Source organism: Cricetulus griseus, chromosome 3 (genome assembly GCF_003668045.3).
Source record: "Cricetulus griseus strain 17A/GY chromosome 3, alternate assembly CriGri-PICRH-1.0, whole genome shotgun sequence".
NCBI lineage: Eukaryota > Metazoa > Chordata > Mammalia > Rodentia > Cricetidae > Cricetulus > Cricetulus griseus.
In genome coordinates this window covers 90,536,929-90,590,754 of record NC_048596.1, presented here as the reverse complement: position 1 = coordinate 90,590,754, position 53,826 = coordinate 90,536,929, and the positions used below count along the sequence as shown (strand labels likewise).

At 42.9% G+C, this 53,826-nt stretch overlaps 1 protein-coding gene across 1 annotated transcript; it reads left to right on the top strand.

The window, feature by feature from the left end:
- Positions 1 to 14,757: 14,757 nt before the first annotated feature.
- Wee1 (WEE1 G2 checkpoint kinase) lies at positions 14,758 to 30,002 on the top strand. The gene is made up of 11 exons (XM_027410071.2): positions 14,758 to 15,661; positions 17,045 to 17,250; positions 18,653 to 18,713; positions 18,818 to 18,990; positions 19,516 to 19,637; positions 22,524 to 22,670; positions 24,500 to 24,595; positions 25,329 to 25,414; positions 26,134 to 26,304; positions 26,896 to 27,041; positions 28,662 to 30,002. Exons 1-11 carry the CDS (start codon positions 15,089 to 15,091, stop codon positions 28,816 to 28,818), a joined length of 1,938 nt encoding a protein of 645 aa, XP_027265872.1. The 5' UTR covers positions 14,758 to 15,088; the 3' UTR covers positions 28,819 to 30,002.
- Positions 30,003 to 53,826: the final 23,824 nt, after the last annotated feature.

Genomic DNA, 53,826 nt, shown 5'->3' with positions numbered 1-53,826 from the left:
CACATTATGTGAGGAATACTAATTTCTGGAGCCCTTACATTCTATACTAATGCAAATAAATCAGGAAAGGCAGGTTATACGTCAGGAAATTTAAAGTGCTAAAAGCCTATATGATTTGTTGCTGGGTCCTAATAGCTTCCTCAGGGGAGGGGGTGGAATGACATAGACACTGGGCATTTAAATGAAAGGAAAAACAGCAGACTCCTTTATTTAGCAGGGAACCTTATATGCCCTCCCAGCACTCAGGCATTCTAATCTGTTGACATCTCATGGCCACCCTTCATTGGCTAGGCATGATCAGGACATCTGACAGCGCCATGCAGACTCCAGGTTGGCTCATCTTTCTGTCTGGTAGGCCTTAACTTTCTACAATGATTCTATTCAAAAGTCAGAATTATATGCTATTGTCATTCTATTATAAAAATTTCCAGAACCTCTTAAGATAGTTACTGACTCTCAATATGCAGATTGAGTTGTTTACTTATCGAAACAACTAAACTTATTGCAGATGATTCAGAATTAATCAGAGGGCTGGAGAGGTGGCTCAGAGGTTAAGAGCATTGGCAGCTCTTCCAGGGGTCCTGAGTTCAAATCCCAGCAACCACATGGTGGCTCACAGCCATCTATAATGAGATCTGATTCCTTCTTCTGGCATGCCGGCAGAACACTGTATGCATAATAAATAAATAAATCTTAAAAAAAAAAAGAAGTAATCAGAGCTCGGCAATGGACATACCACTGCCATTTTAGAAAGCTGAACTGGGTGTAGCCAGCAGCCAGCTGCTGCTTTAATCTTAGCCATGCTACTTAGCAGATTAAAGACTCAAGTGGTGAGAAAAAGAGATATACAGTGAAGACAGATTCAGAGAAACAAACCTTCTAAATAGTATACACTGTGTTTAAAAATATGGGAGAGAAAAGAAAAAGGATGAAGTCCTTAAAAAACAAATAGAGTAGCTGGACGTGGTGGCACACGCCTTTAGTCCCAGCACTCAGGAGGCAGAGGTAGGCAGATGTCTGTGAATTCAAGGCCAGCTTGGTCTACAGAGATCCGCCTGCCTCTGCCTCCCGAGTGCTGGGATTAAAGGCATGCTCCACCAACACCCGGCCAATTTATCTGTTTTAAAAATGCCTTGACTTCAAAATTTAAGTCTAAGGACATGTTACTTTGGAAAAGAGGTTCTGCTTTTGTTTCCACAGAAGATGAAAAGCTGTGGATTCCTTCCAGACTAATATGGTTTGATCAAGCAAGACCCCTGAAGCAGTGGTCCAGGAGATCCAAAATCCAAGACAGCAAAGACTATGCAGCCTTGCAGAATACTACAGCCAGGTGCTAGTCATGATTCTGGGATTTCTCAGGATCTCCTAGTGATGGTGTGGGAATTAAGGATTCACCAGGCCAGTATGAGTGATTAGTGGAGTTTTATTGGTAGAAGAACTTAGATAGAAAACAGCAAGTCACTGTTGAGGCATTCTGGCTCCAAGGACACAGCCCTGCCTCCTCGATGCTTTCCAAAACTCAGGGGGATCCGGAGCTGGATCCTTTCCCTTTATCTGGTCACATCAGCACCTGTGGCTACGCCTTTTGGCATGGTCATTGTTACTGCAGAGGCGAATATATCGATACAATTCCCTTTTAAGTCTAAAGAAGGTTTAGGCTTGATGCAAAACTATATACAATGATAGCAAATGTCAAGTATGCTCTAGGAGAAGGAAAGGTAAAACATACACAATTTAAGACCTACTGCCAGTGAAGCAATATAGAGCAATTGGCATGAACTACATATCCAGTCCTAGGGTAAAGGCATAACAGAGATTACTACAAAGTTGTCCTAAACTGGGAAGTTTAAGTCTTGTACCTAAAATTTCTAGCTAAAAAGAGAGGACAATAATTGTGACAGTCTAACCTTCAACCTCACTAAAGACCTGAGGAGGAAGATAACATTACTAGGGTAGGCAGGAAGTACAAGCGAGCGACTTCCAAAAGGTGTAAGTGAAGACAGAAACAGCAGACTACCTGGACAGTCACCCAAAGTCTCACAGCAGCATAGGGGGAACCAGCTATGGCTAAGGCCTAGAGTATCTGACTGACAAACACAGAAGCAGGGAAGTTGAAAGACTATCTTACACTGACTTGGCAGGGTTCAGTGGTCTCTTAGGTTTGTCTCCCGCAAGCACAGTAGGACAGCATGTCCAAAGTCAGTGGTCGAGGCGGGGGCAGTTCTTTGCCCACAAGGCCAGTAGCCAAGGAAAGAATGAACTCCAGAAGGAGTGTCATTGGTGCCCAACATACTCTCGGGAATAGCTCAGTGTCAGGAGCAATTGTGTATCATGTCAACAGAATACTAATATTAAAACATTTAATTGCCATATTCCACAGGTCTTTGAAGTGTTTGAAGATCAAATATCTATGTCTGACTAACCTCATAGGTATAGGAAGTATGGGTAAGTATAATCTGTAATTCTCAGAAACATAGATGCTCAATGGCTGAAGCTTTCCAAAAATAATTTTGCAAGGACAATGACTTCAAAAAATGTAACTATGTACACACACACACACACACACACACACACACACACACACACACAAATATAGATCTAAATCTCAATAACAGATAGAACCGAAATGTCTTGACTAGAGGTAGAACTGTAAAGTGTAATATGATAAAATATCCTAAGTTGTATCAACATATTTTATATATATACATATATATAGTTTTATATTTGTGTGCAAAACATCATAAATAGAAAGAAGATCCTACTAAGTCAACACACAAGAATCTAACAATTTATCTGTAGCTAATGATTGCTAAAATTAGTTCACAAGAAGATATGCTAATCTATCTATATTCCATTCTAACCATACCCTTCCCATCCATACCCTTAAACTTATCTAAAAAAGATACCCGAGTCTGACCATCGCCTTCCATACATAACCCTACACAACTTAAAACCAACTCTAAGCAGGTGATAATTATCCCTTTTTCAGTGACGAGAGAAAAGAACTCAAATACCCTTAATGCCAACTGTAGGGAAAGGGGGTGTTGTTTTCTAGAATCACTTCCTGCTGGAATAAAGCAAGGGTAACTCTATTGGATCCTTTAGGAAAAAAAAAATAAAGCAACGGAAAGTCAGGAGGACTAGCTGTACCATTTGTAGCTAGTCTCTGAGTGGCAGGAGATGCTTGACTGAAGTTTTTATCTGAAGGTCTGGCCAAGGTGTAATAAGACCATGCACCATTTCAGCTAGCTAGTGTGGAATTGTCTAGAGCAGTATAGTCCCAAACCGGTCTTAGAGTGGTGTTTACTAGTTCAAAGATGTCAAGTTGAATCAAGTGGAATCAATGAAGTGGGACCCCATCTTCTTTCCAGAGATATCAAAGGTTGCTATCAGGAAATTTTTTGTTTTATTTCTTGATCCAACACCCTAGGGATTGACAGCACCCCCAAACAGCAGGAAGCAGTTTGGAGAGAACTATGCCCACATTCCCAAATACTGTTTATACATGTTTGTTTTCATTTAAATGGGGTTGGTTATAAATGGTTAGTGGTCACAGTCAATCTATTTCTTTTTTTTTGTTTGTTTGTTTTTTGTTTTGAGACAGGATTTCTCTGCGACTTTGGAGCCTATCCTGGCACTTGCTCTGTAGAACAGACTGGCCTCGTACTCCCAGAGATCTGCCTGCCTCTGCCTCCCGAGTACTGGGATTAAAGGCGTGCGTCACCAACGCCCGGCTCAGTCAATCTATTTCTAAAGAAAAAAGGGGAATATGATATAGAAATGAATACTTTGTATTGGTATGGATTTTGGTTTATTGATACAAATTTAAGGTCAATTTTGTTATATTTATATTTCTACTCTTGTTTAGGTATTTGTTTAGGTACAAAAAATATAATGTATAATTAATTACAGATTATAGTCACCTATAATAGTCAAAACTTATAGACATGTTAATTTTCTAGATATACAGAGATATATTTCAAAACCTTTCAAAGACCTACAGAATTTGGCATTTAAAATGGTTTATTAGGGTTGGGTGTTGGTGGCACACACCTTTAATCCAGCACTCAGGAGGCAGGGGCAGGCAGATCTCTGTGAGTTTGAAGCCAGCCTGGTCTCCAGAGCGAGTGCCAGGATAGGCTCCAAAGCTAGACAGAGAAACCCTGTCTTGAAAAACAAACAAAAAAGTGGTTTATTATGGTTTTTCATGACAATGAGATACAACTGCTCTTGGCAACACCAATTATGTAGAGAGGAAGATGGGCATCAAAGAAACTTGTTATGGAGTTTGCCTTCAACATGGCAGGGATAGCTATTTGGACAAGAAACTGCTCTTGCCTGGACTGCTTAACAAAATGCTGTCCAAACTGGACAAATAAAGAAAAGTGACTGCCGAACTTGCCATGGGACATGATTGTCCTTCAAGTTTCCTGCTTCATCAAGAAGTCAGTGGGGGGCTGGAGAGATGGCTCAGAGGTTAAGAGCACTGACTGCTCTTCCAGGGGTCCTGAGTTCAATTCCCAGCAACCTTACAACTATCCATTATGAGATCTGGTGCCCTCTTCTTCTATTGGCCAACTGTATTTTATTCATCAATCAATAAGAGAGACATATTTACAGAATGACATCTCCCATCAAGTTCTTGCTTGACAACTGTTTTGTTACATATAATTTTACTATGTTAAAGTTAAAACCTTCTTTACTATTTAGGTAGAAAAGAGGAGATGATGGGGGATGTCCTTCTGTATGCTGTGAATATATGTTTCTCTTATTGGTTGATGAATAAATGCTGATTAGTCAGTAGCCAGGCAGGAAGTATAGGCAGGGCTACCAGACCAGAATGCTGGAAGGAGGAACACAGAGAGAGATGAGTCACCAGGGAGATGCCATGTAGCCGCTGAAGGGGTAACATGCTGAAGCATTACGGGAAAGCCATAGCCTCATGGCAATACATAATTTAATAGAAATGGGTTAATAAGAGCCAGGCGTTGGTGGCGCACACCTTTAATCCCAGCACTCGGGAGGCAGAGGCAGGCAGATCTCAGTGAGTTCGAGGCCAGCCTGGTCTCCAGAGTGAGTGCCAGGATAGGCTCCAAAGCTACACAGAGAAACCCTGTCTCGAAAAACCAAAAACCTTAAAAAAAAAAAAGAGAGAAATGGGTTAATAACTAAAAGAGAGCTAGCAAATAAGAAACCCGAGCCATTGGCCAAACAGTTTATAATTAATATAAGCCTCCATGTGTTTATTTGGGAGTAAACTGCTGTGGGACCAGGCAGGACAGAAACTCTGTCTATATATTCGCTTCCTCTGAAGCGTGCATATGTGTGCTCTGGCATATGCATGCTCATACATATGTATGCACACATACACAAAATTTTTTAAAAGTTTACATTGGAGAAATCAACACTATTGGGAATGTGGGTCAGGGGTAGAGTGCTGTCCCACCATGCAGAAAGCCCTGGGTTACATAGCATAAACCATATGTAGAAGGCCGGAAGATCAGAAATTCAGCGTCACCCTCAGTTGTATAGCAGGTTGGGGGTCGACTTTGCCTATAAGTGAGACCTTGTCTCAAAAACAAAAAAACTAATATTTGGTGGGGCTGGGGATATAGTTCAGGGGCAAAGCTCTTGGTTTAGCATGTACAAGACACTAGGTTCAATCTCCTGTACCAAAAAGTGGATACTGCTATTATCAAGAATATAAGGAAATAGGTTTAGCATGCACAAGCCCTTGACCCAACAGTGTTCCTAATTATATGTCCTAAGGACAAACAGATTAGTGGCTCTGGAGAGCCAGGATACAAGGCTTATGAAGTAGCTGACTAATGGTACTGTCTCAATGTGTTCAGATCATAATTCCCAGAAGCTTTTATTCTTCTTTTTTATGGCAGAAGAGACTTTTTTTTTTTTTTTTTTTTTTTTTTTTGGTTTTTCAGACAGGGTTTCTCTGTGTAGCTTTGGAGTCTATCCTGGCACTCACTCTGGAGACCAGGCTGGCCTCAAACTCACAGAGATCTGCCTGCTTCTGCCTCCCCAGTGCTGGGATTAAAGGCGTGCACCACCAACGACAGGCTGGCAGAAGAGACTTTAAAGATGTAATTAGGAGACCCAGAGGCAGTGCTGGACTACCCAGGTGAGTGAGTGTTATCTAACACCGTCTTCTCCGAAGTCATATCCCTGGAGCTATACACCTGTAGTCACAGTATCACAAAGGCTGGGGCAAGAGGATCACGAGTTCAAGACCAGCCTGAGCTACATAGCAAGACCCTATCACAAACCTTTCTCTCAAAAAAAAAAAAAAAAAAAAAAAAGTCATGAAAAGACTTTTAAAATGTATCACTTCTCTGTTCCTAGTACCCAAAGGGTTTCTGGTCTATAGATGAATCTTATTATGGATTTATAAAAGAATTAATAATGCAATAGACATCTTTTGTATGTACTGTTTGTGTTTTGCAAATCTGCAGAAATGTTTCTGTGGCGATATATTATTTATGATTAATTCAAGCTTGCCTGAGGATTCAGAAAGTAAAATCAGTCACAAGACATAGAAGCCAGGCACACATCTTTAATTCCAGCAGCCAAAAGCTAGGAGGTGATGGTACACTTCTTTAATCCTAGGACTCGGGATTAAGAGGTAGACAGATCTCTATGAGTTCAAGGCCACCTACCTGCCACATTGAAGATAGAAGGATTCATTCTCCAGCCCCCCTGTGGAGAGGCAGCAGTCTGAGGCTTGGTGAGAGCTGGGGGAGACAGAATCAGCCCTTTCAGCTTGAGGCAGAGGTAAGAAGGTAGTAGCCTGCTGCTTTGCTTTTCTGATATTCATCTTGAAGTTTGAACCCCAATATCTGTCTCTGGTCATTTATTATTTGTGTTACATGTTTCAATAATATGAATATTTACACTATTTTAGAAATTACTAAAACAGTCTTTAAAACAGCTTAGCTAATTATATTGTGTGAAAATATCTTTTCAATAACAAGTAAAAAATATTTTTAATGCTAAATGTACTTATTTTTTGTATGGGTGGGGGCTGCATACCACAGCACACATATGGAGGTCAGAGAACAGTTTTTCCTGTATCTGCCCCTAGAATGTTCCCTGCCCTCTCAGCTCCTCCAAAGCACCACTTCCTGAAGCATGTGGGACATGTCTCTGTTCTGGACTGTATTAGAGCAGCATGTAGTTGGTAGGGTAAGGATGGTGTTTAAACATGACAGATGGTCAGAAGGGGACTTGTTTGCCGCAATTGGAAAGCAGCATTTTTCCTCTATGTATACATCTATGTTTCCAATTGACTGACCATGTCACACAGCTGGGCGCTCTTTAACTAGCTGCTTGGTGAGTTTACTTTGATCCTATCTGAGGTGAAACAAGGTCCTTTACAAAACTTTAAAACTGACTCGCCAATGAGTCATCAACATCCAATAGCAATGCCCAAACACTGTTCAGTTGCTAACTAAAAACCAGCATGGGAGGCTGGGAGGCAGCCTTTTCTCCCCTCCCCCTCCCTCTGACTCACTGAAGAAGTCACCACATCTTCTGTACTAACCCAATTCCAACAAAGCCTGCTTAACTCATTACAGTGTGACCAGCCAACAAGGAGTTGTCCTTGTTGTGCCTGGTGGTCACCCAGATCATTTCCTGTATGTGTCACAAACCCCAGGGACAGGCAATTACTCAATTGCCTGCTTTCCAAGTGGCTAACCTTCTGTTGAGGACTCAGGATTCTTTGTTTATGACATTTCTGTGAAGTGACCTTTTACTTAAAAATAAAAGTAGCTCTTTATGCCTCTGTAAAGAGTTGGATACGGAGGATTGAACCATCAGCCACACAGTCTCCTACACTATATCCCCAGCCCAAGAAGAGGGTTACAACATTGCAGCTATGAGGCTAAAAGTATAGAGACAGAATACTTGCCTAGCAGGGGTCTCAGCCTCATCCCCAGGATTGCAATAAAAAATGAAAATTAAGGTAGCACTCAGAAGGCAGAAGCAGGCAGATCTCTGGAGACCAGCCTAGTCTACAGAGTTGAGTTCCAGAATAGCCCAGCCAGAAATACACAGAGAAACCCTGTCTTGAAATGCCCTACCCACCCCGAGAGAAAGATGCTATGCAACAGTGCAACAGGGTTCAAGCAGAGGGATTTTTTTGTGTGTGTGTGTTTTTTGGGGGAAAGGAATCATAAAAAAAAAAAGGGAAAGAGTAGTGGGGAGACAGGTATCCAGAAACAGCAACAGCAGGAGAGAGGAGAAAGGAAAAAATGGGAGAGAGAGGAAGAGAGAAGGGGGGAGAGTGGAACAGACAGAAAGAGAGAGAGAGAGAGCCGAGCGTTGATGGCTCACGCCTTTAATCCCAGCACTTGGGAGGCAGAGGCAGGCGGATATCTGAGAGTTTGAGGCCAGCCTGGTCTCCAGAGCGAGTGCCAGGATAGGCTCCAATGCTTCACAGAGAAACCCTGTCTCAAAAAACAAAAACAAAAAAACAAAAAACAAAAAAACAACAAAAAAAGAAATACTAATTCATATTAAACTACAAACTTTCCCCTTGCTCATTGGACTGCTCCCATTCATATTATATGCATCTATTTCTGTTCTCACTATCTCAGATGGCTGTGTACAACTCAACTGCCTGTAAGTATTAAATATCTTTTGGTGGGAGGAGCATCAAGAGTCACATGTTGTATTTAGGTGACTTTAAGTCATTGTTCTCAAATAACATTTGTATAGTCAAACCATTATATAGTCATAGCATTTGTGGAATGTTCCTTGCAAAGGATAATTGCTAGTGTCACATTTAATATGTTGAATAACTTCAGAAGAATTGATTTGATTACACTATGAGCTGCTAACACATTCAATAGAGGATTGAGGGCAGTGACAAATGAAGGCATCTCAGGTTACCTGAGGGTTGGCCTCATGCTAGCTTGAGACTGGATTCCTGGGGCTGAGTGGCAGTTGGTAGCAGTTAGAACTGGGGTGATGTAAGTTTTGTTAAGGGATGGAGGGAAGTCAGAAGACAAAAGGTACAGGTGATAAGGAAGAAGAAAATGAGAGTTGAACTATTTAACACATTAAAAAAAACTTCAAACTCATTACTTTATGTGTATGGATGTTTTGCCTGAATGTATGTCTGTGAACTACATACATGCCTGGTGCCCATGAAGGCCAGGAACTGGAGTTACAGATACTTGTGAGATGCCATGGGGGTGCTAGAAAATGAACCCAGGTCCTCTGGAAGAGCAGCGAGTGCTTTTAACTGCTGAGCCATCTCTCTAGTTCCAGCATATCTGTTTGTGTCAAACTGAGTTTTAACTAATGAAGCTTTAAAAAAATTAGATTAATTTAAAATGTTTTTATTGTTTATTTGTATATGTGTGTGGCACAAGCCAAGATGCAGGTGTGGAAGTCAGAGGACAACCTATGGGAGTTAGTTCTCTCTTTCCATCAAGTAAGGTACTGGGGATTGAACTCGGGTCATCAGATCTGTCTGGGAGCACTTTAATCTGCTGAGCCATCTCCCAGCCCCTAAGGAAACTTAAAACAAAAACCCAGAAAATCTCCCAGAGGTGAACTATCTCTCCAGGGTTCAAAACAAAAACTAGAAAAGGCTCTGCTTTGGGAAAGCCTCAGCAGTCTCAAGAAACATCCCTCTGATTATGTCACCGAGAAAAAATAGTTCTTAGTTCTGAAGAACTTTGTCTACAGTACAGAGTTATGTTAATGAGAACAGTGGCCAACTCATGAGCTGTGGTGTACCAGTGAGAGGGTGTCTTAGGAGTCTCAGCTAAAATCCTGTTCTGCTGGTAAGGAAGGTGAATGATCCAGTAGCAGGCACTTAAGGTTTTCATTTACTAAGTCACCGGACTACTGAGGATAAACAGATTGTTCTCCCTACTGCTAGAGGCAAGTTTTGTTTTTGTTTTTTGGTTTTTTTTGTCCCTCAGCTAACAGTACCCCAGAGTGTGATTCTGCAGAAGTTGCCAAGCAACATTGCAGTTAGGAACAACACTGGGTGGGGAAAGAACTAGCAATTTGATTTCTCCAGCCCAGGGCAAGTGGGTGGAACCCTCCTGTCTAGTACATCATGTACTGTACTTGGAGGAGCATGAGATTTAAAAAATCAGAATAGTCACCAAAAATTTCAGTTAGGACATTTCAGTAATTAAATGATAACATCGTGCCTTGTGCTTAGCTGGAGGGGGTGGGGCCTGGGTATCTTAGTCATTTGGGGGCTTTTGTCATAAAGATCACTACTAGATTTTCCTTCAATAACTTCCAAGGATTAGAGGCAGGGTGGTGCTCAATGGAGCTGTAGAAACAAAACTTGGTTCAGCCCCTGGTGGGAGAGAAGACAGACAAGTGAACAAAATAAATGTTTGGCAATATTCGTAGGTGTGTGTGTGTGTGTGTGTGTGTGTGTGTGTGTGTGTGTGTGTGTGTGTGTGTGTGTGGTGCTGGAGGCCACCCAGGGCCTCCCAAATGCTTGGTAAGTGCTCTACCGTTGAGCAGCATCCCAGTCCCTGCTGATAAGATCATTTCATAATCTATATAAGAGCATATTGTACTTCATCGTTAACATTACACTGTTGCTGAGCCCTGTTTTGAGATTTTTTTCCTTAAAGACAGACCCTCATATAAACCAAGCTGGTCTCATATTCTTTTTTTAATTTAGTTTTTCTTTTCATATTCTTTGTGTACCCTCTTGAGCTTCTCTGATTCTCCTGCCTCCACCTTTAGGTGCTGGGAATACAGGTATATGCCACCACGTTCCCTTTGTGGGGTACCAGCGATTGAACCCAAAGCCTCATACATGTTAAGGAAACACTCTACCAACTGAGCTACATTCCCAGTAAATTGTTTTGGCTTTTTTGGACAGGGTCTCACTCTTGGCCAAGAATGGCCTTCCATTTACAAAGATCTTCTCCCATTTCAGTCTCCAAAGTGCTAAGATTATAGATAGGTATGAGTCACTGTTTTTTAATTTCCATGAGAGCAAATGTGGAAGTCAGAAGATAACTTCTGGGAGTTGGTTCTTTCCTTCCACTATGTAGGCTCTGGGGATAGAACTCAAATCATTAGGCTTGGTTGCAGGCACCTATAACTGCTGAACCATCTCACTGCCACTATTATACCATACAACGTCTGGAAACTTACCTCTCCTATTCTTTCTGAGGACCTGGGAATCCAAATCCTAGGTCTATGGACCAAGAATTCTTTCTATCTGGAATCAATGTCTTTTGGGCCACCTAGCCTAACTTTGAGGGTCCCCCAGTCTAGGGAGTTAGGCAGGTGGCAAAGTAAGAGATAAAATCAAAACAAACACTATTAACAGTATTTAGCTTCAGGAAGGGAAATTGGGCTGGGAATAAAAGGGAGACCTGGGAGACTTCTGAACCATTGAAAATTCTATTATTTGAAAGAAGGGGTGGAAGACTATGGAGGTGGACTATAAGGTCTGTTATAGTAACCTGTTCAAAATCCTAAATAGGCAAGTTTACGTGGGACAAAGAAACAAAACCATCTAACATTTTATAATTTTGGTTGTGAGCCTAGCCTTTAACGGCTGAGCCATTCTCCAGCCGCTAACATTTTAATTAAGGACTCTTTTATCAGTTAAAAGATAGTGAACACCAAAGCCACAAGAGAACACTGCAATAAACTAGATAGAGACCCTTAGTCCCTGAGGGTAGAGGGATAGTAACAAACATCTGCTTGTAGGTGGTGTAATCCAGCAAAGGCTATAAAGCAGAGTGTTGTAAAGAGGAAGGTGGGGTGTGTGTGAGTTTGCACAGCCAGCAGTTGTTTTTTTTTCCCCTCCCCCAACTGAGGACCAAACCCAGGGCCTTGAGCTTGCTAGGCAAGCAAGGGCTCTACTGCCACTCAGTTAAATCCCCAACCCCTCTTTTTTTTTTTTTTTTTTTTTCCAAGACAAGGTTTCCAGAAGTTTTCTTTAGGTGTTTTTTTTTTTTTTTTGTTTTGTTTTGGTTTTTTTGTTTTTGTTTTTTCTTTTTTTGGTTTTTGGAGACAGGGTTTCTCTGGATTGCTTTGGAGGCTGTCCTGGAACTTACTCCAGAAGTTTTCGTATTATTCATATATTTAGTGTGTGTGTGTGTGTGTGTGTGTGTGTGTGTGTGTGTGTGTGTGATATGTGGAAGCCAAAGGACAACTTGTGAGAGTTGGTTCTCTCCTTCCAGCAAAAGGGTCCTAGGGATCAAACTCAGGTTGTCAGGCTGGTGTCAGATGCCTTTATTTACCAACTGAGCCATCTTGCTGCCTGTACACAGAATTCCTGCATAGAAGGGGCTCAGAAGCACCTGCTTAATTGGGACAAGTATTTAAGGGGCTTTAATGTTCCCCTTTACCTAAAAAAACACTAAGATAAAGCTCATGTAATAGGTCACTTAAAAGCAGTTTTCTAACGTGTCTGTTATTTATATGTCATGTCACATAAAACTGAGAAAATGTCAACTGTCTATAACAAAGAACAGAGGAAGGGAGGTGTGAAAAGGAAGGTGATGGAAATCACCTCCAGGGCTCTGGCCATGGGAGATCAAATAATGCCTCTTGGTGAAATAGACAGGTGTGAAGATCTTGTCCTGTGAAGAATTCAAGGCAAGTGTGTGGTCCAGGTGTGGTGCACCCCATAATCCCTAAACTCCATAGGAAGAGGCAGACAGATGGAGACCACTCTCCACTATCACACAGAGAACACCAACTCAGCATAAATACAGTTTGGGCTAGCATATGAAGAGACAAATTTAGACAGCTGTGGTCACTTCACAGCATCAACTGGGATCCCAGGAAATCCTCCATGCCATGTATGAGCTAAAATGGGCTTTTATTAAAAATTCAGCTTGGCAGGGCTGAGAGACGACTCAGAGGGTGAAGGTCTTTACAGTATAAGCCTGACAAACATGAACTGGATCACTGGAATTCATGTAAAGGTTAATGACCCCCAAGTACACAGCACAGCACACTTTCATGGCAGCATGTGCACATTGAGATAGGGTGTTACTGTGTAGCACTGACTGGACTGGAACTGCAGATCTATGCCTGCCTCTACCTCCCAAGTGCTGGGAGTAGTCAGTCAGTCGGCCCTGCCAATAATAATAATAGTAATTAATAATAATAATAATAATAATAATAATAATAATAATAATAATAATTTTCAAATTTAGCTTGGAAGCTGGACCTGATGCCTCACACTTGTAATTAATGACCCAAGGCCTCAGGTGAACCGAGAAACTCCAGCAGAGGAGTTGACAAGACGATAAAACTTGACCACAAGAAGGTCAACATACTAACCTCCTTTGGTTTTTACAACTTTGAGACAATTTAACTGGAACAGATCTGCAGAGGAAAACTGCCATCCAGAGTTCCCTTTTCTGTCCTATGAAACCTCCAAACTCCCTGAACCACTGTGCAGTCTCTACTTCTGAGAAGAGACTGCTGGTCTTCATTGTTCTAATAAAAAGACAACCTGCTTCTTGAGGTCGGCCTTTCTTACTTTCAGGTCACCTTGATCAATCCTGATCTAACAATAAAGCCAGCACTTGGGAATCAGATGGATCCCTGTGAGTTAGAGGCCCTCCAGAGCTACACAGTGAAACTCCTATCTTGAAAAAAAAAAAAAAAAGGTCCGTGAACCAACAATCACCTTGGCCTGGCAGGGTGCACAGACCTATAATCTCAGCACTGTGGAGGTGGAGGATGGGAGGACTGCTAGGGGTTTAATTAATCTGGGATACATGCAAAGTCTGACGTCAAAAAAAAATCAGTTTGACTTTTCAGCTTTTGCACTGTTAAAAACAGTACATACAACATCACAAAAATTTTTTTTTGTTTGTTTTTCGAGACAGGGTTTCTCTGTATTGTTTTGAAGGCTGTCCTGGAACTAGTTCTTGTAGACCAGGCTGGCCTCGAACTCACAAAGATCCGCTTGCCTCTGCCTCCCGAGTACTGCATTAAAGACGTGTGCCACCACCACCTGGCATTTCCTGAAATTTTTTTGAGACAGCACAGGAGCTTTGAACTCTGGTCCTCCTGCCTCAGCTTCCAGGCTGCTGGAATTACAGGTGTGTGTGAGAGCACTCACCGCTATTACACTTAGGTTTTGTTTTGTTTCCCTCCAGGGGCCAATCAGTTTGGTCGGCGCATTCTCACGTGCTAGCGAACAAATATAAACACTATGGTTGCATGGTGGGCATTCGGTCTCGTGGCAGGGCCGACTGACTGACTACCACAGACAAGTCTGGCTGTGCGGGACACAGGGCTGGAGAGGCCACCTCAGTGGACGTCCAGAACACGGTCACCTTTTCCGGCTCAGACCGCGTCTCAGGAACGTGACTGTACAGGGTCACGCCCAGAACGCCCCAGGGGTCGGGCCTCAGAACCCGGGGTTGGGCCAGGCTTCTGGGCGTCCCTAAGGGCTGCTCGATGCCCGGATGCTTCCGAACCCGGGTACCCGGAGGCACCCGGGGCCGCGGGGCAGGAGATGCGCTCCCACGCCCCTCCTCGCAGGGCGGCTCCCGGCAGGCTCTGGGCGTAGAATCTAGACAGCGTTCTGCCAGTCCAGGCCCGCTCATTGGCGCGTCACGCCGCGACCCGCCCAGGACTGGCGGCGCGCCGAGGCTGTGGGGCGGAGCCAGCGAGTTCGCGCCAAAATCGCGTAGCTGGTTCCTCCCCCGCGGGCTACGTCGCGCCCACCTCGTTTTTTCAAACCCGGGGCTGGGCGGGGATTGGTGGGCTGGGCCCTCACGTGGTTAACGGTCGCGGGAAGCCGCGGAACGCGAACCTGCGGCCGAACTTGCGGAGACCTTGGGCTAGTACCGGGACTGGACAGTGTCCGCTGAATAGACCGCGCCGCCGTCGCCGCCGCTGCGTCGGGAGTTTGGAGCGCCTCGGGGCCGCTCCCCTGGGTGCCGCCGCCGCCGCCGCCGCGCAGGCCTGCTGCAGCCTCACCCCAGCGCGCCGGATCGCACGTGGCGGACCCGCCCCCTGTGCCAGCCCAGACCTGGACACCGCCGGCCTGTGTTCGCCTATCCTCCGCTCTCCGGTGCTCCGCCGTGACTGCAGCCGGAAAATGAGCTTCCTGAGCCGACAGCAGCCGCCGCCCACCCGCCGCGCCGCGGCCGCCTGCAGCCTGCGGCAGAAGCTCATCTTCGCACCGGGTAGCGATTGTGAGGAGGAAGAGGAGGAGGAGGAGGAAGGCAGCGGCCACAGCACCGGGGAGGACTCGGCCTTCCAGGAACCTGATTCGCCGCTGCCGTCTGCGCGCAGCCCCGCCGAAGCCGAGGCCGAGCGCCGTCGCTCGCCCGGCGCGGAGCCTAGCAGCCCCGGAGAGCTGGAGGATGACTTGCTGCTGCGGGGCGGCGGCGGGGGCGCGGAAGCGACGGGCGGCGCTGCCGAGGGCGACTCTTGGGAAGAGGAGGGTTTCGGCTCGTCGTCGCCGGTCAAGTCACCGGCGACCGCCTACTTTCTGGGCAGCTCTTTTTCGCCGGTGCTCTGCGGCGGCCCCGGGGATGCGTCCCCCGGTGACTGCGGGGCCCCAGGGGCCTTGGAGGGCCCCTGCTCGCCGCAGCCGGACTATCCAAGCACCCCGCCGCACAAGACCTTCCGCAAACTGCGACTGTTCGACACGCCGCACACGCCCAAGGTTAGCGGGGGGACCCGGGCGACCCGGTTCCAGGGCCTTTAAAAAAAAAGGGGGGGGGCGCGGCGCTGCAGCCGGGCGCACTGCTGTCGGGGGTTCGGTTACATAACCGCCCAGCCGCACCCCACTCGCTGTCCTGTGCCGACACCAAAAAAGAAAAAAAAAAGTTGGCAGCCCCTATTTTTGGCTCCGCTCAGAAGTTGTCGGTTAAGATTATGTAACTGAACAATGGGCCTGGTCTGTAACTTCTTCATCTTACAAAGGGGTTGGTCCCCGCTGTCCAGGTGGCTGAGGATTTGGCCCCGGTGGTGCGGTCTGCTAGGTTGCCGGATTGGTGTGGTCCACCTGACACTCCGAGCCATATGGTGCCTTTTAAACCTGGTGATCCGGCCTGTAATTTGGGGAGCACGGGTAGAAGGAGTTAGGTTTATTAAAGGTTTTTTTTTTTTCTCCCTCCTGTGGTTTCGTGTTATATGGCGTTAGGCAGACTGCGTTTCCCTTTGGGAGTTCTCTGCGTTTACAGTCACGAAGTCATGAATATACCAGGTAGCTTTTGATTGTCTTTCCGGATTTAGTATTAGGGAAGCTTTGTGTTTTATCCTGAGGTTTGCTCTGAGGTTTTGTTGGTCTATGTGTCAAAATTAATGTGTCTTAAAGAAGTGTGTGTTCAGCATCCGACCGGAGTAGCCCGTGAACGTATGTATGTATATATTATACGCTATCACTGGTAATACTTGAGAAGTCTCGCGCGCACACACACACAAAATTAAGATCAGCTACTTCCCCAAATTAAGACAGGCATGGCACCTGTAAGTTTAACGGAAAGAAGCCTTTTAAAGGGAGTCTGCATTTATTTCCAAGCACCCTTGGTCATAAACCTCGAGAATATGTGTGTGTTTTGAGCGTTGCTTGCTGTTTTATTAGCCGACTTGCCCGAGGCACAATCCCTCAGTGAGGGGAGGAGTCCCGTGAGGTAGCCTTCAAAAGCCCTCTTGAGGTGGATGTGGGGACTTTTTGAGACTGATCACTTTTATTTTTAGAATGTTGAAAGAGCCTGTTAATTTTTAGCCACTGATATGAACTTAGTTTTAGTCACTGTAAATGTTCCTTTTAAGGACTAAGTACCAGTTTTTACTTTGCTATCTTTTACAGATAAGTAGTTAGTATTCATCCTAATCCCTAAGTCAGCCACTGTTTATTTTACTTGCAATATAAGGAAGGCTTGTGTGTTGCCACTCCCTTGTTCTTTTCTTTCCCCAAGTGGAATAGTGGGACCTCTCCGCCTTGGGTTCTTCATTCCCTGTGTGATGCTTTGGGCTACACATCAGCTACTTAAGACAGGCCAGTTAAAGGCTGTATCCTGAAGATTGTCTTTCCCTTTCCCAGAGTTTGCTTTCCAAAGCTCGAGTAATTGATTCCAGCTCTGTTAAACTTCGGGGTGGTTCTCTATTCATGGACACAGAAAAATCAGGAAAAAGAGAATTCGACACACGGCAAACTCCTCTAGTGAACATTAATCCTTTTACTCCGGATCCTGTATTGCTTCATTCCTCAGGACGGTGTCGTGGCAGAAAGAGAGCATATTTTAATGAGTAAGTCTCTATAGTTTGGTCCCTCTATACACCTAAGATGGGTTCTGTGTACTGTCAAAATTCAGTTTCTACTGAATGGCATGAATGTCTGTGCTCTAAAAGTTTTCACTTTATTAGCACTCAGCTCTCAGGAAATAGATGATAATCTGTAGGAAAGAAAGTGGTGTAAGAAAGGAAATGAATAAGAAACTGTGTGATTCCTGTAGAGAGATGGCTTAGATGTTCAGAACTCTCACAGTTCTTTTTAGTTCTCAGCATCCATGGTTGTGGCTTACAAATAAATGGCTGTAACTCTGGTTCCAGCAGATCCATTGTCCCTTTTGATTGCTTCAGGCACTATGCATGCATATGATGCTCATACATACAAAACACTTACACACAAACCTTTTTTTAATTATTATTATTATTATTTAAAAAAAAAAAAAAGCCTAGACCAGGCAGCAGTGGTGCGCACCTTTACTCCAAGCACTCAGGAGGCAGAGGCAGGTGGATCTCTTGATTTCCAGGGCAGCCTGGACTGCAAAGGGAGTTGCGAGACACCCAGGACTGTTAACACAGAGAAACCCTGTCTTGGGGGGGGGGGAAGGACCTGGATTTCTTTTATTTTAAAGATAATTAATTTAAGTGTGTGTTAGTGTTTTGTCTGCATGTATGTGTGAGGATGTTGGATCCCCTGGAACTGGAGTTACAGACAGTTGTGTGCTGCCATGTGGGTGCTGGGAATTGAACCAGGATCCTCTGGAAGAGCAGCCAATGCTCTTAACCAATGAGCCATATCTCCAGTGTCAACTAATCTGATAGTGTTGTTATTTTGTTATTATCACATGTATTTATTTTGTGTGTGTGAAGGTCACACATGTGGAGGTTGACTTTAGGGACTTGGTTCTCTTTCCACTGTGTGGGTCCCTGTGCTTGAACTCAGGTGCCAAGATGTGGCCAGAACCTTTACCCTCTGAGCCAGTGGTTCTCAACCTTCCTAATGCTTGCACCCTTTAATACAATTTCTCATGTTGTGGTGACCCCAAACCATAAAATTATTTTTGTTGCTACTTCATAACTAATCTTGCTACTGCTATGAGTTGTAATGTAAATATCTGATATGTATTTTACATTATTCCAAAGGTATCTTGAATCTCAGGTTGTGAACTGCTGCTCTGAGCTATCTTGATGGTCAAAGATTTGATTTTAAAAAACCTTTAATTTTGATTTGTATAGTAATCACAGTAGGGATTGTTTTTCATGTTTGAGTCAAATTTTAGGGTCACAAATTAACTGTATGCTTTTTTAAAAATTTCAGCCATTAAAAATCCATTTCACTCTGTAGTTAATAGATAAAGTTTTTAATTTTAAGTTGATGTGTGTTCTGATATATTGGTAAAAACACACATTGTTTTTTTTTCAGTTCATCCGAAGACATGGAAGCCAGTGATTATGAGTTTGAAGATGAAACAAGACCTGCTAAAGTAAATAGCTTTTTATAATAACATATGTCTACATGTTATGTAGACAGCAGAACCTAGAGTAGAATAATTTTTGTATTATACATGGATATGCTCTTTTATTACAGAGAATTACAATTACTGAAAGCAATATGAAGTCACGGTATGAAACTGAATTTCATGAGCTGGAGAAAATTGGTTCTGGAGAATTTGGTTCTGTGTTTAAGTGTGTGAAGAGGCTAGATGGATGCATTTATGCCATTAAGCGATCAAAAAAGCCATTGGCTGGCTCTGTTGATGAGTATGTATTAAATATTGTTGTCTTTGTATTTTGTCTCCGTCGTTATTGATACACATTAAGATTTTAGGTAACCAAACATGTAATGCTTTTATTAAGACTAGGTTTTGCCGGGTGTTGGTTGCACACTCCTTTAGTCCCAGCACTTGGGAGAAAGAGGCAGGCGGATCTATGTGAGTTCTAGGCCAACCTGGTCTACCTAGCGAGTTCCAGGACAGGCTCCAAAACAATACAGAGAAACCCTGTCTTGAAGAAAAAAAAAAAAAAAGGACTGTGTTTCATGTAGCTCAGGCTAGCCTTGGTGAGCTCACTATACTGGTGATTTTCAACTCCTATTCTCCTTTCTCAATTTCCCTAATGGTAGGGTTACAGTGTCTACTAAGTCAGTTTGTGTAATTCTTAGTTCTCTTAAGTCACTGTTTAGCATAATGATAGTTTAAAAAAGGTCATTTTTACTTTATGATGCTTCAGATTTGATTTAGTTCTGAGTAGAAATGATTTAACATTCTATTAATATTTTTCTTCTAGGCAGAATGCTTTGAGAGAAGTCTATGCTCATGCTGTGCTTGGACAGCATTCCCATGTGGTTCGCTATTTCTCTGCATGGGCAGAAGATGACCATATGCTTATACAGAATGAATATTGTAATGGTAAGTGATGTTGTATTCATTCATAAGCTTTTGAGTTTAAAAAATAAACATAGGTCGGGCATTGGTGGTGCACACCTTTAATCTCAGCACTTGGGAGGCAGAGGCAAGCGGATCTCTGTGAGTTTGAGACCAGCCTGGTCTACAGAGCAAGTGCCAGGTTAGGCTCCAAAGCTAACCAAGAGAAACCCTGTCTTGAAAAAAAACCAAAAAAAAAAAAAAACAACCAAGAAACAAAACCACCATGGGAATGTTTTTGTATCTGCCTGCCTGCCTGCCTGCCTGTCTTCCTGTCTTTCTAAACCAGGCTGGCCTTAGGCTCACAAGAGGTCCACATGCTTCTGCTTACCCAGTGTGGGGATTAAAGACATATGGTGCCTGGCTCCCTTTCTCTTCCATGTGGAAGAGTAACATGAATTTCGAGTTGGAAAGCCTTATCCTTTCTGTGGCATCTTCTACATACCTCAGTAATAGAACTTGTTCTATTTATATGCCTGTCACTCAGTGCTGAGCTTCCTGAGAAGGCTGCATGCTGGTAGCCTTGCTGTGTGTATTTTGTTATTTCCTAGAACACAGCATAATTTGTGGGCATACAGGAAAGATTATCTTAGTCTGTTCTCTTGGGTGGAACAAGAATAATACATTGAGATGAGGCAATTATAACAAATTTATTTGGTTCTCTGTTTTGGAGGCTGTGAAGTCTAAGAATATGACATCAGCGTCTGAGTTGGTCATTCATGCTGTGTCTTTCCATGTGGAATGTTGGGTTTCACTATATATTCCTGGATGGTGCTCTTTATATACAGACTAACCTGTCCTCCAAATCACAGAAATCTACTGACCTTCCTAAATGCTGGGATTAATGTAGGTGCCACCACTCCTGGCCCTTTTTATTTACTTTTCAATGGCAGATTTCATGATGACAGTTTTTTCTTTGTGGTGCTGGGGAATGAACTAAGAGCCTCTTGGTGCTGGGGAATGAACTAAGAGCCTCTTGAATGCTCTCAAGTGCCCTACCTCTGAGCTATTTCCTCAGTTCTTTTTGTATTTTGTTTTGTGACTGGTTTCATTAAGCAGTTAGCCAGGACTGGCCTTGAGTTCACTCTAGCCAAGGCTGACCTTGATCTTGTGATATTCCAGGAGGCTTTATAATGAGGCAAGACTTAAACTTAACATTAATCCCTTCTTGAAGGCACAGCTCTCTGCACTTTTCTAGGACCCAACTTCCAACACTTGAACTTTGGGGTACACATTCAAATCATAAAGATGTTTTTAGTGAATTTTCACTGCATTTAGCCTTCACATTTTGTGTGCTTCCAATATTGATGTTAGTTTCTCATAAAAGGACAATGACTCTATTTATCTAATTTTAGCCATTTCTTGAAAACATTCTGAAGTCCCCCTTTATTCCCACCATCTGTCCAGTCTAGTTTACTGTTAGAATTCATTAATACATGTGTATTAAGTAAGTTATATGTTTTTTGTTGCTGGCCTTGTTTTGTTTTGTTTTGTTTTTCAAGACAGGGTTTCTCTGAGTAGCCTTGGCTGTCCTGAAACTCACTATGTAGACCAAGCTTGCCTCAAACACAGAAATCTGCCTGCCTATGCCCCCTGAGTACTGGAATTAATGGCATGCGCTACCTCCAACTGGCTAAGCCTACACAGTGGATTGTTTCTATTTTTAAATTGTTTCCATAAAGATGAGAAGTGTGTGGTTTAGAGGGCCACAGAGATGGCTTGATGGTTGAGAGTGCTTGTTTTGCAATAACAAGTACTAGAGTACAAATTCCAGCATCAATGCAACAGGTTAGGCTTCCTGAATATGCTTCTATCCCACCCCAGCTCCCAGGAAAGCAGAGACAGGAGAATCACTGGGGCTTGCTCATTTGTAGTTTAGCAGAGAAAATGTGAATGAACCCTGCCTGCATTCAGGGAGTGATGCTGCCTCAAAGAAAAAGATAGAAAGGCACTAATACCCTATTCTACCTTCCAGATATACATTACATATATAAAAATCTTGTTTAAAAAAAAAAGAAATGTAGTTGGCTAACTAGCAGGGCTACATAGAGACCCTGTCTCAAAAAAAAAAAAAAAAAAAAAGGTTTAGAAACACTTGATATAGTAAGGTTTACCCTTGTTTATTTTCATGAATAACAGTCTAATTTGTGAGTCAGTAAGTGATGTAGATAGTAAAGACCTCTTCCCTTTCCTGGTTTATTAGTTTATTTAGAGACAGGATCTCGCTATGTATTTCTGGCTGGCCTCAAACTCCAAGATATCTGTCTGCCCCTACCTCCAGAGTGCTGAAGATTAAAGGTGTGTGTCACCATGCTCTGCTCTTGTTCTCTCTGGAGGTTTCCCCCTCAGAAAAAGAGGAAGAAACAGATGGTTTACTCTGAGAAAGTGAACTGAGTTGGTTGCTGAGGTTAATAAGTTGAAAGAAAATTTAAATCATGTTTTCCTTCTCAGCACTGAGAATTTAACCTAGGACCTATATATGTTCAGTAGGCATTGAATCCTGCCCTTTTTAAATTTTGAGACTGTCTTTACTAAGTTATCCAGGCTAGCCTTATATTCATTTTGTAGACTAAGCTGGCCTCAAACTTATGGTCTTCCTGCCTTAGCCTCCCAAATAGCTAGTATTATGTGCCTCCATCACCAAGCCTGGTGTTTGTTACATTGTATTTTTTATATTTGTTAGTATTTCCTACTAAAACAATAAATAAAAGTTGATATCGCAAGCAAGTTGAAGAGAGAGATTCTATTAAACATTTTCTTGATGGAGAATTGCAGTTGTTCACTATAGAGAGAAGGGAACATAAAAAATGTTTTGGTAAATTTTAATAAAAGGAAATTAACAAAAATGTTAATTTTTGCTGTTTTTGTTAGGTGGGAGTTTGGCTGATGCTATAAGTGAGAACTACAGAACCATGAGCTACTTTACTGAAGTAGAGCTAAAGGATCTGCTTTTGCAAGTTGGCCGGGGCTTGAGATACATACACTCAATGTGTTTGGTTCATATGGATATAAAACCTAGTAAGTATTCTAGATGGCTGTACTGTTTAGAACCTGGATAATGGGAATAAATTACTTCATTGTAGCAATATGAAAACATCTTTCTACTTTTCATTGATTACTTACTAGTATTGTTTTATGATGAGGACTAGACCCCTTACCCCTGCCCCAAACTGGCCCAAGTATTTCATGGTTGATTCCTTTAAACTGGTATCTGTTTCAGTATCATACTATGCATCTGGCTATATCATTTTCCTTTTTCAGGTTTCACTCTTCTACATTTTTTCTTTGTTAATCTATAGTTTGTTTTTATTTTCTGTTCATTGGTGTTTTGACTTTGTGTATGTCTGTGAGGGTATCAGAATCCCTGGAACTGGATTTATAGACAGGTGAGAGTTGCCATGTAGGTGTTAGGAATTGAACCTGATCCTCTGGTAGAACACCTAGTGTTCGTAACCAGTGAGACATCTTCCCATCCTCTCTACTTCTTAAAAATTGTAGGCTTAGTCCTACAGATAAACTCCCATGTTTAACTTGTTGCTTTCTTGTATTTTTAGCTTATATCTTCCTTATATTTCCTGTAAATTGAAAGTTAGAAGGGTTGATGGTTTCAAACTAACCATTGCAGGCAAAGTGCTTTTCTTATAAAACAGCAACAACAAAAATCAACTAAGTAGATGGTATTGTGTCACACACCTTTAATCCCAGTACTCAAGAGGCAAAGCAAGTTGCAGGATAGTCAGAGTTGTTACACAAACCCTGTCTTGGGGGAAGCAACTAATTTTTAATTTATGTATATGTGTGCATTTGAGTGAATTTATGTGTACCATCTGTAATCAGAAGCCCTTGAAAGCTAGACAAGCATGTTGAAAACTTTGGAACTGAAGTTAGAGGCATTTGTGAGCCACCATGTGGGTTCTACATCTTTGAAAAGGTTCCTTTAAAATTGAATTTTATATTGCCAGGTGTTGGTGGAGCATGCCTTTAATCCCAACACTCGAGAGGCAGAGACAGTCGGATCTCTGAGTTCGAGGCCAGCCTGGTCTCCAGAGCTAGTGCCAGGATAGGCTCCAAAGCTACACAGAGAAACCCTGTCTTGAAAAACCAAAAAAAAAAAAAAAGATAAAATTTTTATAGATAAAACTTTTTACAGATAAAAATATTTGCTTTTATTGTAAGGGAGCATGTCAATTTGGGAAATCTTAAGTAGTTTTATACAACTTGTGAGTTGCAGTTAAAAATTTTTCACCTGACTAAAGTTTGTTGTAAAGGAAGAACAAAAACAAATGTAGTGTCGTAGACAATAACCTGCACTTGAGAGACAGAGGCAGTGGAAGCCAAGCTTAGTTTATATAGTTAGTTCCAGACTAGCCAGGACTGCAAAAGTAAACCCATATCTCCAAAAAACAAAACAAAAACAAAAACAGGAAAAAATGTTTGGAATAGTCATGAGATCAGAATCTGTAAGATTAGGCAATACTACTTTATCTTTTTGGGTTTTTCCAAGATAGGTTTTCTCTGTAGTTTTGGAGGCTGTCCTGGAACTCACTCTGTAGACCAGGCTGGCCTCAAACTCGGGAGATCTGCCTCCCGAGTGCTGAGATTAAAGGTGTGTGCCACCAACGCCTGGCTTATTTTGGGTTTTTTAAGACAGGATTTCTCTGTGTAGCCCTGGCTGTCCTGGAACTTGCTTTGTAGACCAAACTGGCCTCAAACACATTGAGATCCGCCTGCCTTTGCCTCCAGAGTTCTGGGATTAAAAGGCATGCACCACCACTCCTAGCTTTATTGGTATTATTTATATTTATATTTGACCTTGTTTGTTAAATATAGTTATTTTGATTCAATAGGTAATATTTTCATATCTCGAACCTCAATCCCGAATGCTGTCTCTGAAGAAGGAGATGAAGATGACTGGATATCCAACAAAGTTATGTTTAAAATAGGTAAAACTATTAATGATAAGTTAAATTAGGAGTTGGGGGTGTTGAGTGAGTAGATATGAGCCTGGTAGGCATGTATGTGCAACAGAGCATGTATAGATGTTAGAGGACAAACTTATGTGATAGTCCTCATGTTCCGTCTTGTTTCATGTTGGGGCCTTTTGTTGTGCACTGCTTTGGATACCAGGGTAGCTGGCCTGTGAACTCCTGGAAGTTTCTTGTGTCTGCCTCCCATCTTGAGGGATTTCTGAGTTTGCAAACTTGTGCTCTTTTGTTGGCTTTTGCATGGGTTCTGGGGATCTGAACTCTGGTCCTTACTCTTGATAAAATCAAACACTTTTATCAATTGAGCCATCTCCATAATCCTCTTTTTGAGTGTTTGCCTTAATGTAAATATACCATGTATATGATTGGTGCCCAAAGAGGCTAGAAACATCCCCAGGGACTTAAGTAGCAAGTAGTTGTGAGCTACTATGTGCATGAACTTTGGTCCTCGGCAAGAGAAGCAAGCATCTCTCCAGCCCATGTTTATATATTTTGAGACAGGATTTCATGTATCTCAGGTATCCTTCCTTGAACTTGCTGTGTAGCCCAGACAGCTCAGGATTCTGCTGCCTCTACCCTGAGTCCTAGGATTACAGGCATGTGTTGCCTGTAGTTATAGATACCAAGCCAGGGCTTTGTGCATGTTAGGTGAGTACTCCACTGAGCTACTGTACTTTTCTAATACATCTAGGTGATCTTGGACATGTGACAAGAATCTCTAGTCCACAAGTTGAAGAAGGTGATAGTCGATTTCTAGCAAATGAAGTTTTACAAGAGGTAATTTATTTCTCCTTGATTTATAGTATTTGCTTTGTACCACTTAAGCAATTGACAGAAGACTGCATTCAAATATGTTGAAAATTAAGCAACTTAGTAGACTAAAAGTAGAAAATCTAAACCATCACCCAGGGATATTTAATCCGGCAAGGATTCTGATGGCATAGTAAGTTGTTCTTTACCCTGCGAATGGAGCTTCAAAGTTGCATGGCCTTTCTAGAGACCAGACTGTCACTATATTGATATTTAAAATTCACATTTCTATTGACCCAGGATTTTTAGCTCCAGAAGTTTTTCCTATACAAATGATCATGTATAGAGAACAATGTGAAAATGTTGTATTTACTAGGGAAATGAAAGGTAGATTATGACATAGGGTGTCACATAAAGTCTAATTATTTAGTCTCCTTGCTCTTCTCTCCATGCACATTGTCTGCATATGCATCCCCAAAGGCATGATACGTGCTTCTGAGCATGTCATTGGGCAACTGATAAAGCAGCATCTATTTTTAGATGTGTATTTAACCCCCTCTCTAAGTTTATTATTTGTAATTAAAAAAAAAAATAACCATCTTCCTAAATTTAGCAGCTTATTTTCTGAATGGATGCTTAAATGTGGCATTGGAAAGGTTTCTAATGTGAATTTACATAGACCATCATGGTGTGTTATATTTTATTTTGACCACTATCTTATTTTTTTCCTCTTTTAAATTTTACAGAACTATAGCCATCTCCCGAAAGCAGATATTTTTGCTCTTGCTCTCACAGTCATATGTGCTGCTGGTGCTGAACCTCTTCCCAGAAATGGAGACCAATGGCATGAAATCAGGCAGGGTCGATTACCTCGGATTCCACAAGTACTTTCCCAGGAGTTGACAGAGTTGCTAAAAGTGAGTGTTTTTTATGTGAAGCACTCTGTTAACACCTCAACATTTTACTAAGTAGTAGTCTTTTTTGTTTGGTTGGGTTTTTTTAGAGACAGGACCTATGTATCTCTAGCTGTCCTGGGAACTTTGTAGACCAGGCTAGCTTCAAACTCAAAATATCTGCCTGCCTCTACCTCCTGAGTGCTGGGACCTAAAGGCGTGCACAACACCTGGTCATAAGTAGTAGTTTTTTTTCTGATTTTTCAAGACTGGGTTTTTTCATTTCTCTGTGCAGCCCTGACTATCCTGCAATTCACGCTGTACACTAGACTAGACTTGAACTCTGCCTCTGCCTCCTGAGTGCTGGGATTAAAGGCATGTTCCTCCACCAGGCAGTAGTGGTGCATGCCTGTAATCCCATCAGTTAGGAGGCAGAATTAGACCCATCTCAGTGAGTTCAATGCCAGTCTGATCTACAAAAGCAACTTCCTGGACAACCAGGACTGCTACACAGAGAAACCGTGTCTTGGGTTGGAGAGGGTGGGGGAGTGGGGAAGGCATGTGCCTCCATGCCCAGTAGTAGTGTGTAACCACAATTTTGACTTTCTTTCTCAGGTTATGATTCATCCTGATCCAGAAAGAAGGCCTTCAGCAATGGTGCTGGTGAAGCATTCAGTGTTGCTGTCTGCATCTAGAAAGAGTGCAGAGCAGTTACGAATAGAATTGAATGCTGAAAAATTCAAAAATTCTCTTTTGCAGAAGTAAGGAGGTTTTTTTTTTTAATTTTTACTCTCATTTTCATTGATTCTCAAATTTTGAGAGATCATTTAGGGTTTTTGTCAAACTTTGTAATTATGTACTTTATGAGTATTAAGTGGGGTTGGGGTAGTGGTTCAGTTGGTAAGGTTTTCCCCCATAAACATGAGGGCCTGAAATTGTAAAAAGTTTATTACTAGCCCACTTGTGAAAATCTGGGCACATAGTTTTTGTTTTTGTTTTTGTTTTTGTTTTTGTTTTTGTTTTTGCAAAATAAGAACTCTTTATTTTAAATTAGTTATATAGCTATGAACTGAGTAATAGTATTAACTACCACCTTACATTTGAGCCAACAATACTCTTGTGTCTGTGATCTCAGCACTGGAGAGACAGAAACAGCTCTACTGAATCATCAAGTCCTAGATTTGAGCCCTAGAAAGCTGGATGTTGGTGGCTCACGCCTTTAATCCCAGCACTTGGGAGGCAGAGGCAGGCGGATCTCTGTGAGTTCGAGACCAGCCTGGTCTACAAGAGCTAGTTCCAGGATAGGCTCCAAAGCCACAGAGAAACCCTGTCTGGAAAAAACAAAAAACAAAACAAAACAAAACAAAAAAAAACGATTTTGAGTATTAAAAGAAATAAGGTGGATGTCAATTGAGGAAGACATCTGATGTTGACCTCTGGCCTCCATATGCACTTGCACAAGTGTGTACCTGCACAACTAGACACACATACGAAGACTGAGTCCGATATGGTGGCATAGACATGTGATCCCAGCTGCTGGGAAGACTGAGGCAGCAGGATCTCAAGTTCAAATTTTTCTCAACAGTGTGGAAGCTCAGCCAGGGCAACTTGATGAGACCCTTGTCTTAAAAAGTAAAGGGTCAGCAAGTGGTGGTGCACACTTTTAATCCCAGCACTCGGGAGGCAGGGAGGCAGGGGCAGGAAGAACTATGTGAATTAGGAGCCAGCCTGATTTACAGAGTGAGTTCCCAGTCAGCCAGAATTGCAAATGAGACCCTGTCTGAAAAGGGGGTGCTTAGTATTAAAAGAGTGCTTAGCCCCAGCAAGCACAAAGTCCTGGATTCATCCCTAGCACAGAGGCCTGAAGGGGAAAATGGGATGGGCTATAAAGAAAAAGTAAAGAGAAGGCTCAGTGGTAGAGCTTTTGTTACCTAGGATATGTGATGTTCTATATTCAATTTTCTTTGGTTTTTAAGAGACAGGGTTCCTCCTTGTAGCTTTGGAGCCTATCCTGGCGCTCACTCTGGATACCAGGCTGGCCTGGAACTCTCAGAGATCCGCCTGCCTCTGCCTCCTGAGTGCTAGAACCAAAGGCATGCGCCAGCTTCAGCCTGCTTTTTTATAGAACCCAGGACCACCAGCCCAGGGAGGCACTACCCACAACAGGTTGGGCCCTCCCACACCAATCACTAATTAAGAAGCAGGCTTGTCCTGTAGAGGCATTTTCTCAGTTGAGGCTTATTCCTGTCTGACCGTAGCTTATGTCAGGTTGACATAAAACTAGCCAGCACAACAATTCAGTTTGTATTTGGCCTCTTAGACTCTTTTAATAGGATTAATACAGTAGTTAATTTAAATGTCTTGCTTTTTTATTTTTGTAGAGAACTCAAGAAAGCCCAGATGGCAGCTAAAGTTGCAGCTGAAGAACGGGCACTCTTCACGGATCGGATGGCCACTAGGTCCACCACCCAGAGTAATAGAACTTCTCGACTTATTGGAAAGAAAATGAACCGCTCTGTCAGCCTTACTATATACTGAACTGCTCACATCCCCCACTGCCCACCCCCCCCCAAAAAAAAAAAACTGTGACAAGAGGAAGCTAGGTTGAAATCACTGCTAGAATCCGCTTTGCAATTACTTTGTCCATTGGTATCAGTAGTTTTCCTGAAATGCCTTTTAGGACTTATGTGAATTACAGTTGAGAGCTATATTCTGACTTGGTTATGTCAGGTTTTTGTCTCATCTTCCCGTCTGTTTCATGTAGGATGTCAGTCACTGTTGGATGTTCCACCAGCCTTTGCAGGGTTAACCACCGTGGTGGTGTGCTGCTTATCATTCACTGTTGCAGTGTGATGAAAGGTATCTTGTTACGACCCATAGAAAGGACTCAAGGGCTTTACTGCAAACATCCTCTCCCTTCAAAAAGGGAAATGCTCAGAGACTCAGTACTACTCAGCCTCCACAGTACCTGTGTCAGTCTTATGTTTCTTTTTTTCTATTGTGAATTATACTTGTATATCCAACTGGGAGCACTTTAGGCTCGTGTGCACCATGGGATGGTCATTCTGTGGAAGCCTTGCCTTGTGAATTTGCTGCTATTTTAGTTTCCTCTTGCTGTAAAACTAGCATTAAACAATCATTGTTGTTAATAGGCTTTCTTTCAAAACAATTATGTGAAATATGTAGCTGCTCTTCATGGAAAGCAGCTTTGCCTTTTTTTTTTTCCTTTGGACTTTGAAGCTAGTGCATTGAAAAAGTGCACCTGTCCCCTTCCTGTTTGAATGCTGTATTAATGTAGTATAATTATTACTGGTTTTGTAATTTTTTCTTATAATGTCCTTCTCTGACTTTAAAACATGTTTCCTCCTGTCAAGTCCTGTACTTGGTTGTATGGTTAGTCTATTTTTAAATGTTTCGCCCAGTTTCTCTTCAATATTTGTGTATATAAATTGATCTTGGTAATACTGTACATAGCTGTTTGAAATGCCAGAATGACTTCTGACTATTCCAAGTTTTACACAAAATACATTTTATCTGTGATTAGCCATTTGACTAACAAGGTTTGGCTAATAGATGTTGCCCTCCAAAAGGGGGGGAAAGGCTCATTTGTTTTCCTATTAACGTTGGTCTGAAAAACATTTGCACTTGTCTGTTTGACTTGTGTTTTATTAACATTGACTGGTGTATTAAAAGTCACTCTGTGCTTACCTTAATTGTCTAAATATTCATGGTGCCTGTTTTCTATTTTGTATCTCCTCACTGCTGCATTAGAAAATATAGGGTATAATGTATAAAGTACTAAGAACAGAGTGTGCTTCCCTCTTTGTTGCTGGCTCTTTGAAAGTTTCTCACCTTATAAGCCAGGGTGGCCTGAAACTTAGCTCCCTCTCCCATCCCAGTGCTGGACTTAAAACTCTAATGCCTATTTTGATGGAATGTGGAGCTTACTGGCTCTTTAATGATGTGTTTTAGTCCATGTTGGTTATATCTTGAGATTCCATGAAAGTTTTGAATATTTTTATCAGTATAAATAATATATTTAAGCATATTGCTGTTCTTGATGTGAAACTAGTAATGAGGTATAATTTAGAAAGGTTCAGGTTATGTGGATAAAATATCTGTGATTTATAGCTTTCTAACTATAGACTGAATCACAGAAAAACTTAAGAGTTTTAAGAGGTTGGCTTGTGTGTGTATTTGCACACAATGAAGACAAACCAGGACCTTGCCCTTGCTTAAAACTCTAAGCACCCAACCCAGTTTACTTTTATTTGTATTTATGTTTTGTCTGCATGTGTGTATGTATATTATGTATGGGCCTGGTGCCTGTGGAGAGGGCATCAGATCCAACAAGTGATTGTGGCCCAACATGTTGGTCCTGGGAATGGAACATGCACCTCTGCAAGTGCAGCAAATGCTCTTAACAGCTGAGCTATCTCTACAGCTGTTTCTGGTATTTTAAAAATAATTATTTTGGTTGGGTAGTGGTGCTGCATGCCTTTAATCCCACCACTTGGGAGGCAGAGGCTGTCGAGGACAGTCTGGTCTACAGAGCAGGTTCTAGGATAGTCAGGGCTACACAGAGAAACCTGCCTGGGGGACAAAGAAAAACCCCAAAAATCCAAAACTTATTTTGTTTGTAGATGTTGAGAGGTAAATGCATACTATAGCACAGCACAACTCAAGCATTATTGCACTGTGTGGGATTGACCTTAGATTATCAGGGTTAGCAGCAAGTGTCTTTACCTACTGAGCCGTCTCCCTAGCTCTAATGGAATATTTTGTTTGGTTTTGGTGATTTTTTTTTTTTTTTCATAGACAGGATTTTGCTTTGTCATTTAGACTGTCCTTAAACTTAAGACCCTTTTCTTAGCCTCAGTGCTGCAGTATTTGTCACTAAGATACCTGATCCTATGATATCTTAAACTAAATTTAGGGCTGGATGTGGTAGCTTAGGCCTTAGTTCCTCTCAGGAGGATAGGTTGGAAGGTTGCTTTCAGTTCAAGACCTGCTTAGGGTCCCCAATGAGCTCCAGGCTAATTTGGGCCACAGTGTAAGAATCTAAGAACTGCAAACAGGAGGTAGATGGATATAGTGAATACAAAAGCTGGTTGGTAAAGACTGAAGAAGCAAAAGAGATGGCTCACCCCTGTAATAGCAGCACTTGGGAAAGCTAAAGCAAGAAGATTGCTGCAATTTGGAAGCCAGACTGGCTATTTGCTGAACCGTAGTCTCAACAGAAGAAAGGTATACAAAGTGGATAGGCCAGGTATAGTGTCCCAACTCCTTTAAACCCAGCACTTGAGAGGCAGAGGCAGGTGAATTTTTGTGAGTTAGACACCAACCTGGTCTATATAGTGAGTTCCACGCCAGCCAGGATTACACAGAGACTGTGTAAGAAGAAAAAAAAAAAAAAAAAAAAAAGTGGATATTTGGTGTCTGTTTTGATCATTTTCAAGTTACTAAGGTACATTTTTCTAGTACACTAGCTTCAAAGAAACATTCAAGTGTTTTGCTTTGCTTTTTCTTTTTTTTAAATTTTTTTTTTATTTTTCAAGACAGGGTTTCTCTGTGTAGCTTTGGATCTTGCCCTGAAACTCGCTGTGTAGACCAGGCTGGCCTCGAACTCACAGAGATCCACCTGTCTCTGCCTCCCAAGTGCTGGGATCAAAGATGTGTGCCACCACCAGTAGGCTTTAACTGTTTTTCATTAAGATTTGTGATAACATTTTATATTCTTTTAACAGGGTTAGCTCAAGTATTAAAAAATCTGATACTTGGCGCACAAGGGAAATCTTAAACCATCTGAAAGTTGCTAAGAGTTGTGTTTAGCTTCAATAAAGATACATCTTTTTTGTCTTTTAAGAGGTAGACCTAAGACCAGTAAAAAATAGTTTTGGGGGCTGGCAGGATGGTTTACCACCAAGCATGATGACCTTAATTGGTTCAGTCTCAGATCCACATGGTAGAAGAGAACCCACTCAGTTCTCCTGTGACCTTCACCTGCATGACCTGTCACATGTGTATGGGCACACATACATAAATAGATGAATGTAGTTTTTTAACTTAAATATATGGTTGGAGGAATGGCTCAATAGTTAGCACTTATTACTCTTGCATAGGACTAGAGTTCATTTCTTAACACTCACATGGCAACTCACAACTTACCTGTAACTCCAGATGCAGAACATCCAATGCCCTCTGGATTTCTGGTCACCAGGTTGCACACACATGGTGCACATATATGTGTGTAGGCAAAACACTCATTAGTAAATTTATGTGATTATTTTTCCTGCACCATGTGCATGCTTGATGTCTGTGCAAATCAAAAGAAGGTGCCAGAGAGGATATCAGTTCCCCTGGAATTGGAGTTACAGACGGTTGTGAACTACCATGTGGGTGCTGGGAATCAAACCTGGTCTTCTGCAGGAGCAATAGATGCTCTTAACCACTGAGTCATGTCTCCAGTACCCCAAAAAATTTTTTAAAAAATAGTGTTTGCTTACTAAGGACTTGGGGTATGTGAAAGGAGATTTATGTATGTACATAACAATAAAATGTGCTGTCCATGTTAGAGGGGTTGGGTAAGGTATCTCTAATGATTCAAAAAATGTAAGATTATTAAAAAATATTAAGATGCAATGTTCTGTAGCTCTTTGAGGCAGATATTTACTATTGTTTTTTTTTTTTTCCCCCTGAGGTAGGGTTTCTCTATAGCTTTGGAGCCTGCCCTGGATCTCACTCTGTAGACCAAATTGGTCTTGAATTCACAGAGATCCACCTGCCTCTGCCCCCCGAGTGCTGGGATTAAAATGTGCGTGCACCACCACCACCCAGCTACATTGTTTTTTTAAATTGTTTTGTGGGATGGGTACCTCAGTGTGCCTATGCAGGTCAGAGGACATCCTTCAGGAGTAAGCATGCTTCTTGTATCATGTGGGTCCTGGAGATGGCTCTCAGGTCTCCAGGCTTGGCAGTGAAGCACCTTTACCCACTAAACCATCTTACCAGCCCCAGGAAGCACAATTTTCAAGCTTTGATTGTTTCTCTCTCTCTCTCTCTCTCTCTCTCTCTCTCTCTCTCTCTCTCTCTCTCTCTCTCTCTCTCTCTAACTATGCTTTGTTCCAGTGGTCAAGAAATTATGGAACTAACAAAGTTCTTAGGCTGAATAGACCTAAATTCAATCCCAGAACTCATATAAAAAAGCCAAGTTTAGTGCTTAGCTTGGGGCTTGCTGGCCAGCTAGCCTAGGCTACTTGAAAAGTTCCAGGCCAGTGAAAAACTCCATCTTCACAATCATGGTGAATGTTACCAAAGAAATGACAGCTCAAGTTGCACCTCAACATGCATGTGTGTTGTGCACACATGCACACACATCCACCCATACACCCTAAAACTAAGAGGCTATGTCCTAGTGGTTAAGATCAAGCACTGCATTTGCAGAGGATCTAGGTTCAATTCCAGCACCAATGTCAGGTGATTCACAACTGCCTATAGCTCTAGTGCCCAGGGATCTGACGACCCCTCTTCTGGCCTCTGGTGACAGGAATGCATGTAGTGCTTATATAAACATGCAGGCAAAACATATTAAAACAAGGACAAAGTCAAACCCTAAACTAAAACTAAAGCTCCTAACAGGTGGTCTTATGTGCTTGTTTCTGCACGAATGTGTGAGGGATCTGAGTTGGGAGAGAGGGTGTCAGATACCTGGGTACAGGAGTTGCAAGCAATTGTGAGCCACCTGATGTGGGTGCAGTGTTGGGAACTGAACTGGAGCCCTTTACAAGAACAGGATGTGTTTTGTTTTAAGATTTTTGTTTGTTTCCTGGGTGGTGGTAGTGTATGCCTTTAATCCCAGTACTCGGGAGGCAGAGTTAATTGGATCTCTGTGAGTTGGAGGTCAGCCTGGTCTACAGGGTGAGTTCCAGGACAGGCTCCAAATCTACAGAGAAACCCTGTCTCAAAAAACAAAACAAAACCATAAAACCAAACACCAAAAAAAAAAAAAAACAAAAAACAAAAAAAAAAGAAAAAAATTTTAATGTACATTGAGATTTTGTCTTGCATGTATGTCTGTGTAAGGATGCCAGATCCCCTGAACTGGAGTTACAGACAGTTGTGAACTGCCATGTGGGTGCTGGGAATTGAACCCATCTCCTTTGGAAGAGCAGTCAGTGCTCTTAACCTCTGAGTTATCTCTCCAGCCCCCAGGATGTAGTCTTAACTTCTGAGGCATCTCTCTGGTCCATTTGTGGACTTGTAAAGTGATTTGTGGACTAGTTAAAGTAATTGATGAAGAGGATGCAGGAAAAGGTTTTGGAAGTGTTTTGGATATTGTGAAAATCTTAAGTGAAGCATGAGACCTAGCATCACTGAAACTGATTTTCAGAGTACATGGGTCTTTTCCCTCAACCTGGTTGCACTGTTAAAAGTTTCTTTAAAACAACCGATTTTTATAAAAATGGAAGAATAAGACATTGAAATTGTCCCCCCCTCCCAACATTTAGCATTCAAAAACTTGAGAAGCATTCACCTGAACATCTTTGAACTTCTTTTTCTTTGTGGCAGATGTCCCTAATTTTCAATGCAGTTCAAAGGTCTGTGGAGTAAGGAGAAATATCTGTGTATGCTCTAGGAAGATTTACCAGGAAAAGATGACATGTTCTGTCAAAACATCATTAAGCTAAGAGTTGGGAAACCTCAGCCATTCCAGCCTTTGAAGAAAAATACCTTGAAGAAACAACTCATATTGTTTAGTTTTGTATAGCTAATAAATATTTTGAAGAGCATGTATTTGTTTTGAGTGCTGACATCCTTATGGCATGAAATGGGCCCAAGGTACAATAAACTTGGATGATTTCCAGGAGGTGGTCACTTTGTGAAGGCAAAAGTATGGAGGCTCAGGCTGGAGAGATGGCTCATAAGTTCAGAGGACTTAGCATTGAGTACCTGATGACCTGATAACTCTAGCTCCAGGGGATCTGATGCCCCCTACTGGCCTCTTCTGGCAGTTATGCACACATGGTGCACAAACAGACAAGCAAACACACACATATAAACAAAAATTTAAATATATGGAGATTTGTTGTAGAATATTAGTTTAAAATGTGTTATATTTGTTTATGCTATGGAATATTTGTTTAATGATGCAAAGATGTGTTGCATTCTTTTATGTTGCATTTGTTTAACACTGTAAAGCTATGTTACTTTGCCTCCCTAAAACATCTGATTGGTCTAATAAATTGCTGAATAGCAAGGCAGGAGAGATGATAAGGTAGGGATGCCAGGCAAAGAGAATAAATAGGAGAAATCTAGGCTCAAGAGGAGAGGGAGAATCGAGAAAAGGAGATGAGGATGCCAGGGCCCAGCCTCCCAGCAAGACACAGAGTAAGAAGGAACAAAAAAGTATATAGAATAGAGAAAGGTGAAAGTTGAGAGGCAAAAGGTAGATAGTATAATTTTTTTTTTTTGAGACAGGGTTTCTCCGTGGCTTTGGAGGCTGTCCTGGAACTAGCTCTTGTAGACCAGGGTGGTCTCGAATTCATAGAGATTCTCCTGCTTCTGCTTCCCGAGTGCTGGGATTAAAGGCGTGCACCACCAACGCCCCACAATAGTATAATTTTTAAAAAGCTGGATAGAAATGAGCCAAGCTAAGGCCGGGCATTTGTAAGAATAAGTCTCCATGAATTTATTTGGGAACTGGGTGGCAGGCCACCAAAGAGTAAAAAACTAACAAACAAAAAGCCAACTACAGAGATTCAAACAGGAATAAGAACTAAGGAAGAATAAAGAATTCAAACTCTGACCTCATTGCAAAGAACTGTGCTTTATTTGGATGTGTGAATGTTGAGACTGAAGGAATAATCTGTGAATTAGCAAAATCAGGAGCAATTTAGTGGTTGCAGACAAAAGTTGGAAGGAGAAATTGATTAATACAAAGAGGATTACAGAAATGACCCAAAGGTCCAAGAGAGTATCTAATGTTCTTTGATGAGCCAGCACTGCTGGCAGTGGGCTGGGTTTAGGAGAGGACAATGGAATAGAGATAGGTCTTCATCAATTTCAAGAAGCATATAGTGAAGGCAGGAGGGCCATGACCTAGCGGGCAATCAAAATTTTGATGGTCTCTCTACCTACCAGGTAGTGTTTGACAAGCATGTTTCATCCTTTTAAGAACTCAATGACAAATCCCTGAGAGATGAAATGAATTTCTAGGTTGCAAAGCTGACAGCTGTAGTGTCAGGATTCAGACCTACAATGTTGGGTTGAAGCACTCGGCACAATTTAGAGCAAGTCCTGTGAACACGGAGCAGACGAGGGATCCCTGTGGGAAACAGACAGGAAATCAGAAAGGAAATCCAACACCAAGGTCTCTGAAGCTGGAATTGAGTCTTATCAGCTGAAGGAACCACCACCACAGGGACTCAGGACAATACTCACGAAAGAAACTCTGCATGGAAACAATGCTGCAAACCATCGTTAATCCCAGTGCTTGGGTGGCAGAGGCAGGTGGATGTCTGTGAGTTCAAGGCCAGCCTGGTCTACAGAGTGAGTTCCAGGACAGCCAGGGCTACACAGATAAACCCTGTCTTGAAAACAAAAAAGAAACAATGCTACCCAGTTCCACTGCCACCTTTCCCTCTCAACAAGATAGTTGAAGCTTTTTCTGGGTACACTACATAATCTGTTTAAAAGAGTTTTATTTTTTTTTTATTTTTTAAATTAACTCCATGAGAGTTACACACAAAGAATTTTCATATATTTAACTCCTATTATTTCCCCACTCCCAGTTCTATTCCTATTTCCCCACCCTACAACTTCATGCCCCCCCCCTTTTTAAGATTTATTTATTCAGCCGGGCATTGGTGGCACACGCCTTTAATCCCAGTACTCGGGAGGCAGAGGCAGTCGGATCTCTGTGAGTTCAAGGCCAGCCTGGTCTCCAGAGCAAGTGCCAGGATGGGCTTCAAAGCTACACAGAACACAGAGAAACCCTGTCTTGAAAAACCAAAAGGAAAAAAAAATATTCATGTATGTGAGTGTTCTCTCTTTTTGCACATTAGAAGAGGGAATCAGATGGCTGTTAGCCACTGTGCCATTGCTGGGAATTTAACTTAGGACTTCTGGAAGAGCACACAAGTACTTTCAACCACTGAGCCATCTCTCCAGCCTCCCCACCTTTATTTTTCAGATGGCCTCTCTATGTAACCCTGACTGTCCTGGAACTTGCTCTGTAGACTAGGCTAGCCTCAAACTCAGATTTGCCTGCTTCTGCTTCCCAAGTGCTAGGATTAAAGGCACAAGCCACCACCTCCTGGCTTTTTTTTTTTTTTAACCTCGTGACCATTTTTTTGCTATTCATATACCCCTGGATGAATACGAATCCACTGAAGTGGGATGAACATTCCAGGGGCCACACTTGACTCAAGACTGGAAAGATGGCTCAGTAGTTAATCACACTTACCGATCTTTTAGAGGACCTAAGTTCATTTCCCAGCACCTGTGTTTGGTGGTTCACAAACTGCCCAGCTCTAAGAGGATCCTATGCCTCTGGCATCCATGGGCATCCAAACTCATGTTCACATACTCAGATGCAGACACACATAGTGAGTACTTTAATTTTTTAAAAAAGAAGAGAAAACTAACTCTCTTCCAACAGCTATGAGCTGCCAACAATTCATCAGCTAGGGTTGAGACTTTGTGACCATCTGTATCCTCCATGTTGGGGTTTTGTCTGGCTGGAGTTTGCACAGGTCGTGTACATGTTGTCATAAGCACTGTGAGTTCATATGTGCAACTGACCTGTAGTGTTTGGCAATTATTATTTCACTGTAGTCTTCTGCTGCCCCAGCTCTTACAATCTCCGGCATTTTCCCCCAGATGATCCCTGAGCCTTGGGAGGAGGGGATGAGAATAGATACGCCCCATCTGGTGATGGACACTCTGCAGTCTCTTACCCTGTTCACACTGATCAGCTGTGTGTCTCTGCTAATCACCATCTACTGCAAAAACAAGCTCTGATGAAGACTGGCAGTTGCTCTAATCTATGGGTGCAATGATAAATCTTTAGAGTTGGTTTCATATTATATACATCTAGCAGAATAATAGTTGTTTTCCCCCTAGGCTCTACGACTTATTTAGTCACAGTTTCTTGATCTTGATAATGGTGCCAGGCATGGATTCTGTCTTGTGAAGTAGGCCTTAAATCCAATTAGAAAGGCCTTCATCTAGTAGTAGGGCTTCATGCACCCTTCTCCCATCCATGCTGGAATGTTGGCTAGCTTGCTCTTGTAAAGGCAACTGAAGCTACTATGAATTCGTAAGTCTAATGGCCCTGTCATGGTCAGAAGACATTGTTTTATCCCAGTCCTCCTTGACCTCTAGCTCTTAAAATTTTTCTGCCTCCACTTCCCTGACATTCCCAGAGCTTGCAGAGAGAATGTGTGGCATGGATGTCTCATCTTTGACTGAGCACTGCAACAGACCAACTGCACTTTGATCAGTTATAAGTCTCTCTGTGTGTGCTGTCCACCGTACAACTTTGCTTCTCTGATGAGGACTGAGAGTACACTAGTCTGTGGGTATAGAGATAGGTCTTTAAAAGACAGTTTGATAACAAATCCATTTAGCCATTTAGTACGTTCTCCCCCAGAGCCTATGAGCTTCCAAGCTGTGGGTTCTTGGCCAGATGTACAATACTATTAAGTGAGTTGGGGTTTGTTGTTTTAAAATATTTATATTTTAAATTTTGTGTGTGTGTGTGTGTGTGTGTGTGTGTGTGTGTGTGTGTGTGTGTGTGTGTGTGCTTGAGCAGGTGAGCGCAGTTCCCCCTAGGAGCTAGAGGCACTGGATCTTCCTGGAGTTGGATTAACAGATGATTATGAACTGCCTAATATGGGTGCTGGGAATGGAACTCAATTCCTCTGCAAGAACAGTGCATGATGTTTAGTAACTGCACCGTCTCTCAGCATCTATTTAGTTATCTATCTATCTATCTATCTATCTATCTATCTATCTATCTATCTATCTTGGCTTTTCCAGACAAGGTTTCTCTGTATAACAGTCCTGGCTGTTCTGGAACTCACTTTGTAGACCATGCTGGCCTTGAACTCACAGAGATCTGCCTGCCTTTGCCTCCCAAGTGCTGGAATTAAAGGTGTGCACCACCACTGTTGAGTCCTTTCTTTCCTTTATATCTTATTTTCACTGCTTCTGTCTGTCTGGCAGCTGCCTGTCTTCTGGCCCTGGTGTGCCCCTCACACCCCCCACTGACCCTGCTTATCCCTCTTCTGCCCAGCTATTGGCTATTCAGTTTTTTATTAGACCAATCAGGTGCCTTAGACAGACAAGGTGAAATAGCAATACATCTTTACATAGTAAAACAAATGCAGCATAAACAAGTGTAACACATCTTTGACCAGTTAAAATAATATTCTATAACTCAGTAGAGTACACACATTGGCTAGTCCCCATTGTTAATGACAGGATTAAGAGGAATAACTGAATGATGCTTAATTAATCCACAGGCCACAGAGGTGAATGTGGCTGACATTTCCTCTCAGTCTTGAAAGATGAGGAAAGGCCTTGCCAAGTGGATGGGCTCTCTAGATAGGAGTGTCACAGTGAGCAAGAGACACAGAGAATGAAGCTCCTTGGGACATTACAGGTGAGAGTTCAGCATGTGTGTGTGACACGCAGGCAGGCCAGCTGGTTTGGCACAAAGCCATCATTATTACTAAAGGCAGTTTCACTTACCTTCCAGGCTCCTGCTTTCTGTTTCTGGGTTTCAATTTTGCAATCAACAAACTGCTGAGAAGTAGAAAGTTTTTATTTTTGTTCAGGCAAGAGAAGGAAATAGCAACAAGTGAGCAAATGAAAGAAGGGCATGTAGGAAGCCCCAGGGCACGGCAATCAAAAGACATAAGGGCTTGATAAGATGTTGCACACCTTTTACCTTTTTGTTGTTTGTTTTTGTTTTTTGAGACAGGGTTTCTCTGTGTAGCCTTGGCTGTCCTGGAACTTGCTCTGGAGGCAGAATCAGGTGTATCTCTAGATGTTCTTGGTCAGCTTGTTCTCCTTGGTGAGTTTGAGGACAACTAGAGCTACATAATAGAAAGACCTTGTTTCTCAAAAAAACAAAACAAAACAAAAAAGTTACATGGAGGAAAAGTGGCATGGGGGGTGTCATTTGGTTTTGACCTCTCTGATCCCCAGTTCAGGAAAGGACCTGGGGTGGCTGCTCTTGCTCAATCATTGGCCCTGCTGTCTTCCTCCTTAGCAAATGAATTTAGGGACTGACACAACCTCCTTTTTTCAGTGTGCTTGGTGCAATCTCCTCTGTGCCTAGGACTCTGTGCTTGAGACTTGGGCATCACCATCCCTGTCTCTGAATCCCTGAATGCTGAATGGCCCAGCAGACAGGCCCAGGGAGCTAGTGAGGGAGGACAGGACTATATTAGGAGTTGACCCTCTCTTCCTTCTTGATAAGGCAAGCCTTTCTCCCTCCTTGCTCCTTGGTACCCAGAGGTGACTAGGAAGGACCTAGCTCCCACCCTCTTCCCCTGGAGAGGCACATACGTTTGCTTGTGTACCTCCAAAGCATTGCTGGTGTGAGCATGGCTGGAGGGCTCCAGGGAAGGTTGGGTTTGGGGTTTAATGTAAAAGCTGAAACTAGAAGCGATCCAACCTCGAGTGGTCAAAGGGTGCATCAGGGTTGAAAGGAAGTAATAGTACAGAAAAGTTCAATCACAAAGAGAAGGGGTAGGCTTGATCCTGGGGGGCACCGGAGTATGTCTGGATTGGGACAGGTGCCAGCTGCCCCCAGCTGCCTCAATGTTTGTGCAGTAGGTGTATCATCCTGGCACACCCAAGAGCTTACACATACCTTGGCTCACATTCTCCCACGGAGAGGCCCAGACCAGTGCACCCAGTCAGCAGCACACGTGTTCTGACCTTTCAACTTTCCTCTGCAACAGGAATCCTTCCTCAAGCATAGACTCTGGCCCATGTACAGATTCACACCTGCCTGAGTTTCCCTTTGCCAGAAGACCTTAAGGGTCTCCCTCAGGTATAGTTAAAGAAAAAAATCAGAGCAGCTGGTCTCATGATAGGAGGAAGGGAACACAGAGGGCAAGATTGAGTAGATATCAGGTAGTATGGGAGAAATAAGAGAGGCTCAGGTCCAAGAAGTCAGCAGAAGGACCAGGCATGGTGATTCAACCTGTGGTCCCAGCACTTGGAAAACTGAGGCAGCAGGACTGCTGCAAGTTCAAGGACAGCTTGGGCAACAGAGAAATGGCATGAGAACTTATCTAAAGAAAAAAAAAATCCAGGTATGATGACGTACACTTTGTAAACCTAGCAGCACTTGAGAGGTGGATGCAGGAGGATCAGACATTCAAGGCCATCCTCAACTGTATAGTGAGTTAGAGGGCAACCTGGTCTCTGATGCATGAGACCTTACCTTAAAAAGGAATTGGGGGGGCTGGAGAGATGGCTCAGAGGTTAAGAGCACTGACTGCTCTTCCAGAGGTCCTGAGTTCAATTCCCAGCAACCACATGGTGGCTCACAACCCTCTATTATGAGATCTGGTGCCTTCTTCTGGTGTGCAGATATACATGGAAGCAAAATGTTGTATACATAATAAATAAATAAAATCTTAAAAAAAGGAATTGGGGAAGGGTGTGCACTTGGGAAGCAGAACAGGCAGACCTCTGTGAATTTGAGGGCACCCTGGTTTATATAGTGAGTTCTAGGCCAACCAGGGTTACATAGTGAGAATATGTCTCAAAGAAAAAACTTTTCACTGTTTGTCATAGTTAGGGTTTCTATTGCTGTGGAGAAACACCATAACCACAGCAACTCTTTTTTTGGTTTTGTGTTTTTGAGATAGGGTTTCTCAGCAGCTTTGGAGCCAGTCCTCTGAACTCACTCTGTAGACCAGGCTGGCCTGGAACACAAAGAGATCTGCCTGCCTCTGCCTCCCGAGTGCTGAGATTGAAGTCGTGTGCCATAACTGCCTGGCAACCACAGAAATTCTTAAAAAGGAAAACATCTAATTGGGGTGGCTCACTTCAGTTTCAGAGGTTCAGTCCATCATCATTGTGGTAGGGAGCATGGTGGCATACAGACAGACAGGGTGCTGGAGAAATAGATGAGAGTTCTGTAACACAAAAAATAAAAGACCCAGAGATTGATATTGGGATTCAAACTTCAAGTGGAATATCAGAAAAGCAAAACAGTCCACTACTACCTCATGCTGAAAGTGCTGATCCACGAGCTCTTCAACAACCTTCAAACTGCTGCCTCTCCTCAGTATGGTTAGAGAATGAATGCCTCTCTGAGACCTTGCTTCTGTCTTATATACTTCCCTAATGTTGGGATTAAAGGTGTGAGTTATAATTCTCTTTTAGACTGATTCACTCTTGTGTAAATCTGGGTGGCCTAGGACTCACAGAGATCTGTCTATCTCTAATCCTGAGTCCTAGGATTAAAGGTATGTACCACCATCTCCTAGCTTCTGCCTGTTGGGATTAAAGTTGTGTGCCTGGCTTCTAAGGCTTGTAGCTGACTTTGCTTTTCTGAATCCTCAGTCAAGCTTTAATAAATCATAATATATCACTACAATAGAGTTCTATATCTTTAAGGCAATAGGAAGTAGACTGAGACACTGGGCAGTACCCTGAGCATAGGAAACCTCAAAGACCACAAAGACCACACTGACACACTTCCTCCAACAAGGCCATACCCACTCAAACAAAGCCACACCTAATTGTGCCACTCTCTATGAAATTATGGGGGCTAATTACATTCAAACTGCCACATATTTTATTTACTTATTCATTCATTTATTTATTGTGTGTATGTGTCTGAGCACATGCTACAGGACACATGTGGGGGTCAGAGGTCAATTTGCAGAAGTTGATGGGATTATATGTAAGTAAAACCATTCCCCATTTATGTGGTGGTCAGGATTGAACACAGGGCTTCGTGTATGGTAGGCAAGTACTCTACCAACTGAATTATAAACCCAGCCCTTAAATTAAGACAGCTTTAAAGAACATTGATGGAGGGTCTGGAGAGGTTCCTCAGCAGTTAAGAACACTGACTGCTTTTCCAGAGAATCAAGGTTGAAGTCCCAGCATCCATACGGCAACTCACAATCCTCTGTAACTCTAGTCTCAGGGGATCTCATGCCCTCTTCTGTCCTCCACAGATATATATGCAGATAAAATACCTATACACATTTGAAAAAAAAATACAGAGTGTGTGTGGGGGATCAGGTGGTTGAGTTACAGCAAAGTGGAGAAATTTCTGTCCTAGGCCTCACATGTTATCTGGTGACATTCTTATCTTTCAGATTGGTGGAAGCTAGTGGTTTGCTGAGAATACATTTTTAAAATTTGAATAGTCACAAGATTAGATCAGACATAGGGGTAGACAATGAATGGCTTTCATAGGGACTAAAAATAGCTCAAGATAATTTGGCTCTTGTCTGCAATATTTGAACTCTCCATAAGGAGGAATTTCAGTTATTTGCTTTGTATTAATAGCCTCTCTGTCTCTCTCTGTCTCTCTCTCTCCTGTCTCTCCATCTCTCCCTCTCTTCTTCCCTCCCTGTCTCTGCCTCTTTCTCTCTCTCTGTCTCTGTCTCTTTCTCTGTCTCTTTCTCTCTCTTGTCTCTCCCTCTCTCCCTCCCTTCCTCCCTCCCTGTCTCTGTCTGTCTCTCTGTCTCTGTCTCTTTCTGTCTCTCTCTGTCTCTCTCTGGAACTTCAGTACAGTAATGGTACTATATGAGCATGTCCCCATAGTATAACCGACTGATCCGGGTCCAGTAGCAGGCACTTGAACCAAGAGTGTTCCTCGGATCTCATGATCGGTATCATGGAATCTCTGCCCAGGAGACAGACCAGACCAGAGCAGTTCCCTTTCTACAAATAAAGGTAGAGTTCAGGAGTGCTAAGGAGCTGCTTGCTTGCTCTTAGCAACATTGAGGCTCCCAGCTACAGCCTGCAGAGAGATGCAGACACTGCACCCCTGGATTTGTTCACAGTCCACACTCAGGGGTTCCCTCTCATTCCTTTAATACAAATTACAAGCCTGGTGGTTTCTGTTAAGGTTCCCAAAGCTTTGGTCATTCCAAGACCTCGTTTACTCGGTAATCGTCCATGTCAAGAGGACCTATGAGGAGCTGTGGCCGTGGGGACTATTGTTCCAATTTCCAGCCTCTTCTTTCACAGGACACTCATGATCCATTCACACAAGAGCCAACGTCTGCCTGAGACAGCTATCAGTAGGAAGGAAACCCAGGCATTTTCCTGGAGTGTCTTCAGAGGACAGGCATCTGTCTTGAACGTCACACGTGGCTCAGAACCTTCTTATAACAGCAAGCAGTGCAGCAAAGCAATACCCGGTTCTAAACATACACATGACTCCGCTGACCTCAGTGACTCCTGTCTGCCCCAGGCAGGCAGCTGGAGGAGGCTCAGCATCCTGCTGAAGTCATCTGCAGTTCAGCAGTTCATTAATTCACAACTCAGGACTTTAAAGGGAAAACAGGATAAGTATTCTTACACTCGGCAGCTTGCTGACAAAACAGACATTCAGGACGGCTCACCACACCTTAAACTGGTAATAATGAGTGCTGTTCACGTTTCCTCTTCTATCCAGGAGAGGAAACATCTGTTGGTCTTAATTATACCCTGCTATGTGACAAGGGACAACATGTCTGAGTGAAGACAGAGGAGACTTTAGGTTAGAGAACAGAAAGTTCAGTTTTACTAGTCTGTCTCTGTTTCTGTCTATCTCTTTCCGAAGACAAGGCTGGGTTTGTACTTAATATGCAGCCTAAGAGGACCTTGAACTTCATTTTAAAAAGGATTTATTAAAGTATCATTTATGTGTGTGTGCATATGTCTCTTTCTCTGTATACCACATGCATGCAAGTGCCCCCAGAGGCCAGAAGAAGGATCAGATCCCCTGGAGCTAGAGATGTAGGCAGTGTGAGCCACTGGACATGGGTGCTGGGAACCAAACTCAAGTCCTCTGGAAGAGCAGGAAGTACCCCAAACTATTGAGCCATCCTTGCAGCCCTTACTTTGAGCTTATGAACCTCAAAAATGAACATTACAGGCATGTGCCATCACTTCCATTTATGCAGTGCTGGGGATCAAACCCAGGGCTTTGCACATTCTAGGCTAGCACTCTATCTACTGAACCACACATCCCAAGTTCCTAGTTTTGTTTGTCTTTTCCTCAATGCTACAGATCAAATTTATGGCTTCGGATGTTCACGAATATCCACTAGTGGCAAGCTCTCTGTCATTGAGCTACACCTCTACCTCAGAAAATTCAGTTTTGCCAAGTTTAAGTTCACTAGGAATTTTGAGAAATCAGCTACATAAGGACTGGGGCTCAATTTTCATAGATACGACTGGCGTTTGGGGAATTGTTGAGTGTGAGGTAGTCTGAGAAGGATTTGTAACATGACAAGTATGTCTAGGACAGAGCCCCCATAAAGGCTTGTTTAGAGCATTGATGGGGGAAGGAAATGGGCAGTGGTGGTGGAGAAAGGGGATCCAAGGAGCTAGAAGGACATACGACCGAAACACCAAACCCAGGAGATGACACTGCCCACATCAGTGTTCCGCTGAGAAACAGAACATATAGCAGACACACAGTTCATCTAAACATCTCTCTCTCTCTCTCTCTCTCTCTCTCTCTCTCTCTCGTGTGTGTGTGTGTGTGTGTGTGTGTGTGTGTGTGTTTATGTTCGAACATGCATGCTTTCAAGTACTTCTGCCATGGCTGCTGTTGTGAAGGTCAGAGGATGACTTACAGGTGACCTGAGGCCTTTAAGGCCTAGGAACACGATAGCTTTTAGATCTGATCAATGGGGAAACCTCAAAGGTTTTAAATACAGGACTTCCAAGACCTGTCTTCCTATTTATTTCTTTGCTATTTTTTTGGGGGGGTGGGAGTTGGTATTAAGACAGGCTAACTAAACCTAGGTAGACTTGAACTTGTTATGTAGTTGGAAATGACCTGGAATTCTGGATCTTCCTGCCTCCATCTGAGATTGCAGGCATATACCACCATGTCTGGATTTGTTTATCTGTTTTTTGTTTCTCTTTTTGAGACAAGGTTTCTCTGTGTAGCTCTAGCTATCTTGGAACTCGCTCTGTAGATCAGACTGGCCTGGAACTCACAGAGATCCACCTGCTTCTGCCTCTTGAGTGTTGGGATTAAAGGCATGTACTGTCTGGCTTGTTTATTGGCTTTTAATTTAAATTAAATAGAATCTTGGTGGTGGTGGTGGCACAGGCCTTGAATCCCAGCACCTGAGAGGCAGAAGCAGGAGGATCTCAGAGTTTGAGCCCAGCCTGGTCTACATAGTGAGTTCTAGGATAGCCAGGCCTGCACAGGGAAACCCCTGTCTGCAAAAACAAACAAACAAACAAACAAAAAATTAAATTAAATATATCTATACATGTGAGTGTGCATATTTGCATTACCTCATGCATTCAGATCTCTGAAGAATTCAGAAGAGGGTGTCAGGTCCCCTGGAGCTAGAGTTACAGAGATGCCTGATGGGTAGGGAACTGAAATCTGGGAGCAGCAAGTGTTCTTAACCATTGAACCATCTCTCCAGTTCTTTTGTTGGTTTTGCTTGTTTGCTTCTTTGTTTCTGCTCTTAAATTTAATTTTATTTATTTTATGTGTATGTGTGTGGGGTCACTCTACTCTTGCCAAGGAGCAGGTGGCAGGTATAGAGGTCAGAGGACAACTTTCCAGAGTAGAGTTTCCTTTTCTATAATGTGGGTTAAATTCAGGTTGTCAGGCTTGGCAGTAAGCAACATTATCCACTGAGTTATCTTGTCAGCCCCCTTTAATGTGTGTATGTGTGTGTGTGTGTGTGTGTGTGTGTTAAGACAGGGTCTTATGTAGCTCAGGCTGTCCCCAAGGCTAGCCTTGAACTCCTAATCCTTCTGTCTCCACCTCACTAGACTCTTTAAGTGCTTTGGTTACAGGTGTGGGTTTTGCTTTTTAAAGGGAAGAGTTAAGATGGCCTGAGCAAATGTTTGATTTCCTATTAACTGTTAGGAGCTCCCCCCTCAAATATCCATGTTACCTGGGCAGTGGTGGTCCACGTTGCCTTTAATCACATCACTCAGGAGGCAGAGGCAGGCAGATCTCTGTGAGTTTGAGGGCAGCCTGGTCTACAGTGTGAGTTCAGTACAGCCAAAGATATACAGAGAAACCCTGTCTTGAAAACACAAAATAAAGAAATAACGCCCTCCCATGTGTGAGTGTGTGCATGTGTGTTTTAGAAGAGCAAATGGAGAACAGTGGTCAATTAATTTGAGACATTCAAATGTTTAAAATTCTTTCCATTTATTGAGTGGAGTGAGGGGTGCATGTGTGCCATGGCATGTGTGTGGAGGTCAGGGACAACTTGCTGGAGTCAGTTTTCTCCTTTTACCATGTGGGTCCTGGGGATTGGACTTAGGTTGTAGGGCTTGGCAGCAGACACCTTTACCTGAGCCACTTACTTGGTAGCTCACAATGGTCTGTAACTCCTGTCTCAGGGGAGCCTAGCACCCCCTTCTGCCCTCCATGGGCGCTGCATACACATGGTGCATGCATATGGTGCGAACACAGGCAGGCTAAATACCAATACATATAAAATAAATACCAATAAATACACATGAAATAAATACCAACAAATACGCATGAGATAAATACCAATACACATAAAATAAATACCAATAAATACACATGAAATAAATACCAATAAATATTCATGAGATAAATACCAATGCACATAAAATAAATACCAATAAATACACATGAAACAAATACCAACAAATACGCATGAGATAAATACCAATGCACATAAAATAAATACCAATAAATACACATGAAACAAATACCAACAAATACGCATGAGATAAATACCAATGCACATAAAATAAATACCAATAAATACACATGAAATAAATACCAATAAATATTCATGAGATAAATACCAATGCACATAAAATAAATACCAATAAATACACATGAGATAAAAACAAAGGAGGGGGAAATGGTGGGCGGTTTTGAACTCCTGATTCTCCTGCCCTTACCCCTCAGGTGCTGGGATTATAGAAGTGTGCTATCTACCCATCTTATTGGAATTTTGTTAGTTTTCGAGACAGGGTCTTGCTGTGTAGCTCAGGCTGGCTTCAAACTCAAAACCAGTCTCTGCCTCGGAGGTGCTAGATTACAGTCTTCCACCACGGCCTCTGGTGTTTTTATATATAAACCATTATTCATTGAGGTATTCTTTGCTTTAATTTTGTTGGAGACATTTCTCTCAAGCAATTACCTCCGCCTTTTAAAAGCCCTGTTCAGTGTTCATAGTTTTGAACTCCTTTGTATATTTTTTGTTATATTGAGAATTTCAATATTTATCCACAAGCGTAACTTTTACTCTTTTTGATATTGTGTGCCTATGTCTTTAAAATATTTACCGTTTTAATCCCTGGGAGTTCATTTGATATGGAACTCAACATTTTTTTCCCTCGAAATCTTCATTCATTTCCTGGAACATTCCTGCGAGAGCTAACCCTCCTTAAGGCCATATTTGGAAATATTACTTCACACCGGCCTGATCAAATTTGTGTACATTTTTGCTCTGTCTCGTGCTTTTCGGTTGAGCTCAGCTTCTATTTTTGGCTAGAGACTCAGAGAGCCTGCCTGCCTGCTGAGCAAGATCAAAAGGAACGTCTCGCCCCCTGCTGGCGCCGGTGGTCCTGGGAAGACGAGCTAAAAGCCACCACGTGGCTCATACCCTGGTCTAGATACTCCTCAGAACCTCAGGCTTGCTAGGCAAGGGCCTCACGCCGACCAATCCTTTAACTGGCTTCCTTCTGCTCGGGTCTAGAGTTTCCCTGGTATGCCAGGTAAAACTGGCTTTGCCCTGCTGTAGGAAGGGCTGTCTCTGCTAGATAGAGGGTACCTGATACTGGACGCTAGGTCGTCGCTGTACGGAGATAGGCTCTGAGCGCTGCCCCTCTTCCTATCTCCCAGGCCCCTATTTTCTCTTTGCACGGATTCGATTGCATCCTTTCCTGCCGAGGATTTATAATTGAAACACTCGGCTCAGAGGTGAGAAACACTGTCTTTCATGTTTAACGGGCGTTGAATATGAATCTCAGCGAGTTGTATAAGGAGCTAGCCTTGGGAACCTAGACTAAGGTTTGGTCACAGTGAGATGCAGAGGGTCTCAGAGGACGGAGGGAAAGCACGATGGTCAGCATTGGGGAGCACGGTCCTGGAGATGCTGAGGCTGGGTTATACACCACGCCCCAGCAGCCCAGGCGGCCCAGAGGTGCGTTGCGCAGCCGCAGTCCCATAGCGGCATCGAGCGTTCCCAGCAGAGAGCGCTCGCGGACAGGACATTCCACAGGCTCACCCCGTGTGACTCAGGGTTTTTGTCTGTTACTGTTTGATCATGCCCTGACAATCCACATCTGGAAAACCCGGCCGTAAGAAATCCAAGAATCCATCTTAGCTATCCAGTGGCTGTAGCATTCGGTGAAAACAAAATAAGCAGGCAAGACCAGGCTCTGCTACATGCTACGTAGTGAATTTGTGGTCCCCCTGAGCTACAGAGGATACGCTCTCAGAACGAACCCCTCAAAGTCCCATTATCTCTCTGGCCCTGAAGTCCTAGGCCCTAAGATCATGCTTGTTGAGCTAAAAGACTCACTAATCATGTTTCCTAAACCTGCCCGAGTACATTAACTCTGTATTTCTTTTCAATGAATTCCTATTTACTTATTTTTACAGTCCTGCAAATACCCTTGGAAAGTACCATTCATTGTAAGACATATTTATTCAAGCACACCAGGGGCCCTTCACCTGGGGGTTGACTCAAGTAGAATGATTAGGATCCAGGGTGGCTCATGAAACTTTGGGAGCTCTTTCAACTTTTTAGGCAGATGTGCAATATTTTTGGAAAGAAGTCCAGTAGTTTTTCTGATTAACGAAGAGTTTGTAAGTTTAGTTTGCCGGTCTAGGGTTCAGAATCAATGGCTCGGTGATTAGGAGCACTTACTGCTCTTCCAGAGGACACGTTTCAGGCAGCAGTAAGAAAGAGAGAAAGAAAGAAAGAGAGGGGGAGAGAGAGAGAGAGAGAGAGAGAGAGAGAGAGAGAGAGAGAGAGAGAGAGAGAGAGAGAGAGAGAGAGAGAGAGAGAGAGAGAGAGAGAGAAGGAAGGAAAGAGAGAAAGAAAGAAAGGCTGGCTAGGTATTGCTGTGCCTTTAATCCCCACACTATGGTGGTGAAGGCAGGCAGGTGAGTTCCAGGCCAACTAGGCCTACATAGTAAGACTCTGGAAAAACAAAAAAGTAGGTCTCAAATCAGTGTGGGGCTTAGGAATGTGTGACCGCCGGGCGCGTTAGTGGCGCACGCCTTTAACCCCAGCACTCGGGAGGCAGAGGCAGGCGGATCTCTGTGAGTTCGAGGCCAGCCTGGTCTCCAGAGTGAGTGCCAGGATAGGCTCCAAAGCTACACAGAGAAACCCTGCCTCGAAAAACAAAAACAAAACAAAAACAACAACAAAAGGAATGTGTGACCATAACATGTAACCCAGACGTGTTGGCACTTGTTCATAGTGGAGAAATGAATACAGGAGGATCCAAAATTCAATGTTTTCTTTGGTTTCACAGCCACGTTGAGAACTTGCTTCTAAATAAATAAATTGTAGCCCGGTGTTGGTGGCACACACCTTTAATCCCAGCACTCGGGAGGCTGATCTCTGTGAGTTGGAGGCCAGCCTGGTCTCCAGAGGGAGTGCCAGGATAGGCTCTAAAGCTACACAGAGAAAACCTGTCTCGAAAAACAAAAACAAAAATTGTAAATGAAAAGAAATAAAAAAAAGTCAATGTTATAAATTCAGAACTCTTTAGAAAAATGGGCGTCTGACTCAGATCTGGAAAGAGGCATGGCCACTCCAGGCAAAGTGGTTAGAGCCTGGGCTTCACTCTCTTTCTATCCCCTGTCCCCTTCTCCACCCAGGAAAACTCTGAGGCACAGTTTTTTCCTTTTAAAGCCACGTTAGGCTAAGGAAACATACTTCTGCATTTTAGCATTTAAATAGAAATCCCTCTCTGGTGGGTTTTTCCCCTGAGTTAGTCATGCGAATGCTCAATGCCTCACTTACCACTAAGTTTCGGGTGCCTGGGCAGTTCTTTTGCACATGTCCCTGCTCTCTACCCTTTCCGACCTTCTTGCAAGGGAGTCCCTGGGGAAACTTGAGTGCTGACTTCAATAGGCTGGGATTTTCCTCAGAGTGCCCAGGGGATTAAAACATGCCGGGCGATTAAAAAGTGTAATTTTTATGGTACAGAAAAAGAAAATACAGGTTCTAATTGTAAAGAAAAAGGCACTGAATCCCTTTTATAGGTTTAACACAATAATTTTGTCTCTTTTTTTATTTTAAGATTTATTTTATGGGCTGGCGTTGGTGGCGCACTCGTTTAATCCCAGCACTCAGGAGGTAGAGGCAGGAGGATCTCTGTGAGTTGGAGGCCAGCCTGGTCTACAGAGTGAGTTCCAGGATAGGCTCCAAAGCAATACAGAGAAACCCTGTCTGTCTCAAAAAAACTCTGTCTCAAAAAAACAGAATTAATAAATAAAAAGATTTATTTTATGTGTATGAGTGTTTTGCCTGCATTATATGAAAAGTTCTGCACCCTGAAAAGCCTCTCCGCCTCTCCGCCGATGCAGCAATCAAAATCAGACCAAACCAAATTAGAAAAAGCCCATGTTTAATGGCTATAACGCTCCCAGATGGCCTTCTAGCCCCTCAGAGAGGAGATGGAAAAGAGAGACCAGAAAACCACATGTTGGGCTGGAGAGATGGCTCAGAGGTTAAGAGCACTGATTGCTCTTCCAAAGGCCCTGAGTTCAATTCCCAGCAACCACATGGTGGCTCACAACTATCCGTTATGAGATCTGGTGCCCTCTTCTGGTGTGCGGATATACATAGAAGCAGAATGTTGTACACATAATAAATAAAATCTTAAAAAAAAAAGAAAACCACATGTCTATTTTTGGGGGGGGGGTAGTTTAAATAACCTGTGGGAGTGGTCTGGAGTATCTCTGGGGGAGGGGTTATCATTTGGTGGGCTTTCTGAGATGTAGCAGGGTTTGGGGGGAGAGAAGGGAAGGGGAGAGAGAAGGGAAGGGGACTTGGGTGGAACGTCCACCATAACTTAATTCCAGACTCTTTGGGTATATGGATGCCAGGGGCTGGGGTGAAGCTTCCACCAAGACAGTATGTTAAGTGTGTGCACAGTATGTGTGTGTGCATGGTGCCTATGGAGACAAGAAGAAAATGTTGGACCCTCTAGAACTGGAGTTAGAGATGAATGTGAGCAGCCTGGTAGGAATGGAGCCTGGTCCTCTGCAAGATCAGCAAATGCTCTTAATCTCTGACCCGTGTCTCCAGTCCCAACAGCATTGTTTCTAACATAGGTTTTCCTATGAATGCGTATTTTGCATTGCTAAAATTGTATCGGGACAAAACTCTATATCAGGAACAGATCTGTTTTACAGTCTCTACCTTTTTATAATATGTTGCAAGCATTTGTGTGTGTGTGTGTGTGTGTGTGTGTGTGTGTGTGTATGCATGTGTGTGTTTGGGGGTTCATGTATGGGACTATCTAATCTATTTATTTAAAGACAAATTCTCTTACTGAATCTGGAGCTTGCAGTTTTGGCTAGAGTGGCTGCCCAGGGAGCCCCTGGGACCCTTCTCTGCCCTCCCCAGGCCCTGGGGTTATAAGCCTGTGCTGATACACCCAGCTTTTTACTGGGGTCCCTGGGGATCTGAACTCAGATTCTCATGTTTGCACAGCAAGCAGTTTACGCTCTGAGCCGTCATCTCAGTAGTCCCCACAAAACCATTTTCTGTCTTTATAATTAGTGGGTTGATTTTTGTTTACTTGGGTTTTGTTGTTGTTTTGGGACAGGGTTTCTCTGTGTAACAGTCCTGGCTGTTCTGGAATTCACTCTGTAGACCAGACTAATCTGAAACTCAGAGATCCACCAGCCTCTGCCTCCTAAGTGCTAGGATTAAAGGCATGGACTGACACCACCCAGCTTGTTTACTTGTTTTTGAAATAAGGTCTCTGGCTGGATTAGAACTTCCTTTGTAGACCGGCTGGGTTCAAATTTACAGAGATCCACCTGCCTCTGTCTTTCTAGACCTGGGACTGAAGGCAAGTGCCACCATGCTTGGCTGCTTATTTAAGACTGGGTCTCATCCCCAGATGGTCTTAAACTCCCTATATAGACAAATGACCTTGATTTCTTTCAATCCTTCTGCTTCCACTCCCTCAGTGCTGGGAGACAGGAGAGTACCATTACACTCAGTTTATGTGGTGTTGACACTTGGACCTAGACCTTCAATCAACTCTACCAATGGAGCTCCACCCCCAGCCTCATAATTAGTTACATAGCTGTATACTTTTCTACCAAGCAGCACACGTCAT

Bases quoted from the DNA above. Each gene is read 5' to 3' on its own strand.
- Wee1 (XM_027410071.2), top strand. From the start codon at position 15,089: ATGAGCTTCCTGAGCCGACAGCAGCCGCCGCCCACCCGCCGCGCCGCG. The intron at 15,662-17,044 runs GTTAGCGGGGGG...TCCCTTTCCCAG, and splicing joins ACACGCCGCACACGCCCAAG to AGTTTGCTTTCCAAAGCTCG. The intron at 22,671-24,499 runs GTAAGTATTCTA...TTGATTCAATAG, and splicing joins TCATATGGATATAAAACCTA to GTAATATTTTCATATCTCGA.